Source organism: Panicum virgatum, chromosome 4K (genome assembly GCF_016808335.1).
Source record: "Panicum virgatum strain AP13 chromosome 4K, P.virgatum_v5, whole genome shotgun sequence".
Taxonomy (NCBI): domain Eukaryota; kingdom Viridiplantae; phylum Streptophyta; class Magnoliopsida; order Poales; family Poaceae; genus Panicum; species Panicum virgatum.
The window spans coordinates 32,789,214-32,850,161 of NC_053139.1; the positions used below are offsets into that span (position 1 = coordinate 32,789,214).

Genomic DNA, 60,948 nt, shown 5'->3' on the forward strand with positions numbered 1-60,948 from the left:
TGCTCCCATTGTCCTATGCAAGTACGTGGATTGGAAATATTATGAAAATATGAAGGATCCATTCTTTAACGAGGCTATGGAAAAGTGCAAGGAAATGGGTCTTTATGATATCATGTGTTTTCGCTATGATTGGAATGAAGAGATTCTAGCTCAATTTCACTCCTCTTTGTACTATGATGAAAGGGAGATTGCATTCTATTGGACCACCGAGGAAGCCAAATATGGAGTGGATTACATGACCTTCTCTAGGTTAATTGGACTTGGCACTGAGGATGAGAAAAGAGATCCCATTCATGTTGAGGAACAACTAAAGCCATATCAAGTACCTACCTTGTTCTACAATCCTATTTGTGCTCAAGAAGGAAAGGCCAACCATCTTCTACCGGTATACTATGCAATGAATCAATTCTTCAGAGCCACCATTGATGCAAAGGATGGTGATTCCGTGGCACTGAGATACTATGCAGTAAACCTTCTAGCCTGTACTTTGCCCAGTGGAAGACCTTTTTGCATCATAGACTTCATTTGGAATGAGCTAAGAAGAACTATGATTGAGGCCAAGAAGTCACTTCCTGCAGCATCATACATCATGTGCATGATAGAGAGGGTGACAAAGGTCACATTTCCAAAGACAGTCAAGCATGAACCTCTTCACCTGCGTGCCTGCTCTGGTGATGCACCACCTCCTCCTCCATCTCATGCCGGTGCAACAAGAAACCCAAGACATGATCCTGCTCCATCTTCTGTGGGTGCCTCTTCATCGTCTCGTCACCGTCACCATGACTCTTTTGTGAAGAGGGCCCTCCGCAGCTTGTTTGGAATGTGCAGGAACATTGCACAAGATGTTCATGAGAACACAAGGTCGATCAATGAAATTCGGGGTCACTTGGGCCTTCCTTTGGATTCTCACCGCGAGCTCCCGGACTTTGATGATCCTTTTGTTGAGTGGGATGCCGCCGATGAGGCTGCTGTTGCTGCTGCTCATGCTCCACTTCCTCGTGCTCGTCGCCAAGCTCATTCTCCTCGTCGTCGTGCTTCTACTTCCTCTCGCCGTGCTCCTCCAAGTGGCCAAGAAATCTTTGATGAGGAAGAGGAGACCGAGGAAGACGCACCCATAGACTACCGTGAGCACCCCGACTCCGATGAAGATGAGGATACCTCCGAGGATGCCACCCAAGATGAAGATGATGAGTAGATGGACTTCATGCTTCTTTTCATTCCCTTTTTGGCACTTGATGACAAAGGGGGAGTGAAAATGCCATTTATGTACTCATTTGGTCATGTGTCGCCTTTGTATCGAACTTATGTCGTTTCCATTCCGTTTCGAACTTCCTCGATCGTACGTAAGGACTATGTGGTGTGAGAACATTTGTAATGTGTGCTACTTTGTGCCTAGATGTGTTGTTTATCTATGTTTTAAGGAAGTTGTGCTAGGGTGAAATTTCTTTCCCTGATTGGTGACTGTTTTTCTGTGTTCTGGTTCAGAAGGGCCGGATACTCCGAGCTACATGCCGGATTCTCCGGATTCCCTGACCGGAGCCTCCGGACTCCTACCGGGAGTCTCCGGGTCTTGCTGGCAGACACACTTTTTTATTGAAGCGGATTGAGTGGATAACATGTCATATGCATCACACGTGTCTTTGCACTCACCTGTTCACCCCACTGTAAAACATATAAGAGCTTTTGTGGTTCTCTTGATATATATGCCAAAATTGTTGACATGTCATGTCAAAATTGAATTTCAAAATTCATGGCATACATTAAGGGGGAGCTCTTATATGCTAGATGTTTATCTTTTTATGTTAATCAAATGAGCTACATGTGGGTTGTCATCAATCACCAAAAAGGGGGAGATTGAAAGCGATCTAGGCCCCTAGGTGGGTTTTGGTGAATAATGACAAAACACATGTATATTTAATTATGTAATTAAGTATGTGTGCAGGTGATGAATATGTATAGGTGAATCAAGTGATGGCGTATGGTCCCTCAAAAAGGAAATGAAAAAGGCAGTGTTCAAGCATACTCATGGAATTAGATTTTATTTTTGAAATTTGAGTATAGGGATGCCGTACTATCAAGAGGGACTTAATTCAAAAGTGTTGACTTGAAACTAGTGCTCAAGAGAACCTAGACAAATACTTGTGAGCCACAAAACAATTCAAAAGAGCAAAAATCGAAGTTTCCCTGCCTAACCCGGATACTCCGGGTATAGGGCCGGATGCTCCGGACCCCTTTGCCCGGAGTGTCCGGGTGTTGTTCCCAGGCTGAAAAACCAGAGTTGCCCGGAGTCTCCGGGCATATACCCGGAGTCTCCGGGTACCCTTTCGCCCAACGGCTATTTCTAGGCTGAAGACTATAAATACCCCCACCATACCCCTTCAGCCCTCTCTCTTGCCACTTTGACGAGCTGAACTCAAACCTAAGCCAAGAAAGAGCTCTCTCACTCCCTTTTCTCCATTCTAGAGTGATTCCCTTGAGGGATTTGAGTGAGAAGCAAGCAAGAGCAAGGATTCGTGCAAGTGAGCCTCATTCCCATCTCTTGAGCACTTGGTTTTGGTCAAGTCCGCGGATTCAAGTTTGTTACTCTTAGAGCCTTGTGCTCCTAGACGGCTAGGCGTGTTTGTGATTGCTCAATCAAGATTGTGAGCTGCACAAGAAGTTTGTAAGCTCCATTCCTCGCCGAGGAATCCATAGTAAGTAACCTTGGGCTTGAGATGTGATCTCACCCTTGGAAGAGAAGCATAGGGGTTCTTGAGCACCGTCTCTAGAATCCTTCCTCAACGGAGATGTAGCACCTTCGAGTGTGAACTTCGGGAAACAAATCCTTGTCTCCTTCATGTTAGTTTACTTGATTTCTTTGCTATTTGCTTGTGAGACTTCATTTCTAGGGTTTGAGCTCGATCTACTCTCTCACGAGTTTCTAGTAAGTTTTGTTTGTTGGATATCAACCTTAAGGAACCCCTGGTACTCATACTTGAGCTCGATCTACTTTTCATACATAGATTCTTGCAGTTTCCTTTTCAGGTCGTTCATACCCGGAGACTCCGGTCATACCTCCGGATACTCCGGATCACAAAAACTCGGAGCATCCGGGATTATACCCGGAGTATCCGGGCTTGTCTGTGTCTGATCTTTTTGTTAAGTGTTTTAAATTGCAGATTGCCTATTTACCCCCCCCCCCCCCCTCTAGGCATCTTAAGATCCTTTCACTCCTGGCTGCCTTCCCACCTATATAAACTAGTAGCAGCCACCAGGGAACACTTGGATTTTATTTTGTTGTAAGTTTAGTTTCAGCTACTTCCTGGTGAGCACGTGTGTCGATTAGACCACCCATTTGCTTGATTCAAAACCCCAAACTTGTGTATCGAATTCATCCTTTGGGCAAGGTCTGTGTACTGTTTGCTTGTCCACTTGTTCTTGCTTGTTCTTCGATTTGCTTGCAGGTTCAAGGTTGTTCTTGGCACATCAAGAACAACACAAATAGGAGGCGGTGTAGCTGTCGCTAAGGCGTAACTAGGGGTGGTAATGGGCCATAGCCCTAGTGGCCTCTTCATAGCCCAACAAGGCCCTTAAATTATTTAGTTCAAAATTGTATAAGATTAGAGCCCGGCCCTTTTAGAGCCCGGCCCTTAGATTTTCTAGTTCAAAATATCGGGCCCTTTACCACCCCTAGGCGCAACCCCTTGTGGTGTTGTAGTCGGGCAGCACAACGTCGATACTCCTCCCCAAATCGAGTTATCCCCCACTCTCATCGAAGATCAGGAACAAACACAGCGGGTTCCATCAGAGGAGCCCTCTCTCCCTAACCATTTGGAGCTAGGAGGAGGAGGAGAAATCAGGAAAAGGAGGAGCAAGGGAAGGAGGGTGAACAACCAGCTTCTTCACCTTGTTGAGAAGCTCAGCAACACCCCCCTGAGCCCCCTTTTTTATTTTTGATAGTGAACAGGAGGGGCAAAGCTGTGGCAGAACCGCCCCCAAATTATACCGGCTTAAGTGCACTGACCCTCATCTTTAATCTTGATCCGGTACATATGCACTAAAAACGGTATAACCCGGCAGTCTATTGGGCCAATCCCAATTCAACCATGGTAATCATAGATCGAAACATACACTGGAAGTCTCGCACAAAGATAAGCACAGATGATTCCAAGCAAACATTTCTCAAATTTAAATTACAACACAGAGTTTAGCATGCAGCGAAAGTTTAAAATAGGAGTTCAATTTTAAAAAAAACATGATCACTATGAAGACGTGAGGATATCACATCGAGCCCACTGATGTGAATCCTGATTAGCTCCAACCAGCAGCAGCTACACCTAAAACAGGGTCAAGAACAAACCCTGAGTATACTAATACTCAGCAAGACTTACCCGACTAATGGTATATACTTAGCCGACTCCTAGTATGCAATGCTTTTGTCTCTGGAGTTTATTTTGCTGGAAAGCTACTAATAGTGGATCCTTACTTTCAATATTACCCTAAGGCTCTCCTTCGGCGACTCCATGGTGATCTCGCGACTGCTACATGGATCTAGGCGTCTCATCCTCTTGAGTCTTCTGATCCTTCGCTATGGCCAAGGATCCCCTCTCTTTGTTGGATTTCCTCCCTGGAAAATCCTTCCAAGAGGATGTTCGCCGACGGCTTGGCAAGTCAGTTCATCATCCCTCCTCCTCTCCTGATGGTTCCTTCTTTCTGCTTGCAACTTTCCGATGTTACTAGGTCCGTTTGACGGAGGACAGTGTTGCGCTCTTGCTTCAATCCTGTTTGGGTGGATCAGCGCCAGGTTTTCATGTCTCCTTTCAAAGTGACCGGCATTTTTGTTTCTCGGTTTCCTGTAAAGCAGTGGGTTTCATGGTTTACAACCTTCGCCGCTTCATTGGTTCTTACTTTGATGTGTATTTTCATCTTTGGAGCAATGGCGCCCCACATTGGGAGCGTGAAAAACTATTGTGGGAACAAGAATAGGAACAAGAATGGACTCGTGTTTGATCAAAAAGGGAAAAGAAAGCTCGTTCTTCTGCTCCCAAATCCAATCGCCGTGTTCATTTTGCCCCAAATCTGACTCAGTCTTCGTCAGTGCCAAAACATAATTTGGATGTTGTTCCTGATTCTTTCGTTGATGGATCAATGGTAGTTCCTACTTTGATCCCGGTTTCTTCAACTTTTGAAAGAATTCATTTCGATCCCAAAAGATCCACCAATCATTCTTCTGATCCGAAATTCATGGAGCCACTAATGACAAGCACTGATACCGGTTCAAAATTTGAATCTTCAAACTCTGGGCCTAATGTTCTTTGTGCCAAATGCCTAGCCTTGGGCCACTCATCTCGATCCTGCACAAGTACCTGGTGCTGCAAGGCCTGCTTCAACAATGGACATCAGGCTCGTTGGTGTTTCACCAAAGCTCAGCCCAAAGTTTTATGGGCCCCCAAGGTTAGGGTCCGAGCCATTCCCCCGGAGCTGACCCTACGCAATCCCTCTCCAGAAAATACGCTCCTCGATCATAGTACACCTGCCTCGGAGAATCAGCCCTTCCCTCCCGGCTCTTCATCTCCCCCAAACTACAGTGCACCGCGATCATCACCTGCAGCTCCACCGCCGCCGCCGCCACCCATTCCATCCATGGCGAATTTTCCTTGTAATCCGATGCTCCTAGTCCTAGCAAGTCTCCATGTTGAACATGGTTGGCAGAGACCGACTCGCACTCGAGTCGCTCTTGGTGCAGAGCCGCCGCGACAGCATGAGCAGTATGCTATCATCTCGTTGCAACCTGAGCCGGCCATAGCTCAAGTGGAGGATCTTCTCCAAGAGGTGGTGATTTTCCTCCAGGAAAACTTTCTGGTGAGAGTTGTTTCTGCTTTTCCTTTGGTCCTGGGTTTAGGACTTTTTTAGTTGGAAAACCCTGTTCAGCGAGGGAACCTTCTTCATGCTTCCCCAATTCAATTTGGTCAATGGGAGATTCAGGTTCAGAAACATGATGAAGCAAGAAATCTTAGGGCATGTCCTTATATCAGAGAATGTTGGGTCATGTTCTTGGGCTTTCTGTAAGATTACCAGGTTCTTGATTTTGTTAAAGCTGTAGTTGCTCCCTTTGGGCATCTCATCAGTTGGCTAGAAGGGCCGAATAAGTCTCGTGTTCTTACACGATGCCTAGTTCTTTCACCAGAGCGAGTGCCTCGTAGCTTGATTGTTTCTCAGGGCTCACTTTTGGGTGGAGCCGGCAGGTCCTGGTAGTACCGGTCTTCATCCTCAATGGTCATTTTCCAGATGTTTTTCCTCAAAATGAGGATCCAGTCCCTCTAGATGGTAATCATCATCCTGTGAATGGACATATATTAGAGGGCAACCCAGATGCTCTACATGGTTGGCAACATGATCTGCATGGAGCTTCTCATCATGTTCCTGAAGATGCAAGTCTGAATGCTGAACAAATGGGAGATGTGCAGATTGATCTACAGATGAATGATAATGTTGATGACTAGGATGCAGAGATTGAGGATGAATTGGCAGCTGATGACTGGGATGCTTTGCCTATTCCCAATCAGGGAGATAATCTTGTGCAACACCAAGATCAAGAATCTCCACAAGATTCCATCACCTTTGATCAGTCAGGTTCAACTGCAGAATATCTTAGAGCTCACGGTCCTAATATAACTTTGACAGTGGAAGATGTTCTTGCCGGTAACCTTTCAGATGCATCTTCCTCGGAAGCCACATCTGCAGAAATGATAACTCTTGATCATGTGCCTTTGCCTTTTCTCCATTTGGAGCCACTGGCTTTCAAGAGACTGACCACCATCTCTGTACCCAGGATGTGGCAGAACCACCTAAATTATCCCGGCTCAAGTGCGCTGACCATCACCCTAAAGGCAACACCGGCTCAAACGCACTTCAAACGGAACAATTCTTGGTCTGTCGGGTAACGTCCCGATACAACCACCGGTTCTCGGATTGAACAAGCATACCCCGCACGAAGGCGAGTCTAGAGATATTACAACCATACATATTTTACAACACAGGCATAGCAGTTATTACACAAGTTCAAAGTAATATTACAGGTCCAAACTTAGTAAAACAGTTATACAAGCCATAAGTTTAAAGTTTAGAGTTTAAAAAGCAGCGGAAAGAAAACACGACGGCTACAACACGTCGCAAAAGTATACCAAGCTAGCCCAAGCAAGGTATCACTCGTCAGGGTCATTGCCGGTCGAAGACAGATCCCATTCTACGGACTAGCCAGGAGGCAAAGAGCAGGGCCAAGACAGACTAGCGATCTGGTCCTCAGAACTCATACCTGAAAAAGGTTTCAATAGCAAGGCTGAGTATTCTAATACTCAGCAAGACTTAACCATCAATGGGTATACTTAGCCCACCTAACTAGACTATGCAAGGTTCTGTGAGGCTCTGGTTTTTCTTTTGCTGAAAAGCAATAAAGAGTAGGTCCTTACTTCACATTTTAGCTTTCCATATTCTAGTTGATTAACCATTCTATGTAAGCAACTAATCCTATCCAACCATGGTAGAACTTTAGTCAAACATCAAGATTGATCATAGTAATGTTGCTCTTATTACTCTGTGTGGCAAAGGGATCAAGCAGTCCCAAACCATGAGAAGCGGACGATTTGAATCGAAATTTGTTAGCCTGGCTAGGCAGACCTAACACACATGTTTGGAACACCGTCGGGTCGTTCCCAAACAACCATTTACCTTTCATTCCGACCTATGGATAGGGTCACTCTCCCCGACTACAGAGCACCATCTTCCTCCCTGTAGCTGTGGTGTTGCGCAACATAAACATAAATAAAAACCTATCTCTAAGAGAGAGTGAAAGGTATATCCACTCCCCGGTCCAATCGGCTACTAGGCTTGCCGCGTACCATATTTACGGCATGTGGCTAGTACGTTCAAAAACTTAACCACCTCTATCACACACCGCGACCTTAGCAAGTTCATCAACACAGACGGAGTCTCACACAAGGTCATGATATCGAACACGACCCCGTCCGTCGTCCTTATATTGATAGCAGAAAGTAAACAAGCAATTCCTATAGAGCTCGCGAGTGACAGGCAATCACTCGACTTTTACCGGTCCTATAAGCTTAGCAATTATTCGAACTCAGGTCTAGTGTTCAGTACATAGGTTCCTAGGATCATGCATCTAGGGTCTCAATTCAAATCCTAAGAACTGTAAATGCACAAGTAAGTAATAACGATAAATTGTAATAATTTGAAATATGGGTTATGTCCGGGGCTTGCCTTCGCGGTAGTCGCTAGCTAGGTTAGCCTTGGGCTCTTCCGGACTTTGGTCCGGGGCTTCAGTCAATATAGAGGCGTTCACCTGGGCTTCTGGATCACCTTCTTCAGACTCCGGGATCAACTCGTACGCCCCGTCCGCTAAAACAGTCGTATCTATATGGGATGCAAGAAACAGTATTACCACAAACATGCTTCACGATAAAGTTGTAGTCTAACAAATAGCAAATATACATTCACATGGGCAAGCGTTTATAGGGTAGTTATTTAACAACGATTACTACACAAAACAACAAGATCAACTTCACAAAACAATTTGATTAAACTTATAAAGTAAGTGTTAGTTAGTTTATATAGCATATAAATCATGGTTTGCAAAGAATTGAGTAACTCAGAATACAACCAGCATTTAAATGCAAAAAAATTACTTAAAACAGTAAATACATAGAGCACTCTACCCTGTAAAATTCATTCCATTTCATGCCACCAATTAATTAGAATAAAACAGTTATTCAGACTACACCTAGAGCAAGATCAATTTCTACAGAACAAAATACAGCACTTATGAAGCTAAAAATTTTTCAGAATAGGATTCACATAATTATGAACACCTCATAAAGTTTTGATAATTTATCTAGGCATAAAACAGAAGTAATAATTTTGACAAAATTAAACCACATATGATTAAACTAATTAGTACAGGAAGTTATATAGTGTTTATGGATCCTAAATTTTGTATACATGAACACATGATAGAAATAGAGTCTCAAAAAAATAATCATAATTTTCTAAGCAATGAAACTATTTATCATAATTAAATCCTACTTAACAAGCATTAACTCAAATAAATAGTTAAACAGCTCTAAAATTTCCCAAACTTGGGTAGCAGAAATTATGTTGTAACATGTGATCATGGAAAAAATTTCACACACAGAACTTGATTATTGCTACATTAAAAATAAATTAGTAAAAATAGTAGATTTAGCAACCTTTATTCTTTGACCTAGCTAATGATGTCAAATAGGTTTCAAAATTTAACCAGAAACTAGTAACACTGTAAGACACAATCAAGCCAAAAATCACAGACAATTACTGAGTAGAACTCCTAGAACAAATAAAGCCTATTTATTATTTCCTTTTTCTTGGATTAAAATACAAACAAAAAATGAAGATGTGCATGTAACAAAACTTGTATTTCTTGTAACACGGATTCCAAAACATTTGGGTTTGTATTTTTCTGATTTTTCTACGAATTTCTAGGTATTTTCAAAATTCAGCCTAGAAACAAATGAGAAAGGATTGAAAACTTGCATCCAGGACCCTAGAAATCAAAAAGTATTTGCAGGGAAGTCCCTGGCCGGAGTCAGAGCAGGGGAAGGAGGGGTTGACTGCCGATCCCGGTGAGGCTCGTCGCCGGCGGTGAAGGTGAAGGGGCTGGGGAGGTTCACCAGGTCAAGGCGCACCTGTGGGTGGGCTTGGATGGTCCTGGGTGGTCGGAGCGAGGTGGTCCGCTGCGAGCAGGGCGGCGGCGACGGAGAAGAGCAGCAGAGATCGACGGTGACCGCACTGCGGTGGTGGATTAGTGGTGTGGAGGAGTCTGGGAGCTGCGCAAGGCTCGGGCGGTGCTAATGGCGCGGTCAACGCGGGCGGGGCGGCGGTGGAGGTGCGGGGCGACGGTGAGCTTCGAGCTCGCCGGCATTCGGGTGGCAGTGACGGTGTACTGGGGTGTTGAGGCAGGGAGCTGAGGAACGAGCACGAGGATTAGGATGCGGGGGTCCTCTGGATGATGGGGCATGCGAAAGAAAGAGTGGCGTGGCTCTACCCTGAGCTGGCCACGGCGGCGGCGAGGTGGCGGCCGCGGAGCTCGGCTGGGGCGGCGTGGCGAGGGGAGGGGAGCTCCAGCACGCGGGGAGGTGGGTCCAGGGGTCAAGGGGGTGACGCGTGGGGCGGTGGAGCAGCAGGAGGTGGCCTCCTGGCCCTCCCTCGGCGGCGGCGGCGCTGAAGCGGAGAAGCAGAGCGGAGGAAGACACTGGTTGGACTTGTTTGTAAATTCTGAAAGGTTAGGGGTCCGACTGTAAAATGAAAATATCTCCTAAACTAGGGCTCAAATGAAAAAGTTCCCAACATGAAAGTTGTTCAATTTTTCAAGATCTACAACTTTGATGTTGTGCAAAAATTGATTTGACCAAAGGTTAAAGAGTTATTTTGAAAACATATGAAGGATTTTGAATTTAATGGACTTTTGTCTTTTCCAATGCAAATTCAGTTTAATTTCAAACTAAAAAGCAAAATTTTCTGCCAAGCAATGATTATACTGAATTTTACAAATAAACCCTACACAAAAGCAATATTTGCTCTCCCTATTCAAATTAAGTTATAGAAAGGACCCTGCATTAAATCATATTTACACAACTACCCTTAGATTTTTACAACAAGATCCTTTTTCAAGCAAATTAAGCACATGATGCACAAAATAAATGCAATTCTACTGTGCAGACACCTAGGGTGTCACACATGATGTTGCACTTCCCTGTTATCCTGGATAGGGTGGTGTTATCTGATTTGCATAGAGATTCTGATGTTTTCAAAGTTCACACACACACAGTCCCTGAGGACATATCCATGGCCATTGTCCCTTATCAGCCTTGCCTTCATGCTACTCTAATTGCCATCTGGGCTGCTGCACAACCAGAAGTGATCTGAGAATTCTCTGCAGACCAGGGACAAGTTGTCCAAAATTCTTCTGATTTCCTAACAGTTGGTACCTCTCATGATGATGAGATGAACACTCAGATGGACTCACAAGGTGCTGAGCAAGATGACATGATCATTGCAGATGTGGTTGCTGAAACACAGGGTGTCTCTCAGGTTTCTATAGGTTCTGATGTGGAGATGGAAGGCAGGTTCCTGCCAAGAAGTATCTCACCCCTCTCTTAGATGCTGCAGCAACCAATGCTCATCTGTCTCTTCCCCCAAGACGTAGAAGAAAACTGTCAGGCTCCCAACAATTATCTCCTCCAAACAAGACAATGTACCACTTGCAACTCCCTCAGTCAGAAGAAGCCCAAGGCTGCGCAAAGAGGGTGGCTTCCAACACATACAGCTCAGTCCTAAGAAGAGAAAGAGGAACAATAGGCAGCAGGGTCCCTCCAATCCCATAAGCCAGCCCACTCCAATTACATCCATTCCTGAACTTAGTGCTAATCCAGGTCCAATTGGTGTGGAAGTACTGCAAGGTTGGGGCATTGAATGTGGGGTGCCACCTGAGGTGATCACCAAAGAATCTCTTCTCAAGTCATCCTTAAATGATGAAGACAACTGAAGCACTTAAGGAGCTGGGCTGCTTGCTGGCTTTTGCTTATGATTTTTTTATCAAATTCTCTCTGGTGGAACTGCACTTTAGTGTCTCCTTTCTGTGTCAGCTCTTTGTGTTGTGTTTGCACTCGTGATGTTAAAACTTATACCTATCTCTAGCCTTGCATGGCATTTTGATACTTTTATTGAGATTTGCTTTGCAAATCTTTTCTGGTCTCTCTCGATCTCTTGTTCCAATGAACACACGAAATTGGAATATACTATGCTGGAATATTAGAGGGATTAATGGCTCGGATAAATGGGACTCAGTTCGTGATAAAATTAATGAAAGTGCTTATTCAATCGTGTGCCTTCAAGAAACAAAACGTGATCATTTTGATATCCCTTTCCTCCGAAAATTCTTGCCTTGCGATTTGATGAATTTGATTTTGTCCCATCAATTGGGGCCTCAGGTGGTATTCTTGTGGCATGGATTAGTAATCACTTTGTGGGATCTATTCTTGAGAAAAGGCAGTATGGGCTGACAATAAATTTCACATCAGTAGTCAATCTAGTAACTTGGAAGCTTACGACAATTTATGGGCCATGTCAAGACCCACTTCGCACCGATTTTGTCACTTGGTTACGGGATGACATTGTCCATGACGATGATAATTGGATTTTCTTGGGGGATTTTAACTTCTACAGGTCACTAGAAGATAGGAATAAACCAGGTGGAAATTTGCAGGATACTATTACATTTAATGACATCACTGGCCATCTTGGTTTAATTGAGCTCCCTATCAAAGGAAGATCCTTTACTTGGAGTAATATGCAGAGTGATCCTCTTCTGGAACAATTAGACTGGTTCTTCACATCAGTCAACTGGACAGTGGACTTCCAGAACACGGTAGTGCTACCTCTAGCAAAGATCACCTCTGATCACATTCCCTGCAAGGTCTCTATTGGTACTCAAATTCCAAGAGCAAGTATTAAGAATGTTAGATATGCCACTGAGAAATCCAAGAGATTCAGCCTCTTGGAAGCAGTAACCAGAGGTTGGGAGATGCCACTGAGAAATCCAAGAGATTCAGCCTCTGCACTTTCTGGTCAACCTAAGAATGTTAGATATGTTCTCAAGCATTGGAGCAAAGGTCTATCCAACCTTAGTCTTCTGATCTCTAATTGCAATAAAGTGATTAGTTTTATTGATTGCTTAGAAGAAATAAGAAACCTGCTAGATTATGAATCTGCATTCAAAAACATCATAAAGGGTCAATTGGCTAAATTATTGCAATATAAGAACATCTACTAGAGGAAAAGATATATTGTTAATAGAATTAAATTTGGTGATGAGTGCACAAAATTCTTTCATTCCATGGCCACCATCTCTTACAGAAGAAATACTATCTCCCAGCTTAAGAATGATAATGATGTGTTTATTGTGGATCATGAGGGAAAAGCAGCTCTGCTTTGGTCAGCTTACAAAAATAGACTAGGATTTTGAATGAACCCACAGATGATGTTTGATCTCAACAGAATCATCAATATTGATATAGACCTCTCCTGTCTTATTTTGCCAATCAGTAGAGCTGAGATTGACAGAGTAATCAAACTTATCCCCAATGATAAGGCACTAGGCCCAGATGGCTTCAATGGTCTCTTCCTTAAGAAATGCTGGCCAATTATCAAAGAATCCTTTTACACACTATGTGATGACTTCTTTGCAGGAAATTTGGACTTAGAAAGCATCAACAATTCGTTTATTACACTTGTACCAAAGGTCAACAACCCTCAAACAGTGAATGATTTCAGGCCAATTTCACTTTTGAACACTAGCATCAAACTGCTCACAAAAATTCTAGCTGAGAGACTGCAGGCCATTATTCTTCAGATCATTCATGCAAACCAGTATGGTTTCATTAAGAGTAGAACAATCCAGGACTGTTTAGCTTAGAGCTTTGAATATATTCATCAGTGTCATCAAAGTAAGAAATAAATCATCATCCTAAAGCTGGACTTTGCAAAGGCTTTTGACACTATAGAACATACTGCAATGCTGAGTATGATGACTCATCTCGGTTTCCCTGCAAGATGGATTCAGTGGATGGAAATGATCTTCAAATCTGGAACCTCTTCCATTCTCCTCAATGGGGTTCCTGGGAAAAAGTTTCACTGCAAAAGAGGTGTTAGGCAAGGTGATCCTCTTTCACCTTTTCTTTTTGTCCTTGCAGCTGAACTCCTTCAGTATGTTATCACTGATGCTTGCTATTAGGGGCTTTTACACACTCCACTGCCTTAGCCAACTATAGACTTCCCAGTAATCCAATATGCAAATGACACTCTCTTGCTAATGCAAGCAGATGAAAACCAAGTTAGACACCTCAAAAGTATACTTGAAGTCTTTGCTCAGTCAACTGGTTTAATGGTTAATTACAATAAATCCTTAATGTTTTCCATTAATGTTGCTGCTCACAAAATGGAAACACTAGCTGCTGCTCTTGGTTGTTAGATTGGCTCTCTTCCTTTCACCTATTTGGGCTTACCAATGGGAACAACAAAACCAAGAATGACTGATCTAGCCCCTATGATGGACAGAGTAGAACGCAGACTACCCGCTTGCTCCTCCCTACTATCCTACACAGGAAGATTGGAAATGATTAACTCAGTTATTACTCCTCTTACCACCTATGCAATGTGCACAATAAAGTTACCAATTGGTGTTATTGAGAACATTAACAAGGCAAGAAAGCAATGCTTATGGCGAGGTAACAATCAGTCCAATAAAGGAGGAAACCTAGTGGCCTGGCAAAAAGTGCAAATGCCCAAAACAAAAGGAGGTCTGGGGTGCTGAACCTAAGACTGCAGAATGATGCTCTCCTTCTCAAGCAGCTCCACAAATTCTACATGAAATCTGATACTCCATGGGTCCACTTAATCTGGCATAAATATTACAAGAATAAGGTCCCTCATGCAGCACGGGAAATTGGCTCTTTCTGGTGGAAGGATGTCCTGAGACTAAGCACCCTTTATAGAGGGGTAGCCAAATGCACTCTGGGAAATGGTTCCACAGTTACTTTTTGGAATGATCTTTGGTCTGATAACATCTTGTCTTATAAATATCCGAGGCTCTTCTCTTTTGCCATTGATCCAAGCATTTCTGTGCAAAACATAATGCAAGCAGCAGACCTTGCTAGCCTTTTCAATTTGCCTTTTATCAGAACAAGCATTTGACGAACTCATCTCCTTACAGATGGATATTCAGGATATTAATTATGATCCTGTTGCTCCAGATAGCTGGTCTTTCATATGGGGTCACAACAATTATTCCTCTAGACAATTCTACAAACTGGGCTTCATGCACTTGAGGAAGCCCCCAACTTTTACCTAGATTTGGAAATCAAAATGCACCCCAAGGCTTAAGTTCTTTGCCTAGTTAATTGTGACGGACAGGTTAAACACCAAAGCAATGCTTTAGAGGAGGAACTTTACTGTGCAACCCAATAATCATTGTGTGATGTGCCATGATCAGATTACAGAAGACATATCCCATCTATTCTTTGACTGTCCTTTTGCAGTGGCATGCTAGCACGAACTGGGCTTCAACTAGAGTAATGCTGTTGACATTCACTCCAGGATTATGCAAGGCCGTGATGACATGGGGCTACCTTTCTTTATAGAGATCTTCATTATTGCAGCCTGGGAAATTTGGAATCTCCGAAATGGCAAAATCTTTGAAGGGAAACCGACTGGCTTACATCTTTGGATCGTGAGATTCAGAGACCAAGTACTTCTCCAGCTTCATAGAGTTAGGGAAGATCATAGATCAATAGTTGTACAATGGATTAATACCATATTGTAACTCAGCTTTCCCCTCTCCTCTCCCCTCTTTTCTTTGTAAGTATCTCTACACACCTTGTACATATTTTCTTTCTTTTAATGAAAAGGTGTTGTGGGGATCTCCCCCACAGTTTTTGCGTCAAAAAAAAGTTTAAAGTAACAAGTATCAACTAGGTTTGCATAAATATCTAGAGCAAGAATGGTATATCACATTAATTTTCCAAGAGTATCATAAACATATCTCATCATATTGCCATTCTCATTCCACTTCTTTACTACAATGTGACAAAGAGATCAAAGCTATCATATCCGCGAGTCATGGTGAATCGATCCGTTTAACCTTGTAAGGTGGACCTAACACACACATCACGTGCACGCCACACCGGGCCACGCGTGGCAACTGTTCCCATCATCACGCCGACAACTGAACCACGCCTGCCAAAACCCGGGTGAGGAGCCCTACACAGCGAACACCCAGTAAACCCGAAGGCGACATACAACAACCGCCATCATTCCACTCCCAGAGTAGTAGGTCGCGATTCAAAGTATCATTGCAAATCAGGTAGTTAGTTTACCGGTTTTGACTACCTCCTCCTCTCAGCATGTGGTTAGTATTGTTCAATCCTCGATCAACACTGCCAATAATGGTACGGTCCTCAATCGACATAGACGGGGCCATCTAAGACACCAGGACCCTATCCTGTTCCATCACCTGCATCTCAATATCATTCGCTGTCCGGCCTCTATTTTTCCTTCCTCATTGTTTTATTCTCAAGTAACTTTGTCATAAGTAACAAGGTCCCATATCTCGTGAGTGACAGGAAATCACTCGACTTCTACCGAATCCTAGTTAAGCATGGTAGTACTAACGACCTACACATACTAGTAGATTAACCGAGGGAAACTAGGAATCATGCATCTAACACTACTACAGAATAGGCCTCTGGTCTAGGCCATTTGTCCCGGCCACCTTTGGGCCCAGGACCAAAGAGTGCTTTAATCCCGAGTCCAACAGCTAGCCGGGCAGCGTGGGAGAACAGAGGCCTTTTGTTCCGGTTGGAGCCACCAACCGGGACCGAAGGCCTTACATTTGTCCTGGTTGGTGGCTCCAACTGGGACCATTGGTCCGAGGGGCCTTTGGTCCCGGTTGGAGCCACCAATCGGGACCAAAGGTTCGCTCTTTTGTCCCGGTTTGTGGATCCAACCAGGACCAAAGGCCCCTCGAACCATTGGTCCCGGTTGGAGCCACCAGCCGGGACAAATATGTTGTCTTGGGTCCCAGTTGGTGGCTTCAACCGGGACAAAATAACCCCAACCCTTTATCCCCCTTCTTCCTCCACCCGCCCGAGCCATTCAGCTTAGTGTTCTTGCTGTTCTTGGCCCGAGTGGGGGGGAGTGTCTGACCCGGGATAGCGGGACTGCTCACAGGCATAGAATGTTCTAGAGTAAGGTAGTTCATGGATGTACCTTACCTCTTTTGTAACTACTCTAATAGGCGTAGTACTAGGTGCAGTACAAGGAAACTACCCGATCGTGTTGTAGAAGAGCTCCAACTGTGCTCAGCTAGGACTTTCCATGTAACCCTATCCCCCCGGATATATAAGGACGGGTAGGGACCCCCTCGAAATACATCTACACCTAAGGCAATACAAACCACCACACAGGACGTAGGGTATTACGCAACTCGCGGCCCGAACCTGTCTAAATCTTTGTGTTCCTTGCACCATCGAGTTCCAGAGCCGTCGATACCTACCTACAAACCCTACTGCTAAGGGTATCCCTGAGCAGGCTTTGCGGTAAACACCGACAGCTGGCGCGCCAGGTAGGGGATTCGGCGAGTTCATCGGTGAGTTCGATGGCCACTTTCGCTTTCAGCACCATGACGCCTCCCAGAGGCGCCACCTTCATCTTTGGTTCGTGGGTCTGCGTCGCCAATTGTTCAGGCGGCTTGAATAGCCACTTAACCAACTCTCCCGTGCCGAAGAACTCTACGTCGGAAGACTCCAACAAGCTCGCCAGATCTCATGATCGCAGCATCATGTTGCTTCCCGACCTCGCCATGGAGATCGAGCCGAAACTCGAATACAACTCGAGTTCTATTCAGACTCAGATTGATCTCAAACCAAAATCCACTCGGATTGGGAGTCTTATTGCGCGACTCGTCTTTGGCTTGCGCAACTCATCGTCTGTTTACAAATAGATGATTAGATCCTCCTATGAATATAGCTTGGATCGCCCACTTCACGTCGAAAACCAATCAGCCACCACTAGCCGGGAGGCACCCGTTTTTGACGTTTACCCAGATCCAGTCGAGTCACCTCAAGACTGCCTGGATTTCAACACCAATGCGCTGGCTAAGATGAAACTCAAATCTTGCCGAGGTGATACCTTCGCAGAACTACTCGACAACCTGCGAGAAGTCGCCAGCAGTGATGATCTCCCGTTTCAACACGGCACTCCCCTCGAAACCGAGAGGGACACTGGCTCTGGGGGAACTGCCCTAGCTGATTATGAATCAGACCTGGAAAGCTTCTCTCACGAGCGTTTGGTTCCGGTAATCATCCAGCCCAGGGGTGCTCCAAGCAACCACGATCCAAACGAAGCCTTGGATCAGATCTCGGCAGACAATCTGACACAAGACGCTCCAGCTGATGAAGAAGAAGTCACTCATACAGCCCGCAGGGAAAGGAATCAACGCAAAGAAGTGCGCAGGACTCGCGCGGCCGAACGTGCTCATCTCCCGCCACGCAACCTCAACAACGAATTCAACAATGCTGCGGATCCATTCTTTAGAAAACCAATCGCCGCAATGACAGAAGCAACCCTGCGACTCATGACGATGCCCTAGAATCCCGAGTTTGAACGAGTCATAAATCTCACCAAAAATGCTGGTGAACAACTCGAGAGACAGAACCCCCTGTCCTTGCTTCAAGGTACGTGATCAAGGGCTACTGCAACAGCAATACCTCAAGCAAGCCGCACCCCCAGAGGCCACTAGCGTCAACAGCCGCAGGAACATCAGAACCGAAGAAACCAAGAGGATCAGGAAGCTGCGAGTAGTCATCGCCCCAGTGGTGGCCAACCACAAGCAAATCAAGCTCCTGGCCCTTAGCCAAACCGCAACAACAACAACCGTGGGAACAACAGGGAAGAGGTAGCCGATTCCATTGTGGACGCACGGGACATCATCAACGCAAGACACATAGTGCAACTTGCAGACAACTCCGACCACTTCCAAGCCTTGAGCAAGGCTTTCGACAACATCGAGTACCCGAAGGATTTCAAGCCTACGAACATCCAAAAGTACGACGGTAAGCAAGACCCTGTTCAATGGTTACGATTATACTCGGCCGCTATTAGTGTTGCAGGGGGAGACACCAACACCAAGGTACTCTACCTCCCGATGGCCCTGGAGCCCGCACCCCTCATGTGGCTCGAAATCTTGGTGCGCGAGTCAATCCACTCGTGGGAGGACTTGAAGAAGGCATTCGTCGACAATTTCCAAGGGTCGCTACACCGAGTAGCTACTCGCCACACCCTATCCATGATCAAGCAGGAGCAAGGCGAGTCGATTAGATCCTACGTCAAGCGTTTCTTCGACACAAGAGCAACCATCCCCAACGTCGCCGATGATGACATCATCGACTACTTCCAGAGCAGCATCACCGTCCAGTCGCTATACCGCGACTTTGGGCGTAATCGGCCCAAAATGGTGGTATATCTACATGACATGATGCAGCGCTGGGCAGATGAAGAGGAACAAGAATGCAGTCACTTTCCCCGCCACAATAATGACAACAACGGGAAGCGCCACAACGACCGTGGAGGGCCCAGCAACCAGCGGGATCCTATGCGTAAGCGTAAGCCTGACGACACTGTCGGCACTATGGATCGCACACCGCGTGGTAAGAAGGGTGACAAACCGCAGGACTAGTTCGACAAGATACTTCACAACAAAAGATGTCTAATCCACCCCAAGAGCAACCACTCGATGTGGGAGTGCACGATCCTGCGCAAATCCTTCCAATCGGCAGCTGCAACTGCTCCAAAGAAAGAACAAGACAAAGATGATGAAGACAACAAGAAAGACCGTGATGGTTTCCAACAGCAGCAAAACGTCATCAACGTCATATTTGGAGGAGATTCCAGCTTCTCTAAGCGAGCTTAGAAGCTCCTACTCAGATAGATCCTCTCAGTCGAGCCAGCAATTCATAGGCCACTCAAATATAGCGAGGTCCCTATTACCTTCTCCAGTTAGGATTAGTGGACCAGCTTCTCTGAACCTGGAAAGTTCCTGCTAGTACTCGACCCAGTCGTTCAGGGCTCCAAGCTTACTCGAGTACTCATCGACGGCGGAAGTGGGCTCAACCTGATCTTTGCAAGCACATTGGTAAAGATGGGCCTCAACTATATGAGTCTGCTTACTCCAAGCAAGGCTCCATTCTACGGCATCGTCCCCGGAAATTCCTCCACGCCAATTGGCTCGGTTACTCTCCCAGTCACATTTGGTACAGAACAAAACTTCTGGACAGAATACATCAAATTCGAAGTAGCCGACTTCGAATCTTCCTACCATGCCATCTTGGGAGGACCTGCACTAGCCAAATTCATGGCAGTACCGCACTATGTTTACTTGCTCCTCAAGATGTCAGGCAACTCAGGAGTCCTTTCACTACGTGGAGACCTTAAATCTTTCGAGTGCGACAAGGAAGCAATTGATCATGCTGCCACAACCCGGGTCCCTAGTTCTGTCAGCGAAATACTTGTTGCTGCTAAGGAACTCTCACTCAAGGAGTCTATGCCTTCCAAGCAACCAACCCAATCATCAGTTAAACCGACCAGTGATGTGGGCACCAAGATTATCCAGCTACAAGAGGAAGACGACTCCAAAACAACCATCATCGGAGCAGGACTGGGTGACAAATAGGAACTCGAGCTCGTCAACTTCCTTAGGGTCAACCGAGACATATTCACGTGGAAACCAGCGGATATGCCAGGGGTGCCCAAGGTGTTAATCGAGCATGCCTTCAAGGTCGAACCTAAAGCAACACCAAAAAAGCAACGGTTATGACGGTTCTCACCGGACAAGCGAGAAGCCATAAAGAAAGAGCTAGCAAAACTACTTGGAGCAGGGTTCATCAAGGAAGTCTACCACCCTGATTGGTTGGCCAACCCTATGCTCGTCCAGAAGAAGAACAACAACGAGTGGAGGATGTGCGTCGACTACACTGATCTAAACAAGCATTGCCCAAAAGATCCTTTCGGGCTACCACGTATCGATCAAGTAATCGACTCGACAGCAGGATGTGTCCTGTTATCCTTCCTCGACTGCTACTCAGGGTATCATCAGATCACCCTAAAAGAGGAAGACCAAATCAAGACGGCCTTCATCACCCCTTACGGGGCATACGCTTACAAGACCATGTCCTTCGGGTTGAAGAACGTTGGCGCTACTTACCAGCGTGCGATACAGGTGTGCTTCTCCGATCAGCTACATCGCAATGTCGAAGCCTATGTTGACGATGTCGTTGTCAAAACGAAGACCCAGGATCAATTCATTGCTGACCTGGAAGAGACCTTGAACAGCCTTCGAAAATTCCGCTGGAAGCTCAACCCAACCAAGTGCGTCTTTGGAGTACCCTCTGGAAAACTACTCGGATTCATCGTTAGCAACCGAGGAATGGAAGCTAACCCAGAGAAGATCAATGTCATCATGGCCATGGACGCCCCAGCTACCATCAAGGATGTCCAGAAGCTTACAGGCTGCATGGCAGCCTTGAATCGATTCTTGTCCAGGCTTGGCGAATGGGGATTACCCTTCTTCAAACTCCTAAAGCGACAAGATAAATTCGAGTGGACTACAGAAGCCACGGAAGCACTCGAGAATCTCAAGCAACATCTCCAGTCACCACCGATTCTAACAGCTCCACTACCCGGTGAGGAATTACTCCTCTACACCGCTGCGACTACCCATGTAGTCAGTATGGCGATAGTAGTCGAATGCCCGGAGGAAGGCCACGCTTACGGTGTTCAGAGACCAGTCTACTTCATCAACGAAGTACTCTCTGAATCAAAGGTTAGATATCCATCAATTCAGAAACTTCTGTATGGGGTTCTAATCACCTCCAGGAAGCTCCGGCATTACTTCGACGAATACAAGATCTCAGTCATAACTGACTTCCCATTGGGGGATATTCTCCACAATCGGGATGCCACTGGACGAATCTCTAAGTGGGCAGTTGAACTAGGAGCTTTGGAAATCAACTTCAAGCCAAGAACAACAATCAAGTCACAGGCACTAGTCGACTTCTTGGCTGAATGGCGGGAAAATCAAATTCCAGCACCCCAGAACATTCCAGAGCATTGGGTGATGTACTTTGATGGCTCACTCAAGATCGATGGAGGCGGAGTAGGAGTTTTGTTCATCTCCCTCAAGGGAGAACAATTGAAGTATGTGTTTCAAATTTTGTTCAAGGTCTCCAACAATGAAGCTGAATATGAGGCATTGCTACACAGCCTCTGACTAGCAGTATCTCTCGGTATCAAGTGACTACTTGTCTACGACGATTATCTACTCGTCGTTCAACAAGTCAATAAAGAATGGGATGTCAACAAGGATACAATGAACGCATACGTTGCAGAAATCAGAAAGCTCGAAAACAAATTCTCAGGATTGGAAATCCACCACGTTGACCGCAACAACAACTTGGGAGCTGATGTCCTCTCCAAACTCGGGTCCACTCGAGCAGCTGTTCCACCAGGAGTTTTTGTCCATGAACTTCACCACCCATCAGTCAGGGAACAAAGCCAACAAGCCACTGACACGGAACTCCCGGCCACAGTCAGAGAAGTGCTGATGAATGATGAAGATTGGCGAACTCAGTTTATTGACTTCATCAAGGAATTCAATCTTCCACCACATATTGATCCTAAAAGTGCTGAAGCTGCCCGCCTCACCAGGCGCAGCAAGGGTTTCGTCCTCGTCGGTGACAACCTATACAAGCGCTCTACTTCAGGCATCCTCATGAAGTGTGTTACCCTTGAAGAAGGCAAAGACATCCTCCGAGAAATACATGAAGGAGTTTGCGGCAATCACGCTGCATCAAGGACACTAGTCGGCAAGGCATATAGGTCAGGATTCTTCTGGCCAACAGCTATCTCGGACGCAGAAGACCTAGTCAGACGGTGTCCTAGCTGCCAATTCTTCGGCAAGAAGACTCACGTCCCAGCACATAACTTGATAACAATCCCTCCATCATGGCCGTTCGCCTGTTGGAGTTTGGACATGATCGGACCATTAACCATCGCTCCAGGAGGATTCAATCATGTGCTGATAGCAGTCGACGAGTTCACCAAGTGGATCGAGTACAAGCCCATTGTCAAGATCTCATCTGATAGAGCGGTGGATTTCATCTTCGACATTATCCATCGGTTTGGTTTTCCTCACACCATTATTATAGATCTTGGCTCTAACTTCACGTCACAATCTTTTTGGGATTTCTGTGACAACTCTTGCATTGAGGTCAAATATGCTTCAGTAGCTCATCCTCGGGCAAATGGACAAGTTGAGCGCATCAATGGTTTAGTACTCGATGGCTTGAAGAAAAGACTCTATGATGCCAACACCAAGAAAGGTGGCAAATGGATTCAAGAACTATCTCACGTAGTCTGGGGGCTGCGAACCCAGCCTAGCAAAGCAACTGGACAATCTCCTTTCTTCCTTACCTATGGGTCAGAGGCTATACTACCTGCTGATATCATGTGGAGATCCCCAAGAGTAGAGGCATATCAAGAAGGAGAAGCAGATGAAGCTCAACAACTGGAGTTAGATTCAGTCGAAGAGGCCAGAGTCAACACCTTAACTCAATCGGCTAGATATCTTTAAGGAGTCAGACGCTATCATGATCGCAACGTCCAGCAAAGATCCTTCAACATCGGAGATCTAGTACTTCGCCAGATTTAGGATGAGACAGGACTGCACAAGTTAAATTCCAGATGGGAAGGTCCCTTCATCGTAACTAAGGTTACAAGACCAGACTCATACAGAATCACTGATGCAGATGGCAATAAGGTACCAAATTCCTGGAACATCGAGCACTTGCGCAAGTTTTATCCTTGATCCAAGTAGCTTAGTGGTGTCAGTTGATTTCCTTAATAAAGTGAGGATCCTTATTGACATATCGACTACATTAAAGGCAATTTGACAGCATCACCAGTTCAGGATAAGCTTACATAGTTTTCCATCAAGACAACTACACAAGCCGCATCCTTTCTCTTAATATAAGGGCGCAACCTACTCGCCTAGCTCGAGAAGGTGTATGGATACCTTTACTAGTTGTCCATCTTGGGTAACTCGACAGAGTTCATCCTCACATGTCAACTATAAGGAACTCCAGCCTTGCTATAAAGGCAAAACTACTCGCTCACTCGAGTATGTTATGGATACTACTGCATTTTATCCATCTTGGGCAACCCGACGGGGTTCGCACTAACAGGTCAATCTTAGTAGTTACTTTAGTCTACATGTTAGACACCTTACTCGCCTCGCTCGAGTAAGCCTTGGATATCCCTATGACATTTACATCTTGGGCAACCCGACGGGGTTCGTACCTAACAGTTTTGTCTTACGGATTACTCCAGTCCTTGGTAAGGACACACTACTTGCCTGATCGAGTAGTTTATGGATATCTTTACAAGTTTTTTCTATTTGGATAGTCCGACGGGATTCATCCTAACTGATTAACTTTAAGGATTACTCCATGCGGGTGTTCTACTCGACTTATCGACTAGTTCATACTTATCCTACGGTATCAGATTATGCTTCTGAAGACACATCAACAGGATACAAGCTATGAACAACGACAAGAGCTCACTGAAGATTATAAGAGTTGTTACAAGCAGTCTACTCTGCCATGTTCTTCAGAATTTCCTCCGCAATCACTTCTGATTCCTTATAATATTCTCAGAATTTCTCATCAGAGCAACTGGGAGCTATTCCTTTAGCTATCGGAGCTAAATTAAACTGAGGCAAGTATGACTTGACAACTCCTATCATATGGGTTAGATAATTCTTGGAAGTAGCCGTCATGACATCAAAAATTTTCTGGGGAGCTTCTTCCAAGCGCTCCACCAAGGACTTGCTACTTGACGACTCCTCTTCAATATCAACCACATCTACAAGGGCTTGAGCTGCTGCTATTAGTCGAGTGTGGTCTTCCGGAGAACCTGATGGGAAGATATCTCAGAAATTGATATGACAAAGCAAAATCAGGACAAAAGATTGAGTGCTTACAGGCTTGGGCAGTCTGCAATTGCTTCTGAAGCCTAGAATTTTCTTCTTGAAGTTTTGATATTTCTTCCTCAAGGTTCTTAATCTGACGCTTCATGTCACAAATCTCCAGATGATGCTACTGACTTGCTTCATAAAGTTTGTTCCGAGTAGCAAGGGCTTCATCCAGTCATTTGGCAATCATGGCCTTTTGGTCCTCTAAGATCTTCCGATTGTCTACAGTCTTATATAAAGCATGAGACTTCAAGAAAGATTGATTGGCTACATCCTGAGACATACAAGGAGAATCTGTTCAGACATCAACAACTACTCGACAAAGACAAGTAGTGGCAGAAGACTCACCTTGGTAAATTTAAAGCTCCACTGCATATAATCTGCAAGTTTCTTCATGTTGTCTAGAGACAACATTGGATCATCAAACAGTTCCTTTCCCAACTCTTCCTGGGTGGACTGAGGCATAGACTGGAATCGTACCAGTCGAACGGAAGGACCTTTTGACCCTTCTGCTCCACTACTCCTAGATCCACCAGCTTTGGAGGTTCCTTCAGTAGCCGCAGGAGTATCAGATGTTTCAGGGCTTGGTTCGCTTGGTTTCTCAGCTGTGTCTGCACTCAGGAAACCGGCAGCCAGGCTCTCGATCAACCCAATTACAGGAGAATCAGGGGCTGATCGATTAGTTCCTTCCGAACCACTCGACACCCAGTTGCAGAAGTCTTGAACTTGATCTTTCTCATGCGGCGAAAGATGTTGGATCCTAGCCAAGCAAGATTCTAAATAAGAAAGCTGAGGCAAATGGGATACAATCAATAGAATATTATATACTTACTGGCCGGCATCAAGACGAGGAACTTTCCTCTGCAACATTGATCCAGGAGCCACCTTCCGTTTCTTGCTGTCGTCAGAATCAGCATTTGCAGAAGTTGGAGGCATACAATACCAGGATTTATAATTCTTCTGCAGAAAGAAACCAATACTTAGTCAGAAGATCAAAAAATAGTTAACTATAAGTACTCGACATGGTATCCAAAACACGTACCCAGGCATTCTCGGGAGGATTTTGTGCCGAGAAGAGTGTTGGAAGTGTCAAAGACTTGTCGAAGTTATCGAGTACTTTGCAGCATCTCTTTACTACTTCAGACTGAGCCATTGGTTCTGAGGACATCCTAGTGGGATCATGCGTACCTTCATATCTAAAGGCAGGATGCTTTCGTAGCTTGAGAGGCTACGTACAGTGACTGATAAATGAGAAGACCACATGATCTCCAGTGACTCCTTTTTTCTTAATAATGGCAACCGCACGAAGAATGGCCTCAACTTGCTTGCCACCAGGTCCTCTACTCGACCAGCTCTCCTGGACTTGGGGGGGCACCAGCAGTCCTTTCTAGCAGTGGGGATTCAAAGTTCCCAACATGGAACCAGAATTTCTTCCATTCGGCTCCTTGACCCGCCGGATCATAAGCCAAGTACTCGCCTTGGTTCTCAAGGCGGAGTACCAATTCACATCCCCCAACGACGGCGGAATTGGTGGCATTAGGGATTGGAACAAGGAAGAAGAAATATTGGAAAAGGTGGAAATGGGGGAGAATTCCAAGGAATGCCTCATAGAAATGAGTGAAAATTGAAAGATGCAAGATGGATTGGGGAGTGAGATGGTGTAATTGAATTCCTCAAAACTGAAGAAGTCTATAGAAAAATTCTGACACGGGAAGAGTGAGACCACGTTCTACAAAATCGCGAAACATAACGGTCTCAAGAGTACCTTCCATAGGGTAATCTTCTCCTTCACCAGTGTGCCATTGGCTCACACCCTGCTCTTGGAGGGGACCCATACTCTCCAACTCCCAGACTAGTGATTCATACATCTTGCTTTTACGCCAACCTGTGGACATATTGGCGATCGTTCCCTCTTCAATCTTAGACTTGTTCTTCTTGGGAGCCATCTCACAGTCACTGGTTTTAGCTTGGGAGCTACGAGAGGGGCTTTTGGATTTTTACTGAGAAGAGGCAAATGTGAATCTGAGTTTGACGGCGGTCAGGAGTTCAAGGGGTAAAACCTTTGGAGGCTTTCAACTGGCTTTATACGGTCTTCAGGGGTAATTTTGTGAATATTTGGGATGCCAACGGATTCTTTCCTTCTCAGGGAAGATTTGAGTTTTTGTCACAAGTTTACATTGATTCTTAAATCTAAATGGAGGGATTTAAATTCAAGACTCGGGGGCTGCGGGATATGTACATCAGAGATTTATTTTTTAATTTTTTTGGAAAATAAAGAACGAAAAAAGACTGAAGTGACCCTCAGACTGATTCTGCGATTCAACCTAAGGCTCGGGGGCAACTCCATATGGAGCTTGAGTACTTCGCGCACCATATATGATCAAGATTTCGGGGCTTGAGCAACTCACAGCCTCGGAGCAACCACGAGTACCTGAAGGACTGTTCGGCGCATCAGAAGGAAGACTCAGAAGCAACCAGAAGGATGTTCTGACTATTTGAAGTACTCGAAGACGCCGTCCAAGTACTCGACGACTGCAGGACTCGGCTACGAAGAGCTCGGGGGCTTGTCAGACCCGGGACAGCGGGACTGCTCACAGACATAGAATATTCTAGAGTAAGAGATAGCTCATGGATGTACCTTACCTCTTTTGTAACTACCCTAATAGGCATAGTACTAGCTGCAGTACAAGGAAACTACCTGATCGTATTGTAGAAGGGCTCCAACTGTGCTCAGCTAGGACTTTCCATGTAACCCTGTCCCCCCGGATATATAAGGGCGGGTAGGGACCCCCTCGAAACACATCTACACCTAAGGCAATACTAACCACCACACAGGATGTAGGGTATTACGCAACTCGCGGCCTGAACCTGTCTAAATCTTTGTATTCCTTGCACCATCGAGTTCCAGAGCCGTCAGTCCCTACCTACAAACCCTACTGCTAAGGGTATCCCTGAGCAGGCTTGGCGGTAAACACCGACAGGGAGTTCTTGCCCATTTCCTCCACGATTTGTGAAGACTCTTTGATTTCCTGTCCATTCAATAGCTGTAAAGGTTAGGAGCTTGTTCCTCTCATCATTCATTTCTTGCGTAGCTCATTTTTTATGGTTTAGAAATAGAGAAATAGGAGGTTTTTAGATTGGGAAAGTTTCTTGATTTTTATACCATTTGAACTCAAATGTGCGGTACTTTTAGCTGTGCATATATAGATATGATTTACTTGTTTTAGTTTATCTAGATGAGTATAGAGAGTTGATGTGTGATTTTCTTGTATAGAGAGTTGATATTATTATTACAAATACTAGATTTTTGTTTAGAATGAGAGTATATATATTACAATGTGAGTATGTTTGTATATATTACAATGTGAGTATGTATATATTACAATGTGACTATTTAAGATTTTATTCATTTTTTTCTTGTATTATGAATAATTAGTTGTATTTTTTATATTTTCATTATTTTCTTGTAAAGATAAGTGTAGGGAGTATGAGTTTGCCACCTGTTATTGCATTGGAGCGTCGTGCGTCTGCTCGGGCGTCGGTACGCAATAATCTGGAGCCCACCAGACATTCCCTTGAGTTCCGACCTGAGGAGCGTGTTGGACTTCGGAGAGGTCGTATTCATCGTTTGGTTAAGAGAGCATTTCAATGCTTTGGACTTGGAAAAGCAAATCGCAAATTTCAGCGTGAATTTAATGTCAAACTACATGGTACGAATGACGATCGCGAGTTGATGGCTCGATATAATGCAAGGCGTGAAGCGCCAGGGCTACCAAAATTTGACCGTAACGTGGAGAGACTTCGCGAGGCGGTTCACGAGGCCTTAGTGTATGAAGAATGGTATTATTCAAATTGTGTGATTGGATATTTGAACCTTTATTTTTTAATTCATGTTATTCAAACAATACAGATGGACCAGCAATGGATGTACAAAACTGACCAACGTACCAAGGAGTTCATTGATGGCTTGCACTATTTTTTTGGATGTGGCCGAGGCAAACCAGTAGAATGGTTTCATGTGCTGCTCGTGCATACAGTGCCAGAATAATAAATATTACTCCTCTAGAAGAACCCTTCATAGTCACGTTTTCACTCATGGTTTCATGCCCAAATACTTCTATTGGACCAAACATGGAAACAAGGGTGTTATGATGGAAGACAATGAAGAAGTAGATTATGACAACAATTTTCTATCCATGCTGGAGACGATGATATAGCCATGGAAGAGCCTGAAGCGGATGCTGCAGAAAATGAGCCCACCAATGATCTCGGGCAGGCATTGCGCGATGCACAGGAAGATTGTGATAGTGAAAAGGAGAGGATGAAGTTCCAACAGATGTTAGAGGACCATTGCAAGTTGTTGTACCCTGGCTGTGAAGATGGATTGAAGAAACTTGGCACACACTGGAGTTGCTGCAATGGAAGGCAACACATGGTGTATCAGACAAGGGATTTGGTGAGTTACTGAAACTTTTGAAAAAAAATGCTTTCTAAGGACAACGAAATGCCTAGCACAACGTACGAAGCAAAATAACTTGTTTGCCCTCTAGGACTTGAGGTGCAGAAGATACATGCATGTCCCAATGACTGCATTCTCTACTGAGGTGACTACGAGAATTTGGATGCTTGCCCCGTATGCGGTGCATTGCGTTACAAGATTCGAAAAGATGATCCTGGGGACGTCGAGGGGGAGAATCCCAGGAAGAGAGTTCCTGCCAAGGTCATGTGGTACTCACCTATAATACCATGTTTGAAGCGTCTGTTTAGAAATAAAGAGAATGTTAAGTTGATGCGATGGCACAAAGAGGAACGCAAGCAAGACTCAATGTTGAGACACCCAGCGGATGGGTCATAGTGGAGAAAAATAGATAGAACCTACACAAACTTTGCCTTGGATGCGAGAAATATAATGTTCGGTTTGAGTACGGATGGCATGAATTCTTTTGGTGAGATGAGCAGTGGGCATAGCACTTGGCCTGTGACTCTATGCATGTACAATCTTCCACCATGGCTATGCATGAAGCGAAAATTCATCATGATGCCGGTACTTTTCCTGAGCCAAAAGCAGCCCGGAAATGTCATCGATGCGCATTTAAGACCATTGGTCGAAGAACTCTTATTGCTATGGCGTGAAGAAGGTGTATGGATGTGGGATGAATACAAACAAGAGGACTTCAACCTACGAGCATTGTTGTTTGTAACCATCAATGACTGGCCTGCTCTGAGTAACCTGTCGGGACAATCGAACAAGGGATATAGAGCCTGCACACACTGTTTAGAGGATACCGATAGTATATGGTTGACTCACTGCAGAAAGTGTGTATACATGGGTCATCATCGGTTTCTACCCATCAGACATCTGGTATGAAGGAAAGGCAAACATTTCAAAGGGCAAGCGGACCACCAAATAAAACTGATGCACCGTAGTGGCAACGACGTCTTTGAAATGGTCAAAGATCTAGAAGTAGTGTTTGGAAAGGGACCAGGTAGCCAACCTGTACCGAGCGAAAATGGATTGGCGCCCATATGGAAGAAGAAGTCTATTTTTTTGGAGCTACCATATTGGGAGGTCTTAGATGTTCACCATGCAATTGATGTGATGCACCTCACAAAGAATTTTTGCGTCAACCTAATAGGATTCTTGGGGGTGTACGGAAAGACAAAACATACACTAGAAGCACGTCAGGAATTGCAACGAATGAAAGATAGAGATGCCCTACATCCAGAAAAGCTAGACAATGGACAATACTATTTAAGTCCCGCTAGCTATACTCTTAGCAAAGAAGAAAAGAAAAGTATGTTTCAATGCTTGAGCAGTATTAAGGTCCCATATGGATACTCATCCAATATAAAAGGAATCCTAAATTTGCAAGAGAAGAAATTGACAAACCTAAAGTCCCACGACTGCCACGTGCCTATGACTGAACTTCTTCCCATTGTGTTGCGGGGGATTCTGCCTGAGAACGTGCGATTAACCATCGTGAAGCTATGTGCCTTCCTCAACGCAATTTCTCAAAAGGTAATTGACTCGGTCAATTTGACAAAGCTGCAGAACTATATGGTACAATGTTTTGTTGGATTTGAGTTGATATTTCAACCATCATTCTTCAACATTATGACACATCTTCTAGTCCACCTTGTGAAAGAGATCGATATCCTCGGACCTGTATTTCTACACAATATGTTCCCCTTCGAGAGGTTCATGGGTGTACTAAAGAAATGTGTTCATAACCGTGCTCATCCAGAAGGAAGCATTGCCAATGCGTACGGAACAGAGGAGGTTATTGACTTTTGTGTTGACTTTATTGATGACCTTAAACCGATTGGGTTCCCTGAATCGCGGTATGAGGGGAGACTAAATGGAAAGGGCACACTAGGAAAGAAATCTCATGTCTGCACAGATGATGACTCATTCAAGAAAGCGCATTATGCGGTTCTTCAACAATCGTCCTTGGTGGATCCGTATATCAAGGAACATAAAAAAAATTCTAACCTCCGAATTTCCAGAAAAGTTTGAGGCCTGGATTACACGTCAACATATTGACACTTTTGACGGCTGGTTGTAGACGCATCTGATGCATAACATGGATATAGGTGATCAATTGTTCTTGTTGTCCAGGGGACCATTTTGGAATATCTTAACGTACCAATGGTATGAGATAAATGGGAACATATTTTACACGACAACCAAAGGTAAAAAGAGCACCAATCAAAACAACGGTGTCTGTATGGATGCCACAAACAGCAATGGAAAAAAAAGACATTTTACGGTTACGTTGAAGAGATATGGGAACTGGATTACGGACCCAATTTCAAGGTGCCTCTGTTTCGGTGCCAGTGGGTGAAGCTCACTAGAGTAACAAAAGATTTGTTCGGGATGACAATTATTGATCTCAACAATCTTGGGCACCGAGATGAGCATTCGTCCTAGCCCAGGATGTTGCTCAGGTTTTCTACGTTAAGGATATGTCAGACCAAAGAAGGGGACCAACAAGCAAATGGATGAGCCAAAGCGACACATAGTCCTTTCAGGGAAAAAAACATCGTTGGAGTTGAGGACAAGACAGACTTGTCAGAGGATTAGAATAACTTTGTTGACATTCCACCTTTTGCAGTCAATGCTGATCCAAGCATCCTGCTAGTCAATGAGGATGCTCCATACTTGTGCCGTGATCATAATCAAGGGACTTTTGTGAAGAGGAAGTCTGTTACCGTAGCAGTAACTGCTGATCCTTAATGTATTATATTAGAATGATTATGTAATATTTACTTGAATGATCCTTAATGTATTATATTAGAATGATTATGTAAAGCCAATGATCCTTAATGTATTATATTAGAATGATTATGTAATATTTATTTACATTTATTATATTGCATCATATCAAGTATAAACGAAATATGTATTTTTAGGGTTAGTACTTATTTATTTATATTTATTTCATCAAACAAATAACTACACACTCTCACTAACACATTCACACTTGCACACTCACCCACAAAACAAACCCCACAAAACAAACATATCGACTAATAACATGAAATGGCTAAGTTATATGTGAAACTCACTTTTTTAACGTTAATGTGTTGAAGAAACTCTTTTTTTTTTGAAAACCAATAGTTCGAAATATTTCTTTTGTCTAGTACATATTTGCATGGTCAAAATAAAAATTATAATATGTATCAAGTTATATAAATCATGGATCCAATCACTTAAATAAAAATGAAATATTTTTGCTGGACATATCGAATCTAAATAAATCCATAAACTTTATTTGGTAATATTTGGACCCATAAATTATTTTCTACAAAATTAAAATCTGATAGCCCATTTTTAAAAGACAAATAAAAAAGAAAACGAAAAAAAAGCTGATAGCCCAAAGTTTTGGCGCCAGAATGAAACAACCAAAGGTGGGCTGCAGCCGCATTTTCGCCGCGGCCCGCCAAAACAAACCTTTAGTCCCGGGTCGTGGCTCCACCCGTGACCAAAGACCCTTTTGTCCCGGGTCGTGACTCTACTCGGGATCAAAGGTTGGGGGGGCTTTGGTCCTGGTTCCAGCCATCACCCGGGACCAAAGACCCTTTGGTCCCGGGTCGTGGCTGCAACCGGGACCAAAGGCCCCCCACCTATATATCCCGGCGACCCTTCTCCCCTCTCCACACTTAGCCGTTTCTTGATTTCAGCTCCGATTTGCCGCCGCCGCCGCGTCGTCCTCGTCCTCCCCCTCATCGCGCCGCCAGCCCGTGCACTGCCTCCACGCGGAGACGCACGCACCTCTCCGTCCCGGCGTCGGCCTCGTGTAGGATCAACGACACTGACTAGAGTGGGGGTGAATAGGCGGTTTTAAACTTCAAACAGAACCACTAGAGAAATTTAGTTAGTAAAACAAGAGAGCTCCTATATCTAGCAAAACCTATCACTAGTTGGGTTTGCAACCTAGGGTGACAAGAGGAAATTTTCAAGCACTAGGAAGGTAAATTGCAAGAATTGAAATGAGCAAAGAAATAACGGAGCCTGACACAAGGATTTTTCCCGTGGTGTCGATGACTTGCCGGTCACCCCTAATCCACGTTGAGGTGGATTCAAAGAATCAACCGCTCCTCTATCAAGGCTCCCCTTGATCTTGAGCCGGCTTGAATCAATGAACCTCTCCAAACCTCGATTCCACTAGAGTTGCTCTTGATCACTCCGGCGAGGTGGGCATAAAGACCTCTCACAACCAATTTCGGGGCTCCTCCACAATCTCCTTGAAGGACTCTACAAAATCACCTTCTCCAAGCCGTCTAGGGAGCAGCAACTCCCAAGAGTAACAAGTCGAGGACGCTTGTTTGAAGATTCACTAGTGCCACAAAGCTCAAACTCTTGATGCAATGCACTAGGATGCTCTCACACTCACAAGAATGCAATCCCTAAGCAAAGAGTGTGTGTGAGAGGGGGAAACCATCTCTAGTATGTCAGGAATGATTTCCAAGAGGCCAAGAGAGCTCCCCCATGGCCGGTTGTGTGATACATATAGTGTACCCCTCGAAATCTAGCCGTTACACTCAAAACGCGTGAAACAGGGGATTCACGGACTGACCGCCTTAGACAAACCGGACAGTCCGCCATTCAAAACCAACGGCTAGAAACGCAATTAATGCGTGTCAGAGTCGACCATTACAGTACTTCGCGGACCGTCCGCAACCTAGGGGTGGACTGTCCGCCGTTCAAAAACCAAACGACTCAAGGAAGACAATGTTTCTAGACAAGTTTGATTTTGAGGTGCGGACCATCTGCACCCCTTGGGCGGACCGTCCGCCCGTCAGTTTTACACATGCCAAGAAACTTCAAAGTTTCTGTCCAGATTGAATGTTAGAGGGGTGGACCGTCCTCCAAACAAGGCCGGACCGTCCGCCCTTGTTTCATTCCGCGCAACACAAAAACTTGGTGTTTCTGTCCTGAACCAAAAGTCAGGGGGCGGACTGTCTGCCCCATCGGGCCGGACCGTCCGCCCTATGCAATCAGCACACATTCTCTTAAACCAAGTCACCATTTTCTCAAAGCGATGTTAGTCCTTATGCATGCAACTTATGTTTGAGCAAAATGGCATTATTGAACAGTCAAGCAAGGGCACAACGACCCCTCTTGATAGTATGGCTATTTATCCTATTAGTCCGGTCATATATCATCCTCTAATCACCTCATGATCGGCAAAATAGAAAAGCCCTAGCATATACCTTTGCCTTGAGCGAATCCATCCAAATTATCTTCATTTCTTTTCATGGCATCAACTCATGCACACATTCTCATGGACCAACCTTAAATTCAAATTCTCTCAAGGAAACGTTAGTCCATAGATGTTATCATTAATCACCAAAACTCGAATTAGGGGCCCAGATACTTTCACCTCGGAGCGCCCTCCTCCTCCCTTGGCATCGCGCGGCGAGCTCCACACGCATGGCCACCGTCACACTGCCATCCCCGACTCACACCGCCGCCGGCCGTGCTCTCCACCATCGCCACTCCATCCCTGACGCCCGTGCCGCCCTACGCCGCCGGCGTCGGCCCTGCTCCTCGGGCACCGGCGCCTCTCCACCGCCGGCCTCAGCTCCGCCGCGCGCGCTCCATCGTTGAGTCCCAGCCCAGCCCGAAGGCCGCTGCGCCTCCACGCCGTCGACTCGTCCCTCCACCGCGCGCCTCCGCCCGCTGTCGAACCTCCAGCCGAGCGCCGCCGCCCACGCGCCGTCGACCCATCACCATCAGTTGTACGTTGCCCCCGCCAGTACACTTAGGCTTTTTCCTTTAATTTTGTCTTGTGATTGCAATTAGTTTAGTGAATTAAAGTTTAAATTTAGTTCAAATTTATATTCAAATTGAGGTTCATATATATGTTTAGGGGTTCAAATTTACTGAATTGAGGTTCAAATTTATATGTTTAGGGGTTCGATCTATAAATTTAATTTTAGAATTCATATTGATGTATAGTGACTAGTTCATGGACTTGTAAAAAGCGTAAAAAATTATACAGTGACTTCATGAACTTGTAAAATTTGTATTATATTTTGAAGAATTATTTCATTGACTTGTATAGTGATATGCATTTAATTGTTTAGGAGTTCTAATTAACTTAGTTTTATATGTTTAGGGGTTCTATAAATTAATTTTCGAATTCATATTGATGTATTTAAATTTGGGATTTAGTGTATATGTACTTTGAGGATGTGATTACATAGATGTATTTAAAAAGACATTTAAATAGCCATTGTGACTTTTGTATAGTGAAATTGTTGTAAAAAATCATGGGAAATAGCCATTGTGACTTCAGTGACTTGTAAAAATCATATAAAATTGTATAGTGACTAGTTCATGGACTTGTAAAAAGCGTAAAAAATTGTATAGTGACTTCATGGACTTGTAAAAATTTGTATTATATTTTGAAGAATTATTTCATGGACTTGTAAAAAATTGTATTATTACTTATATGCCATGGACACTTGTATATTTGTAATGACTAGTAAGTTAAGATGGACCCACGACGCGATGCCATGGATGATGAACAATTCCTAATGGATATGATTGCATCCGGTAGCAATGCGGCTGGTAATGTCGAAGAAGCCGGTGATACCAGCAATACCGACATGTACCTCAACATGTCTGGTGAAGGAATAGAGCAATTCGGAGATGATGATGGTGATCACCAAGCTAATGTATATATCAAAACACAATGATCCTTCTGTTTAAATCATATTTACAATCAGTAATGACCATGACTATATATATATGTATATGTTTTTTGTAGCCTCTGGATCATCACAACAGCCGAAAAGAATGAAGCGAGGTCCGACCAAGAAATTTGGAAGGCCGATACATTATAACAAAAGTGGCTCCAGATAGCAAACCGATCGCTCCAGAAGCAGCCGTGAAGAAATATGTCAGACAATGCAGATGTCTTGTAAGGGACAACATCCCGATCAGCTTTAGGTTATGGAAAGCTAACAATCCAAGCGAGCAAAGGGATGCACTACCTGAAAGAGAAATGGAATGGCTTTGGAATGAGCTTAAGAAGAACTTCACGGTTCCAGTTGAATCAGAAGAATCAGCTAAGCGCTGGACACTAAGCAAGATGGCCGAGCAGTTACAGACATTTAAGAAGAATTTGACGAAGAACTATATCAAGAAAGGGAAAATGCCAGAGTTTACTAGAGATCTTGCAAAGCAGAAGGACCACTGGGATGCCTTTGTGGCATACAAGTCTTCGTAGCTTGGGATTCACATGGTGGAAAAGGCCAAGGAAAATACCTCAAAGAAAGTGTATCATCACACTCTAAGGCAAGGTGGCTACAAGCTCGCAAAAGCAAAATGGGAGAAGATGGAGCAGGATTTGATTGACAAAGACATCACACCTGCGACCATCAATTGGCCTGAATGATCAAGGAACTGGTACTATGCTCATGACGGAAGATTGGACCCAGAGACTAGGGAGTGCATCTATGGCCCAAATATTCATCAAGCGACCGAGACACTATAGGAGGCCATACAAGCAGTTGCCCAAGGAACATTCTAGCCCGATAGAGAAAAGGATGAGCTGACTTACACCCTTCAAAATCCAGAACATCTGGGACGCACAAGGGGCAAAGGAGTGGTTCCGTGCAAGTTTGGTTTCAAAGATTATATCGAATCGTATAGAAGCCGCCAAAGAAGGAAGAACGAGGAGCGAGAGCATCTGCGAAGGCTAGAGGAACAGCTCCTATCACACGATGCAAGAATGGCCGATGAGGTCAAACGCCAAGTGGCCATAGCAATGAGCCAGCAGCAAAAACCACAAGCGGCGACTCCAGAGCCCAATGTCGACCCGGATCTATCGCATCAAAAAAGTAGCTGCGCTTCCATGGACCACCTTGCCAAAATAGTAGTTCCGACAATTGAAACGACAGCCTAGCAGTGGTATGCAGAGGATGAGAACACCCAGCGGACACCCTGCGAGCTTCAAACTGCCTTCAAGAACTTAAAGTTCAGGGTTGCGTACGGTACCGCTATGCCAACGCTCCCAGGCGACATGTACCATGGGCAGGAGATTCTGGCTAGATACGCTAGGGTTGGCGTCGAGCAGGTGTCCAATGATTGGAAGACGCTAGAGCTCGATATTCCTAGAGGTGACGGGGAGACAACGCTAGCCGAGGCCATTCATGGCTACATCCTCTGGGACAAGCGCTACATCATCATCAAGGCTACTAAGCAGGCGTCAAGGTTGGCATCTCCTCAAAGGGCACCCAGCATGAGTCCACCATCTCCGCAAACAGTACCAGAGCACACTCCGGCAGCATTGTCTCCTGGGCAGCCATCGACTGCCACTTCACCGTCGTCTCCTAGTTCACCTGCTTCACCTCCTTCGCCGCCGCCAAAGAAGCAAAAACAGGCGTTGAGGTCGCAAGCTTCGTTTAAGGAGTCTCCAAAGAAGTAGCAGAAGCCGAAGGAGAAAAAAATCAAGAAGGCCGACGTTAAGGCACACTCCAAAAAGGAGCCAGAGAAGCAGGATAAACCAGTGGACCCTGCAAAATTAAAAAAATTTTATTGAAATGTTCAAATCGAATAAGAGGAAGTTCATTGATAAACCGCTTTCGGACTACGATCGCTCGATTAAGAAATCATACGAGAAGAGGAAATCAGGGTCGTGGTCATCCGATGTTCCACAGCTCGGGGCCCAAAAGAAACAGTCAATAGAACCGCTAGTTGTGCTAAACCAGGAACAACAAGGCTTTTTGGCTTTCTTGCAATCATCAAAGCTCACTACTGATCAGATAACATGGGCTTCGAATCAAGATCCGGATCCGCAGACAGATTATCCGATAGCTCCATTGGTGAAATGGCCATATAAGGAGGGCACCAGCCTTGTCCCCCCAGAGATCGTGCCTTTGCTTCCAACGCAAATGCAAAGGCTACATGACTTGTACATGAAGGCGATGGCAGATTGTAACTTCATGCAGGGCGCAAAGATTACAGATGAAGATTTCTTTCATGGAGAGGCCATCATATGGATTGATTGGGAAGAACTGTACCACCTATACCATCAGGACTCCCTCGACATCTCTATCGTCACTTTGTGGCTTCTGTAAGTGTGTTCTTTAAATCTTGTTCAATGCACTGCACTACTGCTTGACAAGACAAATCATAGCCTAAGCGCAGCTAAACTATTGGGCCATTAATTTCTCAAACCTGCAATGTACCGTGTTCAGGTGCTAGAACTTGACGATACCGTGTTATTGGGCTGAATACGATATACCAGCCCAACAGCGGGCACACGCTCCTTCAGGTGATGGATGTGGGATTTGTAGCATATACGATGTATAGCCTCCCAGGCCCAGCCTGCTAGCTGATGTGGCCCACAACCTCCCCAACTCCCCTCCGATTTCTCTAGCCAAGCCAAGCCACACCTGCAACCTCTCTCTCTTCCTATTTCCCACCGGCGCCTGCCTGCGCCCCTCTCTCTCGCCTCCAGCTCTCCCTGGCCCCCCTCCCCTTCTCCCTTTCGCCCCTCCCCGGCTGACCGGCTGCTGCCTTCCTGCCGCCGGTAACTTCCCCCTCGCGGAGCAGGAGAGCACAGCGGCAGGTGGCCAAACCGTGGGTGCCTGACGGAGCCGCGGAGACTGCCGCGGAGCTCCATGCCTCCATGGCGGACCTCGAGGCATGCGGGGAGGCCGAGTCGCTCATTGGCGGCGCTCTAGCCTGCGGCAAATCCGCCGCTCACCGCTATGGCCGCCCGGCCTCTCTGCTTTGGCCACCACTCCAGCTCCCATGGGCCCGTAAGCTGGCGCGGCTCGTCGTGCTCGCTGGCACGGCTCGGCACAATTCTGTTGCCCTCGGGCCGTGCTTGGGCCATCAAAGCAGCACATCGGGCGGCCCGTTAGCATGCCCATGGCGGAATAGGCTGTGCCGCAAACAGGCCGTGCCACAATAGGGCCATGCCATGCTGGGTCGGGCTGCCCATTTGCCCATCTATACTCGTGCCCATTTCCAAGGATTTGGTCTTTATGGGCAAAAATTTAGAGCGATCGAGTTTTTGTTTCACATTTGTTCCTTTCTATGGTCTCAATGTTATTTTGTACAGTACACTTATTGATAAAGAGGTAAAGCGCCTGCTTTCAATTCCTTCTGCAACTGATTTTAGGTAGGACTATAAATATTGTTCCCTATTTTTAGGAGGACCAAAATTGTATTGTAGATACTAGATAATGTTACAAGTAGGCAAAGAGGTACTATTACCATTGTAATTGTGAACTATCTTTACCCATGGTATATATGAATTATTAAAATGAGAAGGTGGTAGTTATTTTATTCTTGGTAAAAGGATTTTTTGGGTTTGGACACACAAAATTTTCCATATAGAGTTAGTTTAAGCAGCCATTCTAATTACTAATACTCCACAGGCCTCTCCTATGAGTCAGTGAGAACGATGTATGCTTAAAGGACAGCCTCCATTTCTTTTATCATTTTTATAAGTTGTTAGTAATCAAGTAAATTCCCTCGATATCACTAGAAATTATATGGATTCCCTCAACACCATTGAAATTCTTCATTTCCCTGAACTGCCACTATTAGAAATTATTGTTCCCTTCTATGCCATTGCCGTTAAGTTCACAATGTGTTATAGAGTAAACTTGTTTAGAGGTATATCTATCTATATATCAAGCGAAGCAAGTTCGTTCACAATGTTTGGGCACAAGCTATGTGATATCACAGAGAGATCAGTGACAGATGTAACAAATTAAATGTCATCACACGTATATATGAACCGATGCATTGTACTAGTAGATAAGTACATGAAATAGTAACAGGCTGCCAAAATAACTCATCAAGAAACAAATAATCAAAACTTTATTAGCACACACTGTATGTCCTTATTTACTTGGAGAGCACAATTGGTACCCCAGCAAGCAGCTCCTGTATGTCATGGAAAATAATGCCATGCCATCCACACACTAATTAACAACGTAACTCTCCATGCAATGCAACTTAATCTGAACGCGTGAAAGGCAGGATCGGTCTAATTACCAACTAAATCAAGCACGTAATTAACGTACGACTCGTCGCTCCCTTGCTTTGTGTTTCCCTGGCGCGGTCGGATGGATCGATGGTGGTGATGATCTAGTAGCTAGTAGCAGCAGCAATACTGATGTGGTTGCTCATGATGATCAGCTCATCGATCACTTGAGCAATGGCGGGATGCTCTGCTCGTTCCTGAAGAAGTCGGTCGGATCCACTTTGGCCTTGGTCCGGGCAAGCCTCTCGAAGTTGCCCTTGAAGTACTTCTCCCCCCAGACCTTGCCGCTCTCGTAGGTGGAGACGTCGCCGACCACCTGGTTGACGCCGAGGTCCATGTCCCTGTAGTTGACGTACGCCTGCCTCGGGTTCTTGGTCACGTACGGCTCCATGAAGGCGTACATGTCCCTGCTCCACTGGTTGGGCTGCGCCCCGGCGCCCTCCCCGAACCAGTAGTTGACGTACTGGATGTTGAAGAGCATCCCCTGCCGGTGCGGGAACGGCGTGGCGTCGTCGTCGATGGCGCTGATCCTGCCGCCGTAGGGGTCCATGATCATCACCCCGGCGCCGGGCTTCGCCAGCCAGCCGAAGATCTTCTCCCACACGCCCCTGGGGATGGGGTCCCGCACGTAGTCCGACTTGTACTTGCCGAAGGCCCGGATGTTGGAGGTCCGGTTGAGGAGGTCCTTGACGGTGGCCGACTTCCCCAGCGGGATGAAGGGCACCGACTGGATCCACGACATCTCGTTGCAGTCCGCCTGCTTCATGCCCAGCTCCGGGAACCGGGCGTTCATCAGCGGCAACAGGTCCTTGCAGGTGCCCAGGAACAGGGCCTCGAACAGCGCGTCCTGCCCCATGGCCAGGATCCGGATCATCAGGTCCTCGGGGAGGGACGGCGCCACCTGCTGCCACTTGGCGACCAGGTCCACGGCGCCGTCCTTGACGCCCCTGTGGATCTGGAACACCGTCACCGTGGGGGGCACCGGCACCAGCTTCACCTGCCACGACACCACGATGCCGAAGCTCGCGCCGCCGCCGCCGCGGATGGCCCAGAACAGGTCCTCGCCCATGGCCTTCCGGTCCAGCAGCCGGCCCTCCGCGTCCACCACCTTGGCGTCCACCACCAGGTCGGCTGCGGTGCCGTACTTGCGCAGCATCATGCCGAAGCCGCCGCCGCTGAAGTGGCCCCCGACGCCGATGGTCGCGCACACCCCCGCGGGGAACCCGAGCTTGGGCGTCTCCTTCGCCACGGCGTAGTAGATCTCGCCCAGCTGCGCGCCCGAGTCCACCCACGCCGTCGCCTGCTTGCCGTCGATGCGCACCTTCCGCATCTTGGACAGGTCCACCACCGCGAACGGCTCCGCCTTGTCGGACCGGTACGACAGGCCCTCGTAGTCGTGCCCGCCGCTGCGGACGCGGAGCCGCATGCCGTGCCGGCGCCCGCACGACACGGTGGCCTGGATGTGGCAGGGCTCGGTGGGGGTCACGATGTACAGCGGCTTCACCGTCTTGTCGGAGAGGAACTTGATGTTCCGGACGGTGGAGGACCAGACGGAGCCGTACGCCGGCGAGCTCTTGGCGAAGAGGAGGCGGGGCGGGACGGCCTTGGTGAGGCACGAGAGGAAGTCATCCTTGCCGCCACCGGGCGCCGGCGGGCCGGAAATGGCGACGTGGAAGGAGGAGGCCGACAAGCAGGCGCACAGGAGGAGCGCCAAGGCAGAGGCCCTTGGTGATGATGTCGCCATTGTTGTAGGTTGCATTGCTGCGGTGTTGGGTCGCCACAAGGCACAGGGCATGAGCTTTATATACAGGCTTGGAATGGGCGGCTTGCTTCTCCCGTTCTCCGGCTCCTACTCGCGCGGAGGCATCCATTGGTGGAGGGGTTACCACTTGGAGATCAACTAGTATATCAAGGAAGGTGGTGACTAGTCAAACGCTGCGTTTTTACAGGGTCGGTGCCGGACGGCATATTCTATTCGAGTTTCTCTGCTTCCAGTTCTAGCTACTTTTTTTTTTGAAAGGCAACACTGCAAATAGAAACGATATACACTACCGGAAACTCGCAAATTGCCGTGTGGCAGAACCTTTGCTGTGTGCTGAAACACGGGCACACGGCAAATCGGACCTTTGCCATGTGCCAGAAGAACCAGCACACGGCAAAGGTTCAACTCACGGCAATAATTTTATTTGCCGTGTGTCCGCCCAAAAAACACACGGCAAAGGCACAACACACGGCAAACATGTGTGTTTGCCGTGTGCTGAAAAAGGATGCACACGGCAAACCTTTAGCACACGGCAAAGAGCCCATGTTTGCCGTGTGCTTGCTATATTGCACACGGCAAACCTCTGGCACACGGCAAAATTGTGCAAAAAAAAGTAGACACAACACTCCCAATTTTTTCTTCTATGCATATAAAGTGTATTGTACTCCTTGTTAAAATCTGTTATATTTTTAGTTATTTTAGCTATATTTAGTCATTTAATTTTACTAATCGAATTTTTAGGGTTCAACTTGAAGTGTTTTGAATAGTGGAGTCTAATGGATAGAAAAATTATCTTCATGTTATGGAGTTTAATTTGATGACGTAAGCACGAAATAGAAGTAGATTTCGAACATCTTGCTCGCGGACCATGCTTAGAACAGTTTGAATGAATTGTTTGAAAATTCTATTAATAGCAAACGAATTCAGAAAATCATGAAATTTTTCATGGTGTCATGATTTCATGCATGGAGATGGTGGTAAAATTTTGGGAACGTTTTGCAAAAGTTTTGATGTACACATGTTACAAATCGAAACATGTCCAGATAAGACCCGTAGAGTTGAGAGGAGTCATTTACATTTTGACAAAAGGTTGCGAACAAATTAGCCATTGACTTTAGAACTTTTTGTGTTTGCCGAAAACAACATAAGTTCTTTAATGCCAAATTTTGATTAATTTTCAAATAACTGATATATTTATTAATTTTTTTGCAATCAAATATTTGTTTCAGACACATGAAATAATAACAATATTAAAATAAAACATGAATTGTTTAATCATTTTAGCAATGTAATGAGAAAATGTGATAAAGTTTGAAACATGAAATAGAATACCAAAGCGATTGAAGGAAAAAATTGAAAAGAAAACATTTCTAAAATTGAATTCAAAAATTTGAAATTGTTTGCCGTGTGCACAGGACAGAACACACGGCGAACGGGACCTTTGCTATGTGCCGTGCCAAAGGCCCACGGCAAAGCCTTTGCTGTGGGCCAGATCGAGGCACACGGCAAAGTGGTCCGTCCCTACCGGGCCGCCGCTCGGGCGCCGTGGTGTGCCGCCACCGCTCCCCGCCGCGTCGTGTCGTGCCGCCGCCCCCACCGACCGCCCGCTCCGGCCCTTTGCCGTGGGCCGGATCGGGGCACACAGCAAAGGTTACCTTTGCCGTGGGCCGGATCGGGTGGCACACGGCAAAAGGGGAAACACCCCACTTAGCCGTTTTGGCCACCCGTTCCGACACACCCCGCTTAGCTCGTGTCCCCGCCCAACCCGCCGCCACCCCGCTCCCCCTCTTGCCACTAGCGCAGCCGCGCCCGCTGCTGCTGCCCGCTACGCCCCAGTCGCCGCGCCACTTGCCACGAGGCGCCGCGCCCCGCTGCGCCCTCCCCGCAGCCACGCCGCTCCCCTGCCGTGCGGTCCCCGCTCCCCCGCCGCGCCTTCCCCGCCACCCCGGTCCGTGCCGCCACGCCGGCGCCCCGGCCACACCCCGGCCCGCGCGTAGGCAGGATCGGCAGGGCCCGCTCGGCGGGACTACCACGTGGTTGTCCCGGCCACCAGGCTCTGACCTGGTCGGCGCGCCCTCACCGCCACCCCGCCTCCGCGCCTGTCCCGGCCGCCACGCCGGTGCCCCGGCCACCCCCGCCACGCCCCGGCCCGCGCGCAGGCGGGCTCGACAGTCCCCGATCGGCGCGCATGGCGCGCCGGCGTCCCGGCCACCCCCGCCTCATCTCCCTTCCTGGCCGGCTCTCGTCGACGCACCCGCCAGGGCTCGGCAGGCCGACAGCGCCGGCCTCCCACGCCCCGGCCCGTGCGGCAGGGGCCGTGCACCCCGCCTCCGCACCGCTCTCTGTCGGCCCCCGTCGACGCGGTCGCCCTCCACCGGCGCGCGCCGCCCACGCCCTCCACTTGGTTGCACTGTGCGAGCCACCGGCGCGGCACGGCCACGGTACCGGCCACGCCTACCCCATCCAACGCGCCGGACATACCTTCTGCGCTCTCCACGCCTCCACGCTGGCGCGTTCAGCACGCTCACTCGCCATGCAGCCACGCTCGGTGCTGCCGGCCAGGCTTTCCACGCGGGCGCGCTCACCACGGTGGCCATCGAGTCCTAGGTGAATTTGTTTAGTGGAACTTGCATGCTCAACTAATTTTTGCCATGACAAAATGCATTAAATCAATATAATTGACACATGTTTTTTTGGCAGGAGAGGCTATTGCACCATCCTCGAGTCGTTCATTGTGCGTCTCTGCCTAGCTAGCTAGCCATCGAGCCCTAGGTGAGCATGTGAAAAAGGCCTTTGCTCCTTCTCATGTTCATAATATATTACATAATTTAGTTGCCCGTGATGATATAAATTGATACCTAGATTTGTTATGGGTAACATATGATGATCTTGAGCTTGTGGTTGTATTCAGTGTGTCGTGTAGTTATATGTTTGTCATGATTGCCATCAAACCATGTGACACATCCATGCCCAAAGCAACTCTTGTTTGTGATGATATGATGGTTGGGATGGATGTGTCACATGGTTCCATGTCTATTATGAACTCTTTTTGTTGAGAAGATTTCTCCCGCTGCAAGTTCAAGATCAAATGAAATGAAACATATCTGAGACAAAATACTAGTTCAATGTTTTCTATTGAGTTGATCAAAAGTAACATGATGCTGACTATAATCTGACAAATGTATTTTTTTTGCAAGAGCTGAGCACCGGCTCCTAGTTCCCATCGCGGGCCTCCGCCACCGGGCCACTTGTGTCACCCACCTCAGTTTGCAGGACGTATTGCAAGGTGAGGCATACAAGACTCCCCTTTTCGTACCGCATGTTCGTATATCACGTAACCTAGTTAGGCGTCTCCCGTTCGAAATAGATACGGATGGAAATATGCAGAACTTTGCATATGTACGACCGTATCTATTTCGAACTATCCACGTTTTTTGGACAGCCCGAGGATGCGTAGATGGGGTTAGTTTCCATGTTCTACTCGCATTCGAGACAGAGTATCGGCATCATTTCCCCGTTGTTCTCCGGATACACAATCTCTCTTCTGGGACGTGTATTTGGAGAACAGCGGCGAAATGCTGCCGAAATTCTGTCCCGGATCGGAGTAGAGCATGGAAATCGACTCAAGCTACGCATCTTCGGGTGGGATTAGGACCTATCTTAACCTAGTAGAATGTTTGGACATCGTGTAGATGCAAACGTTCTCTTGTATATTATATTACTCGTTGATATGATATAGTATGGACGACTGTGCGTGGATGTACTCCGGTTGGAAACAAGGGGGGAGTTGACCTTAGAATGGATTCAGAAGACCGAGACTTTCTTAGATCGAGCATTTGCAAAGGTTAAAGGAGGCTCATGCACTTGGTGTCCCTGCACCAAATGTGGAAACACGCGTCGACAGACACGGGAAGTCATGACACAACATCTTTGCAATTATGGATTTACGAGACACTATACCCGGTGGACCTACCATGGTGAAGGCAATCGTATGAGAAACGAGGTCATTAAGCAACGCATTGAAGATCATGATGCTGATGCCGGGGTAGGAGATACGTTAGATGACTTTCATGAAGCACACTTTGAGGGAGAACGTAGCGAGGAGGAGCCAGAGCCAACCGTGAAGGCGTACTATGACATGTTGGGTGCAGCACAAGAACCCCTTCATGGGCATACCAAGGTTTCACAACTGGATGCCATTGCGCGCCTGATGGCCGTGAAGTCCCAGTTTACCCTGAGTCGAGATGTTTTTGATGTTATGTTGACAGTTATTAGCACTCTGCTTCCGGAAGGTCAATTTCTTCCAAAAAGCATGTATGAGGCACAGAAACTCCTTCGTGCATTGAAGATCCCGTATGAGCAGATACATGCATGTCCGAAGGGATGCATCTTGTTTAGGAAAGAACATGCGGAAGCAAAGTACTGTCCAAAGTGTGAATCTTCTAGGTTCGTAGAGGTAGATACTAGTGATGGTCAGAAGAGGCAGCTCGCGGTTCCCATGAAAGTCCTACGATACCTTCTGCCCATACCGAGGATCCAACGGCTATTCATGACCGAGGAGTCCGCGAAACAGATGACATGGCACAAAATGGGAACTCGATACAATCCTGATAAGCTTGTACATCCATCCGATGCTGAATCATGGACCCACTTTGACGGGATTCATCAAGTCAAGGAAGATGAAGCTCGTAATGTGCGTGTTGCCCTAGCAACAGATGGCTTCAATCCATATGGAATGTCGGCTGCACCTTACACTTGTTGGTCTGTCTTCGTTATACCCCTCAATCTCCCTCCCGGCGTGATTTTCCAATGACAGAACATATTCTTGTCGCTAATAATTCCTGGACATCCGGGAAATAATATGAGTGTCTACATGGAGCCCCTGATTGATGATTTGCTCAGTGCTTGGGAGGAAGGGGTTTGGACATATGATCGAGCTACAAAGAGAAACATTAGGATGTATGTTTGGTACCATCATTCCCTGCATGACTTGCCGGCGTATGGAATATTCTGCGGCTGGTGTGTTCACGAAAAGTTCTCTTGCCCAGTATGCAAGGCAGCTCTGATGTCCATATGGTTGCGGAAGGGTGGGAAATATTCTTCGTTTGACAAACATCGACAATTCCTCCTTCTTGACCATCCATTCAGATGCAATAAGAAGAACTTCATGAAAGGTGTCGAAGTTCTAGACCTTCCCCCTCATATTATGACAGGTGTTGGTGTTCGTGCTCAGTTAGATAGTCTTGTGGCTAATGCAGATGGTGGTTTTGAGGGATATGGTCAGCAACATGCATGGGCGCAGAAGTCGGGCTTGTGGAGACTTCCCTACATGCAAGATCTCCTCCTTCCACATAACATTGATATGATGCACTCTGAAAAGAATGTCGCCGAGGCACTGTTCGGAACTATCATGGACATTGTAGAGAAGACAAAGGACAACGTTAAGGCCAGAGTGGATCAAGCAACATTATGCGATAGACCGAAGCTATACATGAGGCCTCCTGCGTCAGGCAAGGCATGGAAAAAGCCTAAGGCCGATTTTGTCCTGACGAGGCCCCAGAGGAGGGAAGTGCTAGAGTGGTTTCAAACCTTAATGTTCCCTGATGGGTATGCAGCGAATCTGAGGAGGGGAGTCAACTTATCTACTATGCGAATCAACGAGCTCAAGAGTCATGACTATCACATATGGTTAGAGAGGCTTCTTCCGGTGATGGTTCGAGGATACCTCCCTGATCAAGTCTGGCAAGTGCTGGCAGAGTTGAGCTTTTTCTTTCGCCAGCTTTGTGCTAAGGAGTTATCTCTGACCGTTATAAATGGAAAGAATGGCGCCTGTGTTTCTCTGTAAGTTAGAGAAGATATTTCCACCAGGCTTCTTCAACCCGATGCAGCATATGATTTTGCACCTACCGTACGAGGCACGAATGGGGGGGCCAGTGCAAGATCATTGGTACTACTCAATTGAGAGATGTCAAAAAGTCCTTCGAACTAAATGTAAAAATAAATGCAAAATTGAAGCTTCCATCGCAGAGGCATACATTCTAGAGGATGTGTCAAACTTCACATCGAAATATTATACTGAGAATCTTCCAAGCGTGCATAATCCACCCTCACGTTACAATGCTGGGGAAGCTGACTCGAACCTCAGCCTTTTCAAAGGGCAACTCGGAAGTGCAAGTGTTGCGAGCATCAAGACCTTAAATTTTGAAGAGTGGCGCAGTATCATGCTATATGTGTTGACCAACCTATCCGAAGTGCAGCCGTACATACAGTAAGTTCTCTGCATTCATTTAGTTCTCGAGTACTTCTTTTTCGGCATCCAACCCGTTTGTTTCTCTTTCGACCAGGGAATTTCATGTGCAATTCTGGCATCGATCAAGGATACCTACCCTCCAGGAAGCTGAGACCCTTCTTAGACAGGGTGCGGGAAATGGAAAGCCTAATTTTATTTCTTGGTTCAAACAAAAGGTAATGTCTATGTCATGGCTCTTTCGTAGTATGATTTTACAAGTTGCTCGGACGTGTACATAATTTGGCCTGCTTGAACTTGCAGACCCAAACTGATGCCTCAGTGAATGCCGAGTTGCGTCAGGTTGCCAATGGTTGTGCCTATAGAGTCAAGTCATTTGGAGCTTATGATGTGAATGGATATCGTTTCCACACAACAAGTCATGAGCAGAGTCAGCCGAATAGAAGGACCACAAATTCTGGAGTGTTTACGCCAGGAGACGATGGGCTCGAGTACTATGGAAGAATCGAAGAAATATACAAACTCACGTTTCATGGGTCAAAACCTCTGAAACCTGTCATATTCAAATGCCATTGGTTTGATCCTCATGATGTGAGACAGACTCCGAATCTTGGGCTAGTTGAAGTTCAACAAGCGTCCGTGTATCCAGAAGATGATGTCTATATTGTGGCTCAACAAGCCACGCAAGTTTATTATCTCTCATATCCATGCCAAACCGACAATCGTCTCAAGGGTTGGGATGTTGTGTACAAGGTATCGCCACACGATAAATTACCTGTCCCGAACAATGAAGATTACAACATAGACCCAAACACATATGCCGGTGAGTTCTTTCAAGAAGATGGGCTAGATGGGACTTTTCAGATAGACTTAACCGAAGCGATGGGAATGGAACAGGACAATGAAAGAATTGATAACGACGATGCAGGGGATGAGGTTCACAATGTCAAGGACTTAGAATTACTAGAGCGATTACGCTTAGAGAATGACAGTGATGATGACAGTGTTCCTCCTATGGAGATCGATGGTGATTATATCGACACACGTGATAGAGATGATGAGACATATGATCCGGCTAATCCGGATCATGATGACTATTTTTAATACATGTAAGAATCGTACTACTTAATTTTTTGTACTATTTTTGTTTATTTTAGTCATTGTACTTACTTTATATACTAATTGTACTATTTTTAATGACATCTACTAATTGATTTACTCATTTTAATTTCAGGAGATTGTTCGGCAATGGCGGGGCGCGGCAGAGGTCTGATGAGGTCACTCACAGACCTATTGGGCGGCAGATCTACCCAGGTAGGTGAGTCCTCTCAGAGGACTCGACGGACAGGCAGGAGAAGTCGGAGGAGTGGAGCGGGTTCGTCGACGCGCGACGCCGTTGAGGGCTCTGGCACGGCTTCAGGAGGGAGGGCTGGGAGGAGGAGTAGGCGCAGGAGAGGTGCTCCTCTTGTGGAGGAGGAGGCGGAGGTGGAGGAGGAGGAGGATCCCGGTGCAGAGGAGCACGAGCACAAGCACAAGCAGGAGCAGGAGGAGGAGGAGGAGGAGGAGGATGGGGTGGACGAGGAGGAGGAGGAGGACTTGGGCGTACCAGCCGTCTGGCAGCGAGGCCCCTCGAGGCTCCCGAATCGTCCGATACCTCTAGAGCACCGACCGGTCCTCCGACCTGACGGGAAAAGGTAAGTAAGTTTACAAGATTTCAACACGTTTCCTTTTGATATATTCAAAATCACAATTGACGCTAATACTATCTCTCAACAACTTGAGCAGGAACTTTGACATAGTTGTTCCAGGTGTTGCTCACAACCGCATGGCCAATGACATCCTAGGCCTCCTCTGTAAGCGACATTACCCAGGCGCCATGGATATTGTTGGGGTACGTCAGCCAGCCTCTTCGTGGGAGCACTAAATCGCCGCACCGGATGTACCAGATGAGGAAGGCAGGGCATTTGACAACAAGGCGCACCAGATGTTGAACGAATTATGGGTAAGTCCTCATGGAACTACATTTACGAATACATCATATTCATTGCACCGGGTTTTGAAATAATGACTTTGTTCACATTTTTGTGCAGGATTTCTACAGATGCGAGGAGGGAATGATGCCCAGGGCGATGCAGGTGGCTAGCAGAGCTTGTTACAAGCTGGTGGCGGATATGCTTTACGAGGCGCGCATCCAGGCCGTCATCGACTACAAGGCCAGGATCGAAAAAGTGAGGATCTACAAAGGACCTGCGAGAGACATCAGACTTACCCGGGAACAATACTTGCGGGTAAAGATTCAATCTTAAGGAGTTATCAACTATGCTCCATTTGTTCTTCTTAAATGTATTAGATATTGATGATGTACAGGTGCCTCCGTGATGGATTGCCAATGATTATCCGTGCTGGGAAATGATAGTGGACCGGTGGTGCTCGCAAGAGTGGGTGGAGATGCACGAGGCTGCCCCGCTGCAGCATTTGCTGATGCCAGGTGCATCGCACCATCAGGGCAACCGTAACCTCAAGGCGTACATGGCTAGATATGTATGTGAATTAATTTCTTTATTCTAATGCTCAATTCTGCATAATTTCTAATCATCTTCCTTTTTTCGTAGTCGGCGTACTGTTTGGCCCACAAAGGAAAGGCGACGTCCGATGTCACCTTCAACCCGCAGGATCCACCCGAAGTGTACAGCAACGCAAGCGTCCACAGCCGCCTCAGTGGGTACACCTCGATGGCACAAGAAGTTCATGGGCCGGAGTTTGATGTGATCAATGAGCCCATTGATGGAGAAGTCGTCATGAGGGCAGGAGGAGGCAAGAAGCATGTTCGGTACTGGTTTGGCGACAGCTTAGTCGACACAGCGACTACTCCCACTCTCTCGCAGATTCGAGCCAGGAGTACCAGCTCAAGCCCTGCCATACACCCACGGCCAGACACTACACAGACTCAGATTGAGGCTGTCAAGGTTATTTCTGTTTCATCCGTCGTTCCTCCATTTTTACATATGTTCGCTTTGAATTCTAACCCTGGGATCAAATCATTTAGGCCCAGATGGAAGCAGCCTTCCAAGCACAGCAGGAGGCGGCAGAGGAGAGGTGGAGGGCCGAGCGGGACGACATCCAACAAAAATTGGATCAAGCTCTAACATTTATACAAAGCCTGGGCTCGGTGATGGGTGTTTCGCCTCCACAATTCCCTCCAGCCCCACTTGTTCGTCATGCAGAAACTCCTCCTACCGTAAGTGGTTTTGACTCCTATCGAGTTTCGGAATGTCTTAGTGACTTAGCATTAACCTAGATTTAATTAAAAATAATATCTTATGACACATCTACAATGACTTAGAACTTAGACTAATGCTTGTAGTTTCATTCTTATGTAACTCAATATATATTCGCTTATGTGCAGAATCAGTCGGCGGCATCCAATGATGGGCCAGTGAATCCTGACTTCTCGCCTCCGGTGCAGCAGACTCAGCAGTCTCAGCAGTTTGTGTGGCCACCGCCTCAATGGGTTTCTTGGATTCAGCAGCAGCAGCAGCCAGGTTGGTCGCAGACGCCTACATGGCCGCCCCCGCAAATGTGGTCGCAGCACCCGCCACCGCCGCCGCCGCCGCCGTCGGCCCCGTGAAGTGTATGGACTTCATTTCTAGAGACAAGCTTTGCACTTGAACTTGTATGGACTTTGCCGTATGGACTTGTATGGATTTGACTTAAACTTGTGGTTGCCGATGAACGATACTAGAGTTTATTTGTATTTGTGCATTTTTGGATAATATTGAATGCATCCGATGCTTATTTGGATTGCAAGCGATGATTATTATGATATATGTGAACTATTTGTATTATTTGGGGGTACCATATACGCAATAAACAAAAAGAAAATACAGGATCAGGTACCTTTGCTGTGTGCAAAAACCATGGCACACGGCAAAGAAACCAATGTGCTCTTTGCCGTGTGCGGCACAAGGCAAAGCCTTTGCCGTGTGCATATAGGGCTTTGCCGTGTGCTTTGGCACACGGCAAAGCAGCAGTCTCCCGTAGTGATATATTTTCGGTTCAAATTTTCATGTACGTTTTGATATGTTTTCTTCTGGAGTATGGGAGCATCTAGGTACCGTGAGATCTGCATGCTAGTGGAATAAGTCCCTCTGCAGTACTGCAGAGGACGTGAATCCCGGTGCTGTAGGGCTTGCATGTCAGTGGGACTTGAAGTGTTCTCGAATGGATATAACACTTGTTTGCTATTCACTATTTCCATACCATCCGTGATTATAATGACAAAATGTGTTCACACTGCCAGAATTATTAGTTATCAGAAAGAGACAATGAGATCGTATCATGCATATTTTTCTAATTGTATAATGCTTTTCATATATTTTTTATTAAAAAAATGCAAATTATGGTTTCTATGAGACCTAGTGAAGACATGTTTTGTCTTATTAGATTCTTATAAGTGTTGATTGAAATGTTTCATAAGCATGAATAAGTTGTGTTTGAGGGTGTGTATGGTTGAGTTGTGTGACTTTTGGAAAATAGTTGCGGGGTGTAGAGAAGTTGTTGTGAAGTATGAGTTGTGAGAAAGCCGAAAGCCATTTGATTGGCCAACTGTGGCTTTTGAGAAAACTGTGGATTGTTGGAATTTGGGAATTTGGGCTTGGCCCAATGAACATTTCAGCTAATTCCAAATAAATCTCAAAGACCTATATGAGCATGAGGAAGTGTAAAAGTGGTACAAATCGTTAGTCCCACCTTCTTGTGGAAATTGTGGATGGCTAACTTAAATAGTGAGGTCATCCTTGCCTCTCCAAGCTATGTGTGTGCGAGAGAAAGGAAGCTTCACACGCGCGCGCGCCTCGCCTCACTAGGCTCGGGCTCAGACACGGCGGCACGGCTTCCTTTTGCTGTTTTAATTTTTTTTGGTTGCTTCGCTATTACGTTTACGAGATATGGAAGGTCTAGTTGGTTTACGGATCCGATCACGACCCAAGGTCGTGGGCTCTCCTATATATACTCTAGTTACTATGCACCCTAGAGAGGGAGGCGCGAGAGCGCTCCAGCCCTCTGCGGGCGACACGTGCCCAGGAGAGGAAAACCCGACGCGGGCCGTCGATTTGCAGCTCCCGCCTTCGCTGCATGCCGCACCGCCTTGCCTGCTTGTGGGGCCTGCCGGGGGGCGAGGCATGGATTTATCGCCGCCGCCAGTCTGCCGCACCGCGAGAGCGAGAGAGAGACAGAGAGAGAGGGGGGGGAGAGCTCCGCCCGCGCCAGGGCAAGAGCAGAGCCGAGGAGCCGCGCCGAGGATGCGCCTCTGTTGCTCCCCCGCCGCCACCTCCCGCCGCTGGATGCCGCCACCATCGGCCGCGCCATGCCGCCCGAGCCCCGTCGCCCGAGCTCCGCCCGCAGGGGAAGGGGGAGGGAGGGAAGGAGGGGAACGCCCGACGCCGCCACAGATCCATGCCGTGGAGTGATGCCCGCCACGCGCCGTGCGCCGATCCGCCCCGTCGCAGCTCCATTCGCCGCCGCAGCTCCGCACGCCTCCGCCATGGCCGCGGTGCCCTCCCCACCGCCTTCCCCTGCTCGCCATGCCACCGCGAGGCATGCCGCGCCTGGCCGGCCCGGCTCACAATGCCGTGCATGGCTGCCGGGTCGCCACGCCGCCGCGGCCCGCCCGCGCGCGTGCACTAGGGCAGGCAAGGATGGGCAGGGGCCACCGGCGGCCAGCGCGCGCCTGCCTGGGCCGGGACCCGCTCCCGGAGCACCGCCTTGCTTCCGTGCCCACCCCACCGTGGCCCGCGCGCCATGGCCGCCGTCGACGAGGGGGACGTGGCCGAGCTCGAGGGGGGCAGTGGCCTCCACCGCCATGGCCCCATCGGAGGAGCCGGCGAAGAGGGGCCGCGACCGCCGCGCGCGCGTAGGTGGAGGCCGGCGCAGGAGAAGGGGCGCAGGGGTGCAGAGAGGGAGGAGGGGGCGGAGGCGGAGGAGGAAGGCTGCTGCGGGATGCATGGGCGGCGGGGAATGCAGGGGAGGGGCAAACGGCGGAGGGAGCGAGGCAGTAGAGAGAGAATGGGAAAGGGAGGGGGCCAGGGGGTGCGGGGGGTTAAAAAAAGGGAGGGGGTGCGGGGGGTTAAAAAAAGTTGCCATGTGAGCTTCATACCTGGTTGTTGATATAGAGGATGGGATAGAGAATGAACTGGTGCAGTAAAACTAGACGTAGAGGTGAGGGTGAATTTAGATGACCATGACAATATATTCCTTTCAAAGGGTGAATTTAGAGTATGACGAGTGCGGACAGCCAACGCGGTATGCCCCTGTTGACATGACACCGGTCCCCCCCACCCCCGCTGGCCCCCTCTTTGGGTCCATTTCTTCAAAAAAAATTTGCCAAACACATGTATTTATTTATTTTTATTCTTACTCCTATACACCATGGGATTGGTGGCCTGGGAGTGCTTGGAGATTGTGGACGTGCCATGTGTCTCGAGAACAATCAGCCCATTGCCCATACGTGGAGACAATCAGCCCAATCCACCGGTGGGAGGAAGCCCGACGCGGGGCATGGATTTGGCATTCGCTCCTTTCGGCATATGCGCAACAATCAGTCCATTGCCACGCCCTTCAACATACCTCTCTTCCTACTCTATATGCATATGTACCCATCAACGCATCAATCATTTTGTTCAACATTTTCAAGTGGGTGCGGCGTAGCGCGTGGTTGACCTAGTACAACCTATCGGCCACAACCAAAATCAATCTAATCTGAGTTAGGGTTTTGCCTCCTCTCACTGCTGTGCCGCTACCGTAATCTTCTCCATCCCGAGCACCGGTGTGCACCGGTGAACGGGAGAACAGGTCTCTGAAACCTTTCTCCTTTGGAATCCTGCACCGGGAGACGGCGAATAAGATTTTTGGGAAGCGCCCGGCGCGACTGCTCAACGATCTTTGCCACAGCTCGTCCTCAGTCCAAGTCTGGTGCTGCGACATATCATCGCCTGCGACGTCGTCTGCTGCACTCCGTTCGTATGACCGTCGTCGTCTCGTCAACACCGTTCGTCTTCCCTAAGACCCAGTACGTATACTGTTGTTTGATCTGTTTCTTAATCATGTTTCTACTACGTCTTGTTACTAGTATGATAATATTGTTCATACTAGTTCTAGTCATGTTCATGATTTATTTATTTTAAAATTTAATCAAACAATTGCCTAATTATTCAACATGGACGAGACTCCACGTGTCATTCATAGCCCTCCTCACTCAACTACCTCTCCCTCTCTCAATGGCGAGCGAACCCCCACTTGTCAGTCGCTTCTTCTTCCTCTCACTGGCTAAGGCACGAGGGACTGGTGACTGCCGAGGGCTCGCCGGCTGGAGCTGGCGGTGGCAGATCTTGCGGTGGAAGAGAAGGTAGAGGACAATGTCTTCTTCTCAGTGCTCGACTACTCCATGCTGGGGCCCAATATGGACCTAGCGGCCTCTACTTGATGTGTGCCACCAGTTAGAGGTGGCCTCCCCCCGCCTCTAACGCCCACCGGCTCAAGGCCGACACCTCCTCACACATGCAGCAGCCGCACTTGGATCTGAGCCCTGCACGCCACACCGGATGAGCTCGTGGCGAAGGAGCTGGCAATGGAGAAACTTGCGGCGACGGATCCCGCGGCGGAGGAGCCGTTGGCGGATGATCTTGCGGCCGCAGAGCAGGCGTGTGGAGGCTGAATAGGCATGGGACACCCATGGATGAGACAAGAGATATGCTGGAGTAGGGAGCCATGATGGAGAAGGGAAAAAAGAACGAAGTGGTACGCTTCATAACCAATGGCAGGTGGGTAGTTTTTGCTAACTTACCAATCTCACTGCCGGCTGCAGCACCTCCTTCTCAGCTATGCAAAATGAACTACACGAAAGCTGGGAGGAAGTTACGGGGACTCCTATGCATCATGTAGAAGATGGTTAAGCAAATCATCATAAAGTCCATTAAGTCCCAGTTGATGTTGAACTACCATTTTGAAATGTTGAAACAATATTATGAAAATGTTGAAACTCAACATTTTTACCACATTCTTCTCTGGCGGCTGGCCGCGGCCGTGGCGCGTACAGCAGGCGGTGACGACCAGCTGCAGCGGTGCGCGCAGCATGCGGCAGCGGCATGCAGGAGGCGGTGCGGGCGCGGGCGGCGGTGGTGGTGCCATGGAGGCGGTTGCGGCAGATGCAGGCGGCGCGGCCCCAAGCACCGCTCACCACTGCGCGCCCTTGTCCAGCACGACCCGCCATCGCCAGCCTTGCATTGGCCTCCCTATTCTCGCTCCCGCGAGACAGCACAACAGCGTCAATGTGGGTCAGGGTGGTTCGCTCAGGAGGGGGGCGCGGCGCGCAGGAGGCAGCGGCCAGGGCGGCGGCGCTGCCCAAGCAGCCCTCTGCGCTGCTCATCACCATGCGCCCTTGCCCTAGCTCGACCCTTCACCGCCTGCCTTGCGTTGGCCTCCCTATTCTCGCTCCCGCGAGATGGAGCACGACAGTGTCAATGTGGGTCGGGGTGGTCCGCTCGATTTGGCGGACCATCTCGACCTGCATCTGGGGATACCCAACACACCTCATTCTCAAACCAAACCCCTCCAAAAATTGGTTCGACCCTACCTAACTCACTTCAAACTTAGTCCCTCATGAAAAGTACGTACAGATAAACGTGCAATTCTTGGCCTTATTCTTTCAGAAATACGTATGTAGTTAGGTACTCAGGTTCCACACCAGCTAGCTCATATGAACGGACACAGAGAAACAGTAGTACATCGCATCATGACTCCAACAATACACTACTCAACGTGTTAGCCCAAACGCTTGCCCCAACGATTATTGCCCTGGAGCAATGGCGGGATGCTCTGCTCGTTCCTGAAGAAGTCGGTCGGATCCACGGCCCCCTTCACTGCGGCGAGCCTCCGGAAGTTACCGGCGAAGTACCTCTCGCCCCAGACCTTGCCGCCGTCGAGCGTGCTGACGTCGTTCACCACCGTGTTCTCGCCGATGTCCAGGTCCCGGTAGTTGACGTACGCCTCCCTCGGGTTGTTGGTCACGAACTGGCCCATGAAGTCGTAGAAGTTGCTGATCCAGCTCGTCGCCGCCGAGCCGTCGCTGCCGGCAGGCCAGAAGGCGATGTACTGGATGTTGTACAGCACCCCGCTCCGATGCGGGTACGGCGTCGCTGACGGCGGGACGGTGCCGATGAAGCCACCGTGCGGCTCCAGGATGATCATCCCGGCGCCGCTCATGGCGAACCAGGGGAAGATGCTCTTCCAGTCGTCCTTGGCGATGGCACGGCGGACGTAGTCGGACTTGTTCTTGGTGAAGGTGCTCAGGCTGGTGCCGCGGTTGAGCAGCGACTCCACCGGCGCGTTGGGGTTCCAGGTGTGGAAGAAGCCCACCGACTGCAGCCAGGTCATCTCGAGGCAGTCGGCGGCCGTCATCCCGAGCTCCGGGAAGAAGGTGCCCAGCGTCGGCACGAGGTCGCCGCACCTGCCGAGGTACAGGGTCTGGAACGTCGCCTGCTGCCCCTGGATGATCACCCGCATGGTGATGTCGGAGGGGAGGGTCGGGCCGACCTCCTGCCACCTGTTGACGACGTCGATGGCTCCCTGGTCCAGCGTCCTCATGACGTTGAGCGCCGTGACGGTGGGCGGGACCCTGACGAGGCCCACCTTCCACGACACGACGATGCCGAAGTTCCCACCGCCGCCGCCCCGGATGGCCCAGAAGAGGTCCTCCCCCATGGCCGCCCTATCGACGAGGTCGCCGTCGGCGGTCACCAGCTTGGCGTCGAGGACGTTGTCGGCGGCGAGCCCGAACCTGCGCATGAGCATGCCGATCCCGCCGCCGCTCAAGTGGCCGCCCACGCCGATGGTCGGGCAGATCCCTGCCGGGAACGCGAGCCCGGAGTTGTTCCCGGCGACCGTGTAGTAGAGTTCCCCGAGCGTGGCGCCGGACTCGACCCACGCCGTGGGGGCCGCCGGCCACGCGCCGCCGCCGCCGGCGCTGACGACGATGGCGCGGAGGCGCGTGAGGTCGACCACTGCGAACACCTCGCCCCGCTGCAGGGACCGGTACGAGAGACCCTCGTAGTCGTGCCCGCCGCTGCGCACGCGGAGGCGCACGCCACGCGCGCGGCCGCAGCGCACGGCGGCCTGCACGTGGGAGGCGTCGGTGGCCGTGACGACGCAGAGCGGGCGCGCCGTGTCGCCGGTGAAGACCCGGGGGTTCCGGACGGAGGACGCCAGCACGTCGGTGAAGTTGCTCGCGCCCTGCGTGTAGATGAGCCCGCTGGGTACGCTCCCCGACAGGCACTGCAGGAAGCCGTCGGGGTCGGAGGTAGTAGCTGCTGGGGATGGAGCGGCGAGGTAGCAGAGAGAGGAGAAGCTTAGGACGAGCGCTAGTGCTAAGCCTCTGGAGGACACTGCCATCTTGGCTTGACGATGATCTTGCAATGCCACTGCAACAGTGCTGCGTGTTCATCACTTGAGTACAGCTCTGGTTATATATAGTAGTCAGTTGCTGATCTCTGCTGGTGTAGTGACATGGAAGGAAGCTGCGTGTACGTTATGAGTCGTGATCACTCTGGGATGAGTGCCAATTAGTTTGAGCCCTAGGTGTGGATGGATCGGAGGAGTCAGCGGTCTTCCGACGGTCGTAAGGGACGATGGATCGACCAGGGCGGGGACGATGGAGTGGCCGCCCGTGATGAGGAAGTTTACAGGCATGGACAAACTGCATATAGATTGAAGCACAAGATCTCATGTAGTGGAACTAGTATAGTAGTATTTTTTGTATAGGTGACAAGATCGTGGATGATCGAGATACGCATATGTGGCTCACGGCGCCTGGATCAGCCCAATGCTAGATTTTACAATCACCGGCACGCAAGCAAACTCACGGGCGACGACCCACGTGATTTTATCCTCTCCCCTCCCCTCTCGGTTCCCTTCCGCCCCTCTTCTCTTTCTCCTTTTTTTTTCTCCAGATCCCGACTGTGGCTGAACCCAGGGCAAGCTGCGCGGCAATGAGCTCCGCCCCTCAGGGGAGCGGCGCACTGGGGAGGCGTGGCTGGCCGGCGGAGGGGAGGCACGGCGGTCCGACGGCAAGACCCTCTATCGCTCACCCTCTCTCTTTCTCCAACCATCTCTCCCTCCCTCTCTCTTTGGCGGGAAGCTCCGCGCGGCGGGGGAGGCCCGGCGCGGCGGCTCGCTATCTAGGTAAGTGTTTTTTTCTTTTATTTTTTGTTGCAAAAATTTTTTACAAATTTTTTTCATCTGGATTTTTTTTAAGTTTGTTTCTTAAAATTTTGTCTTCCAAATTTTTTCCGCTCTCGATTTTTCCTTTAAAATTTTTTTCAGAAATTTTTTTATCAGAAAATGACAAAAAGCTACTGAAAAGGAAAAAAAGCAGTTGAAAAATCGACCGTACGAATCACTTCTCATGGTCACCCGTAAACTAGCATGACCCCTCGATCAGGCTGAAGGTGTGAATATTAATGAGGTCTTCTGACTGCCTGAGCTCCAGATGTGTTTTAGAAACAGAAGCTAAACTAGTTGATTCCTTGCGCGCTGCTGCGGGATTTGAGAGAATTTTTTTGATAAACTATGAGAGGCTGGGCGCCTTTTATGGTTGCAAGAAGCAAGCAGAAGTCAAATGATGACCTTCTCATATCATGTCAAAAACAAAAAATGTTATCTTTTACTATTTTATGATATCATCTGGTAATAATAGTTAAATAGGCCACTGACATCTGGCGCGACATCATGGCCCCAACCGCGGCGGGCACGAACGCACAACCCTGCCACGACAGCCATGACAACAGCAGCGACGATCTTGCCCTCCTTGGGGTTGAAGAAGGTGGCGGTGGCGGCGGCGGCGGCTGCCCTCTTCAGGACTCGTACACCGGCACAGCGGCAGAGACAGCCGTGCGGAACAGACCGCAGAAGAATGAACAGACAGAAGAAAAAGCTCACCACCTTGCACGCTGCTCTGGCGATAGACGCCCATAGCGCGGACGCGGCGTCACATACGGCCTTCACGGCCGCATCAGCGATGGTGCGAACCTTACTCAGGAAGCATCCCATTACTGACGAATGGCCAATTGGGCACCGCGCAAATGGTCGAGAATTCGCGATGGGATTATGGGATGGTGGAGGCCGCTGATCTTTGATGTGATTTATAAAGGGCAAGCCCGATGCTTCGCATGCTCCTCCTCGACCAACTCTTGGGAATGCATGAAGGCGGGTCATAATTGCATCGATGCAGGTCTCCCGGCCTCGAGGATAGCAATTTGGAAGCCCAAGAAACGATCAACTAAGACGGTCCACCCTGCTAGCAATAGGCTGGCCCGATGAACTTCCAATATATTGAATGCTAGTTTCAGTTTGGTACTCATGATTGCACGGTGGACAAATTGCAGATGATGGGTTGTATGCAAGACGGTTGGTATTCCGAAACGGATGGTGAGGATGTAGTTTGTATCTAAGATCGAAAAGCTGAAACAAAAGAGGTGACGTGGCTTAATGTGGTTCCAGAGAAATAGCAATCAATGATCGGAAGTGGGGAGCTTTTTTATAAGAGATATAGATAAGGCTAAAGCGCTCAGAGGATTCAGATTGGCATCGTTCACTGCTCTGTAATATATACTGCTGTCAAGAGACAAAAACAGTCAACCACTCCTAGATCCTGCAGAGGTTAGTGATCCAGGTTAAAGCAGTGCTAGTATATTTAATTTAT

At 47.7% G+C, this 60,948-nt stretch overlaps 2 protein-coding genes and 1 long non-coding RNA gene across 3 annotated transcripts; 1 reads left to right on the forward strand and 2 right to left on the reverse strand.

The window, feature by feature from the left end:
• Window positions 1–40,005: 40,005 nt before the first annotated feature.
• LOC120705181 (berberine bridge enzyme-like Cyn d 4) lies at window positions 40,006–41,947 on the reverse strand. The gene has a single exon (XM_039989667.1). The coding sequence runs from the start codon at window positions 41,945–41,947 to the stop codon at window positions 40,352–40,354; it is 1,596 nt and encodes a 531-aa protein (XP_039845601.1). The 3' UTR covers window positions 40,006–40,351.
• An 8,235-nt stretch (window positions 41,948–50,182) lies between these two features.
• On the forward strand, window positions 50,183–50,602 carry LOC120705182. The gene is made up of 3 exons (XR_005687823.1): window positions 50,183–50,199; window positions 50,288–50,485; window positions 50,565–50,602. It is a non-coding gene; the product is annotated as an uncharacterized LOC120705182 (long non-coding RNA).
• A 6,262-nt stretch (window positions 50,603–56,864) lies between these two features.
• Window positions 56,865–58,664, reverse strand: LOC120703689 (berberine bridge enzyme-like Cyn d 4). The gene has a single exon (XM_039987842.1). It carries the CDS (start codon window positions 58,638–58,640, stop codon window positions 57,015–57,017), a length of 1,626 nt encoding a protein of 541 aa, XP_039843776.1. The 5' UTR covers window positions 58,641–58,664; the 3' UTR covers window positions 56,865–57,014.
• Window positions 58,665–60,948: the final 2,284 nt, after the last annotated feature.

Excerpts from the sequence above, each read along its gene's own strand:
- LOC120705181 (XM_039989667.1), bottom strand. The coding sequence starts at position 41,947 with ATGCAACCTACAACAATGGCGACATCATCACCAAGGGCCTCTGCCTTG.
- LOC120703689 (XM_039987842.1), bottom strand. The coding sequence starts at position 58,640 with ATGGCAGTGTCCTCCAGAGGCTTAGCACTAGCGCTCGTCCTAAGCTTC.